At 43.4% G+C, this 53,823-nt stretch overlaps 1 protein-coding gene across 1 annotated transcript; it reads left to right on the top strand.

Moving 5' to 3' along the window:
- Positions 1 to 26,304: 26,304 nt before the first annotated feature.
- SLC49A3 (solute carrier family 49 member 3) lies at positions 26,305 to 50,536 on the top strand (the record flags this gene model as incomplete). The annotated part of the gene is made up of 10 exons (XM_083883016.1): positions 26,305 to 26,433; positions 35,472 to 35,630; positions 36,491 to 36,710; positions 42,493 to 42,569; positions 42,687 to 42,824; positions 43,376 to 43,492; positions 45,023 to 45,175; positions 47,007 to 47,164; positions 48,186 to 48,298; positions 49,743 to 50,536. 10 exons carry the CDS (start codon positions 26,305 to 26,307, stop codon positions 49,895 to 49,897), a joined length of 1,419 nt encoding a protein of 472 aa, XP_083739142.1. The 3' UTR covers positions 49,898 to 50,536.
- Positions 50,537 to 53,823: the final 3,287 nt, after the last annotated feature.

Raw genomic sequence — 53,823 nt, 5'->3', positions numbered from 1 at the left:
AAAACCAGGGGATCAGGCCCAGCCAGCAAAGGTTTGGGAAAGGCAGGTCCTGCTTGACCAACCTGATCTCCTACTGTAACAGGACGACCCACTCAGTGGATGAGAGAAAGGCTGTGGATGTAGTCTCTGTGAACTTCAGCAAAGCCTTTGGCGCTGTCTCCTACAGCATTCTCCTGGAGGAACTGGCTGTTCGTGGCTTGGATTGGTGCACTCTTGGCGAAGTGAATATCTGGCTGAAGAGCTGGACCAAGAGAGTAGTGGCAAATGGAGTTACATTCAGCTGGTAGCTAGTTGCAAGCACTTTTCCCCAGGACTCAGTATTGGGTCCAGAGGTTCTCAGATTATGTTCCATGAATTGTTTTAGCAAAGAAATGCATGTCTTTATTGATGATTTGGACAAGGGAACAAATGCCCCTTCAGTCAGCCTGCAGATGACACCAGACTGGGCTAAAGTGTTGATCTGCTGCAGGGCAGGAAGGCTCTGCAGAAGGATCTGGACAAGCTTGATCAATAGGCTGGGGCCAACTGTATGAAGCCCAATAAGGCCAAGTGCTGGGTCCTGCCATTGGGTTACAACAATCCCATGCAGTGCCACAGGCTTGAGAAAGAGTGGCTGAAGAACTGCCTGATGGAAAAGTACCTGGAGGTGCTGGTTGAAAGCCGGCTGAACATGAGCCAGGAATGTACCCAGGTGTCCAAGAAAACCAATGGCATCCTGGCTGATCCTGATCCGTATCATCTATTGTCTTTTGTGCTGAAGTGCAAATACTTCCTTCCATGAGAAGACACATATAGCCCATGCTGTGATCTTCAGCAAGGCATGGGGATTCCTGAGGCCTTTAACAATGGCCTTTTTAAACCTGTCTTGAGCATCCTTGGACTTTCCCTACTAAGCTTTCCAATTCTCTGCAAGGCTTCTCTATAGCATTTTTCACAATGATACAAGAAGAGATTAACGATTTATCTTGGAAGTAGATAGACATGTCCAGTATGCTGTTGGAAAGCTTTTTACCCCATAAATGTGGTCACCTGGTAATTCATCCATATGGAATTGTACATGTAGTTAGGAAGGTTTGCCACAGGATTTATAAATTTATGATCAGATTTCTTGTGACAGAAAAATAGTGGGACATCCTGATGATAAGGCTAAATTTTGTCAGATCAGTGACAATAGCAAATGTACTGGAGTGCAAATGTTTCCAGATGCTGCTGCAGCTTTTGAGGTGAAGTATGCTGTTGATCTAGGAATCAGGAGTGAGACATAAGGAGTAAAAAAGACTCAAAAATAATAATTTACTGCCATCGGGACCTCAGGAATTCATATGTTCACCTTCTGATCATATCTATTTGGGAGACTAGCATATTCATACTGTGACAGCCACAGCCACAAACAGCCACCCCACTCTGAAGAAATAGTTATAGTCCAGTATGAAAAAATTACCTTATGATAAGCTGCATCAGACGGCTGGACTTGAGTATGGTAAGAATAGGCTGCACCTGCAAGCACAGGGGAAAACCATGTCCCAAGCAGCTTTAGATGGGACTTGATTGGACTTCCCATTGCAACTGTGTACAGGAATTCTGCATGAGACCTTCTGTGCTAAGTGACACAAACCATCCCATGAAATATCTGGGTCTGCATCACATAGATGATTCTTATAGTCTTTCTTAAAGCAGGAACTGCTAACACCACCACCTAATTACCATGAAGCTCCACAGAATCATATGAGCTACTCAACTTTAGGCAGAGGCTTCCAGGACTGAAAAGTATTCAAATGTGTATATATATGAAGGGCAAACAGGATGTCTAAAGCTGTTTGATTAAACCAGTTTGCTAGTGACCTGGACCTTTCAAGAGCTGTACCCACACATAGGAACTACCTTTTATAATTTAACATTCAGTTAGATATGTGACTCAGTGAAAAATAGCCACCTTGGCAAGGCACTTGGCAAGGCAAGGCACTTAACAGTAAATAATTTTTTTTCTGGTTGATCTTTGTGACCCTGTCTCACATGGGAACAAGTTTCCTGCTTCTGTGATATATACCTGGAAGAGTTTATACCAGGAAGAGGAACCTAGGACAAAGAGAAACATTTAATGGTGAGTGAAAGTCCCCAAAGTAGCTATTTCTTTTGGATGAGATACTGATACAATTTTGTGGGATAATTGTCCAAAGAATATCTTAGACAGCTCAAATTGAAGGTGAATCTCTTGTAGATATTTACACTAAAAGTGTTTGATCTGTTTTTTTTTCTTTATAATCACAGAACCTACACATAAGTCTTTATCTGGTTCCTCCACTTCTCCATCATCTGATACTGCATAGTGTTTTTCCTTTTTCTTGAAGAGAAACAATGTCTGACAACACAGGGACAAGTGAAAGGTAATTGAGGACAAGGTCCAATCATCCTATGAACTATGTCCAACAAAAAGTCCTACAGAGTTTGAGCCTTTCCTGAGCCCTCTGGCCTCTGGGGACTTGGCAGGGAAGGTAGGGAGCAAGAGGGAGTCTTCACCCCAGCAGGGAGAAATCTGTCCTGTTTTTTGCAGAGACAACATGGTCATTACATTTGAGAAGTTGCATTTAAGGTTCTCTGGTTGCCAAGTCAAGTACAGCCCTACTGCCATGTACCCAACAAGGGAAGGACAATCTCTCCCAAGCAAAGAAATGGCAAAGCAGCAACTGAGGCACACTCAAATTGAAATCTGTTTGTGTGTACTTCCTCTATCATCCTGCCTCTACCTCTCAGCTAGATGAGGAGGAGGAAGAATGACTGATCTTTCATTCATCCTGTCTGATCAAAGGTTTCCAAGCTTTTCTAGGTCAACATGAGGGAAAAGGCTGTCTGTTGTAGCAGAACATTACTCTGACATGGTTTGCATATCAGCACAAGGACAAATAGTTTAGGAACTTCTGAAAGAGGAAGATGAAGAGATTCTGGATTCTTAGGTCTAACAATATAATGGCAGTTATAACAATATGTTGCCTCCATCTTGAACCCTACCAGACAAATCATCATCACTCATTCAGCATGCCACTTTGTTCTATGCAACATTTTGAAAGTATTTAAATTTTAAGGACTCAGCAAGATTAAAAAAATATGAGCCAGAGATTAATATCATCCTTGGAATTTTGCAGGATTGGTGGGCAGGTAAACAGAAATTGTGAATCCAGCACTGCCTTAAAAACATTACAATTAATAATAAACACTTCTAAGAGGAAGAATGGTTCACCAGAGCATCAGAAATTATTTCTTTTCCTGAACTCAGGCAAGAGGTAGAAATTACACCAGTTTTAACATTTCACAGACAAAAGGTGGCTCCCACTTTACTTGCAAATCAGTGGTACATTCTCTGAAGGATGGGGGGAAAACAGCTGACTATCACAAAGAAATATTATATATTGACTAACCCTTCTATCACCTAATCCATCAAGAAAATGAAACAAAAAACATAGGATGAATATAAATGCCATTGAAAGTATTAAATATTGTTAAGTTACAGTAGTCTGATTTTCAATTTGGTATCATTTTACCTCCTATTTATATCTGCCCAACTCTTTATTTAACAGGATTACTTCAAATATCTGGATATATAACAAAGCTGTCCATATCTAGGAGAAAAATGTCTTAGATTTGTCTGGGATAGAGTTAATCTCTTCATAGGTCTGGCTCAAGGTTATGTCTAAGTATACAAAACTTCTTAAAAGCTTTTCTCCTGAAAAAATTGTTTAATTGTACTAAACCTTAGTACCTACACCGTAGCCATGGGAGCAGTACAAGTTGCCCACTTTCTGAACAGCTTCCTGCTTTGTGTTGGTACAGTTAGTAACTGGTGGCCAGAAGCAAATGGCCATCCCTGGTAAGAAGGAAATCACCTCTTCTGCAGAAGCAGGATTGAAAATTAGAAAGCAGGGTTGGCCAATAATTCCTCTGCATATACCCATCGTCCCAGTATTTGCCACCCCTTGCAGACTTTTGCCCTAGCAGAAGGGGTTTATATTTAAGTTATTAAGTAGTTGTACAATTTCTTTCTGCACCACTGGAAAAAATGAGGTCCCACAAACAAGCCATAGACAGATTTCCTACAATCCACTCCTTGAACTCAAACAGATATTATTACAAATCAGGCCAAACCCCTGTAAGTAATGCATACCTCAAAACCAATACCATTGGTGTTCCTCAAGAAATTTACTTCAAATATTTCTCCTTTCTTCCTATCTCTTTCCTATTTTTCTCGTGTTTGATTTCTGCTGTGGAGGAGGTTTGCACACCCTCCCCCCCCCCGACTCTGTTTTCATCTGGACATGTACGATGACTTGAAAAAAAAAGGAAAAATCATGTTTATTTAATACATTGTTTGCAGCAAGAGCTTCAGTAAATTCTGCTTGTCCCTGCACCAGTGGGCTGTAGAATTTCCAGCAGGTTCTTCAAGGATGCTTCAGCTTCAGCCTCAAAAGCAATTGTGTGGAGTCAGAACTTTCTGAATGGGAGCACAGTTTTCAGTGGATGTGTTTGGTCACAGGTCAGTTTATAACCCATAGGACAAGGAGGAAAATTAAAAACACTTTTAGGAAAATTAAAAACACCTCACTTCTAAGTGAGATTCTAGATAATGTAAAAGAAAGAAAAACAAATGCTTTCCTAAGTGATACAGACGCCCAGGGCTAACCTTCAAGTTACTGAAGAAATTTAGCCAGAACTGTTACACCATAGGCAATCTGGACAAGCTGCCACAACCACAAGATTTACTGCCAGTTTATTACTGACTATGGAGACAAGCATCAGTGTTTCCACTGACAGCTGTGAGGACTTCTCAGTGAAAATCATGAACCTTAAGGGCACAAAGGGACATGCAGAAAAATGGGGAACAGGAGTTGTGTTTGGGCCATAATGGTTCCTACCTGCTGTTCCCTCCTCCATACACTGTTCCCCTTCTCCTATGTGGAGTTCCTCCCAGGGGATCAGTGTGGTCCTTCCTCACAGAGTACAGTTCTTCAAGAACAGAGTGTTCCATTGTGTGTCCCCCATGAGCCACATCTACTCCACCATGGTCTTCTCTATGGGCTTCAGGGGAATCTCTGCCCCAGCATCTGCAGCACTTCTTCCTCCTTCTTCACCGATCTCAGTGTCTTCAGGGCTGTTGCTCACACCTCTTTTTTGATTACCTTCTTTGCTTTTGTGGCATTTTTGCCCTTTCTTAAGGTGCCACCATCTTGGCTGAAGGGCTCAGCTGTGCCCTCTGGTGTGTCCAGCATGGGAGCAGCTGTGGCCTCTTCTCACAAAGGTCTACCTGCAGCCCCTCCACTGAAATCTTGTCACATAAACCTTTTTCACAAGTAAAAAACTCCACAGATTGGGTCTGGGTTTCTCTGTGGATAAATAAGGAGCTCTCATTAACTAGAAAGAAGGTAGGAAAGCTAGAAGGAGATCAGGAGTACATTGATGCCTCAGCCACTGATGGGAAACAAGACAGAAGGAGTGGACAAAATGACAGAATACTGAGGAGGAAAGAGCAGATTATAAGACTGTGAGGAAACAGAGAAAGGGAGGATTGTTAAATTAATGACTGCAGGGAGTGAAGAGGAATGGCCAAGGAGCAAAGCAATGGCCTGTGTGAGAGGAGTGAAAGGAGGCTGGGAGATAGACACCCTGAGATAGACACCTAGGCAAATTAAGCAGGGAAAAATTAAGAGCATAAATTAATACTAGGGGAGAGAAGAATACTGCAGAGGAGGAGGAAAAAAAATTAAAACAAACTTTGAAAGTTTGCAGGAGGGGAGAAAGAGAACATAGAGAGAAAGTGGAGGAAAGAGCATATGAAATTTGGATTTGTTTTTTCTTAAGTTTTACAGAAAATGTAGTAAGTGTACATAAAAGCCAATTGCCCATTTGTCACTTTCAGATATTCTGCAAATGCACTTCTCTTTTGCAGAAAACTTAAAAGCATTGGTAGATGTTTTTCAAAATGAAATGGGTGTCCCCCCTTCTGTTTGGTGTGACTTGTGACTAAACCTAAGAGGTTATGTGGCAGTGTCCCAAGGTTATGTGCCATGACCTAAAGCCACATGGCTTGTTATATTTATTGTATTTTCTAATTGACACTAGTGCATTCCTCTTACTTTCAAAACAAGGTATGCTGAACTAAGATATAGTTAAGGTTGTGAATTTACATCAGGTTTTGAAAAGATATTTAGAATGCAGGCCTTCTTCTAAAATGCAGCCACTATAAAGCCCAGGAATTTCTGCGTTGAGGATTTTTGTATTTCTTTTAAACAGCTTTAGTAAATGAACTGCTGATTTGAGGCAGTTAGCCTATGTCCAGCAAAATGTACCAAAGCTTGCAACACTTTCAGGCTTATGACTAACATAACTTTTTATAGTAGTTTATACTGGAGAATCCTAAGATTTTAATACTATCTACCTCCTGTAAGTCCTCTTCACTTCTACAGTAGCTGTCCCATTCTGAAACTGCACACAAGGATAGTTCTTCTACACAACTGTAGGAGAACTAGTTCCTGCAAAACCAAAGAAATAAATCAGCTCTCTGAAAAAAGGCAAGGATTTCAGCAGGAGATCTGTAATTGCGTATCTAAAACTCCTTCTGCATTGCCCACAAAGGAGCATCTCACAATGATGCTCTCATTGAGTCTAACAAAGGAGGTGAAGGCCTGGCTCCTGTACCCCTTCTTCCTCCCAGGTTTAGTAAGGACTGCAGCTCTTTCTATCAAGAGGGCTACAGTGATGTAGTGTCTCTTGACCCAGCCACCTGCTATCATAAAACTCATGACAGCTAGAGAATGAGGTCACTGCTTTATTGCTGAATATCTTGGAGATTGGCAAAGGAAGGCAAAGATTCAGAGGAGGTAGATATAAGCCATTTTTCTTAGGAAAACAAAGATCAAAATGAGAAGGGTACAGCTTAATGTAAGACATACTATTATTTCAATCAGGCATTCCCATAAAGGAGCAAATCTGAATCATGGTTTTGTGGCACACATAGCAGTCATCCACTGATTAACAATCTCTGCCTGGATTAATGAGTCAGCCAAATCACCCACACATATGAAAACTACAGATAAAATTTATAAGAGCTGTCATTTTCCTTGAGGAAAAGGCAGCTCTGATTAATGAATCTTAGTCTGATAAGGTTCCCAGTCATGGACAGCAACACATTCATCCCTGCTATGAACTCTGAAGATGATGTTACTCACCAGTGATTAATGATTTGGGGTATTTCAAATTGGTGCAGTATAACAAGCATTGCATAATCACTCTGGAAGTCAGGCATCTCATTTTGGTTTCTTAAATCAGTACCTTTAGTCCCTATTAAAACATATTTGCCTTTAATTATCTTTTTTGTTGTTGTTGTTTTTAAATAAGAAGCAAAATTGAATTAGAACCTTGCTTCCATTCTTAAATCCCTTTTAGATTCCTTGAAGTTTTTGGCTTGGAAGTGCGACGTATTTCTATGAGAACAAAAAATAAACCTACAAGCACTTCTCAAGTACTAACCATGGTACTAGCCTGCTTTGAAATCTGGATTTTCTTAACATTTTTCTTCCATATTTGTACGTCAAATGCTACCTTATTAGCACTGTTTTGGTGGTTTTGGACACCGAGTCCTCACTATTAACCTGGGAGAAAATTAGGCTGGCAGTAAAGTACTTCAGAGAAGGTGAGCAGTTAACAGGGCAAACACCAATTTTATGGCTCCTTTAGCCAGCACTCTCTGAAATCAGATCCAGCCACTAGTGTCATCTAACCAGGTTTGAGGAAAGTTTTGTATTTAAATTTATGCCTAAGACATTTAAATTAAATTTCCATTATATGTAAAGACAAAGTCAAATCTTCACATTTATCTCTAGTCCAATGAAGTGGTCAGTCTGCTCAATAGGCTGTGGCAGGGACTGAGAAAAATGTTGAGGCCATCTGAGCCAGGGTTGCAGCTGTTCTATGCTCCTCATTTAGAGATGAACAAATGCCTCAGCAGATTCCTACAGGACGGACAACCTTTCACTTTGGGATGGGTGAGTGTGAGAAAGGGTTCTGCTGAGGAGTCCAAATCTCTATCAAAGAGAATTCTGTTGAATGCTGTGGGTTAGAATTTAATCAATTACTGAAGATAATACTCCAATGGTCAATCTACACCCATTTATTTAAAGATTCAGCTTGGCTCATTTCACACTGGGCAGTTCAAAGATTTGGTGCATGCTACAGCATACAGTTCCTGTATGGGTGCTTTTCACTTTCCAAGTTCAGTGTTATTATGACATTTACATACTGAACAGCCATCCACGACTTCATTACAACAGCCTCTTCAGTCAACAGCACCAGCTCAATTACCATGTTATCTGAGATACATAGAATGCTCAACTATCGTTAAAAAAGCAAAGCAATCAAAAAATCTGCAAGAGCTCAGATACCTACCCTTGAGTGAGTGGCCTCAGAAGTAACTCCTCCTTATTAGCCCCATGTCTAACACCAGATGGACACTGAAAACCCTGAAAATCTCCTGAATGCAGAACAGTGCATGATTCTCCTTTGAGGAGGAGAAATTATCTCAACAAAGATTTTTGGCACTTCCTGATTTGCTAGTATGTGTAGCCTTCGAGTGGTGCAGCATGGAGGAGTTACTGTGTCCTGAAAATAGGAGCTGTGGAGAAGCAGCCCTGCAGAAAACAATAGCAAAAGAAAAAAGTTACTTCCATTTCATGTGATCTGATCCTTTTGGGTCCCTGGATTCTAACTCACATTGTGTGCAAACAGAAAACATACATAATTTGATTTTTTTTTCTGGCTGTCTTTTGCCCATTAAAAATCTGCTTTTCAGCCCCACTTATGGCTTTCTTAGAGGTGCTAGGAAATCCATTTCCACTGTGGTTCTCCAGAGGTTCTTCTCTCTCTCTGGTCAGAAGAAAACCTCAGTCTGTGCTTCCCTACCCAGGACAGGACCCAGCCCATTACTGGGATATCATAACTCTTCTCCATGTTCTTTTCTACCCACTCGCCCCATGAGCCTCCAGTGAGTGGGTTTAAATCTGACAGGGTTCTTGTGCATAGCCTCTCTCCCCAGTATGTAATCCCACAGACAGTACAGCTCCATCTGTGCCACATTTCCAAGCATGTGGGGGAGGATCTGCAGGCTGCAGGTTTATTTCAGTGGCATAGAACTTCCATAAGCTTTTGCAGCCCTGAGTGGGCAAGAGTTGGAGGGCAGTAAAGCTCCCATCCCACCTTTTTTTCCCTTCTCAGAAGTCAGCTTTAATATCAAAGAGCAAACTGCAAACACAGGATGAAACAAGATGCCAGGCTCCTAAAAAGCAATGTCAGTGATAAATAGTGTGATCATGCCAAGACGTTTGTGGGTTAGCTTACTGCAGTTCAGATTTAAAAAGAAAATTGAGAAATATTGCATGATGAATTATGCACAAAAGACCCACAGTGACAGGGTATTACTATGGTGACCAGTGCAACATCATACTTAGACTACAATGATAAGAGATGTCAGTGGCAGAATCCTGCCTCCTGAAGCAGCCAGACCTTTAGGGGAGCTGAGTACACTTTAAAAAGAGGATGAAGGTGTTTCTCAGAGATAACAAAGCAAAAACACAGATAGAAACACTATCCTAGCCATGTAGAAGTCTGGAGCTGGGACATGAGGGCTCTTGGATTTCCAAGTACAGCTCTGAGACTACAGCACTACATTTTCAGTATTTCTAGTGCAACAGGCAGAAAACAAGAAAAAACAATGGGTGCATTTGTGAAGCTGGATACTAGAGGAATACAAAGACTGTATTTTAACTTCTTATGAGGAAAACATCACTGCTCAGTTGTTTTCAGCTTGCACATTGATGTTTTGTTGCTAAGGAAGCTATGTCAAATCATGGGATACAAGGCTCAGACCCAGGAAATAGAAAATCATCCCGAAGTCCATATCTAGCTATAAATCACACATTATTTCTTCGAAGAGCTATCTATTAAGGGAAACATATTGTCTCATAGCTCTGTGATAATTTTCCTCTGAAAAAAAGTTCATATTTTGAGTATGCCAAACAGATAGTATTCCATCTTTGTGATAAATTAAAAGCATATACCTGTGTCAGACTTCAAGTCTATCATGTTCCTCACTAAGCTGGTTTTTGTTTTGTTTTGTTTTCTCTAGTAATATGTTCATAAACATCTTCTGCTTCTTTCCGCTCTGGATTAGGCCATTAGTCTTTTCTTGTACCTGCTTGTGCCTGGTGCTGCTACTACAGATTCTACACTTTGCTTAGCCCTCTATGGTAGCCATCATCCAGTTTGACTTGCAGAAGCCTCTGATCCCTCTTATTTCTGTAAGGCCTTCTTAAAGCTTTACTTGTAAGAATCACAGCTTATTTGCCTGGCTGTAGCATTACTAGCTTCTGAAATCAGGATAAATCAAGGCATCCTAGTTTCATGAGGAACAGACAGTTGAAATACACTTGGTGGCCTGCCACCAGGGCAATCATCACCAATACTACAGCTTCAGGACAAATAAGCCTTACAACAAATTATCTCCTTTTAGCTCCAGAATACTAGCAGATTGCAGAGGATATTTCAGGAAAATAAGCTGAAACAGTATTCAGAAAGCTGCGACATAATATTGTAGAATATTTTTTTCACAAGAGACCTCTGGAGGTCTGTGATCCACCACTTGCCCCATCACACCTTTAAAATCCATGGTTAAAGGAGTGCCAGCTGAACCAGGGTGCCTCAGGACTTGGTCAGTAGAGCAGGGAAGATCTACAGGAGTGGAGATCCCATGGCTTCTCAGTATCTCTCTTCCTCAGTCAAGGATCTTGCTGGGGAGTAAGGGGCCCCTTTGGTCTCTGGCAAATGTCTTTGGTGCTGTCCCTCTGTACCTGAGAGAAGAGTCTATCTCCTCCCTTTCTGTTTTCCCACCACAAAGAAGTTGAAGACATCCAAAAGAGTCCTCCTCTCCCTTCTTATCTCCAGGTTGAACCAAAGTCTTTTCTCCATCCCTTTCCAGATGTACTGTGCTCCAGCACCTTCTCTATCTCTGTGGCAACTGCTGCACTTTTTCCATGGAGTCAGTGGCTGCCCATTTCCAAGGAGTCAAAACTGGGCACAAGTCTCCAGATGCAGCCAGGCTCACTGGTGCTGCTGCAAGGAGAAAGACACCTAAGTTTGGGATGAAGTGGCACAAAAGAAAGTCCAGGCAGCTGAGTCTATTAGAGTCATCTGAAGCACTGGCCTTGGTGCTCTCCTGAACTTGACAGGGGAATTCTCAAGTGAATGGCTTCTGTGTACCAGATACTGATTTTTCCAAGAGGAGACATCAAAGAGTGGCACAGAATCAGGTGTATAGAACAGTTCCTCAACACTGTGCCAGCCCTGCAGGAGAATACCCTTTAAAACTGTCCCCAAGGGATGCTGGATTAGATGTGTTTCTTCCCACTGTTTGTACCTTAAGCCCTTGTACCTGATTTTCTTTGGCCTCATAAGAGGTAAAAAAGTGACAGGTTTAAAATTGTAATCTATTTTATGCCATCAGACCCCTTAAATAATTGTACTTTAATTAATTTTGGTTTTCATTTCTGGCAAATCCTGATGTGTGAAAAAGTGATCCAGAGTCCAGCACATTAAAATGAATACTGTCCCACTACTCAGGGCAGAGGGCTTTCTTGTCCATGAGAAAACCACCGAAAGGCTCCCTAACTTTTACCTGGAATATATGCACATTCCATACTAATACTTAGGCATTGATAAAAGTATATTAGTTCAAATTTTTGTAAGTACCTTTCAGAAACTGCTCAAAGACTTGTCTTTGTGCAATGATCTGAATGCTATCCACTTCCATTGAAACAAATTATTTTCAGGACTAAAGAATTAATCTAAAGTTGTCTCTGAAACTTCTTTTCTAAAAAAGACAATTAATTTTAGACACAAAAATCCATAGAAATAATTTTAGATTATTTAATTAAACTGTTGAATTTGGAGCTGTTCTTCAAAAATGATCGGTTATTATTGCATTCTAAGTAGCTTGAATAAGACTTAAATTTGAGAAATTAAAATCAGTCACTTTAGCAGTGGAAATCCCATGGTTCAAACTCAGCTCTTCTGTAATCATTTTAGATCAAAAATACTTACAAACAACCATAGGAGAGGAGAAAACAAGATCAGTCCCTTCCTTAGATGGCTAGGGCTGATTGTTGCAAACCCACAGCATCAGTTCTCGTATGATGGGGAAGTGAGAAACCACATATAATTACTGTCTGGAGTCTTGGAGCCACTAGCTGCCTTTAATTGCAGAGTTTGCAGACTGTGTAATGTATCTCTCTGCAATTAAATCCAGTTCACTCACATCCCACCTGAGCAATTGACCTTCAGTGATGCTGCTGGAGCAGGGGGGTTAGACTGGCCTCCAGAAACCCCTGCCACCCTCAGCTGTTTTGTGTCCTTGGGAGGCTGTGATCCCCCACCACAGCAATGAGGAGGTGCTGTCAGCAGCCACCCTAAGAGAGCCCTCCTCCCGATGCAGAGCAGCAGCCCAGTCAAACCCTAGGTCAAGAAGTCTCAGCTCTTTACTCCTGCTCTATGCCAGAGGCCAGCAAGATCCCTACCAGCTGCAAGGGCAAGGTGAAGCATTTCCTGACAGGCTGGAGTCACTTGGTAGGAGCTCATACTCAGAATAAAGATGAAGGGGGGTGTGGTAATGGTGAGGTGCTCACCTCAGCATTCCATGCTGAGCTACAGAGCAGAGATGCCCACCAGAGCTGAAGTCTCATACATTTCCTGGCCTGACCTGAGAGATCAAGGAGACCCCAAACCTTAGAAGCTCAGAAAACACAGACTCCCAGCTGAGATGGGTTAAAGGTTTCTTTGAGGTGACACAGGCTGCTTCTCCAAAGGCTAGTGCTGATGATGAGGGTAGCTTTACAATGTTATGGAAGAAGAGAAACTGCTTGATGATGATGGGACAGTTCTTGAGGAACTCCTTATTTGCTGTCCCTGCCTGTGGGAGGAAGCCCTTTGCAGAGACTCAGCCACCATCTGGCCTCAAGGAAATAGCTGTGATCAGTGTCTGGGATGTACTGGTGAGACAGGGAAAACAGAATCCACAGGCTCACAAGGCATCATGATTAAGGGGTCAGAGCTGCACTCCACTGGCAGGGTCATGGAGAGGAGATACAAGGGCAGCCAGAGTGACAAACATGAGAAACCCTCACAAACGCCATAGGCTTTAGGAGCCCTGGCTTCGGGAGTTCTGACTTTCCTTTGTAATAACATTTCCATGCTCCAAACATCCTCCCATACCCACCCACAGAAAACCACCAGCAGGAAAAACAGGCTGCACATCAGAGGTAGAACATTTGTTGAGATAGGAGGAGCTGGCATTAGTTTATTTTCCATATCCTTTGAGACATTGTTAATCTGAACAAATTCATTCCTGCCCTGAAATTACTTTAAAGAGCAGTTTTGCAGATTATATGCAGAAATTACCTGGGCATGGCTGATTTATTGTGTTCTTTAATGTTCTTGCAACAAAAACAATCTTGTCATTCTCCTCTGTACAATGAACCCTGTTCAAAAGGATGCTAAAAAATAGCCTAACAAGCCATTCTTGCTGGACATAAATTAAACAAACGTAATTTAACCGCTGACGTATTAAATAGAAGCAAGAGAAAAAATTCCTGAACATGGAATGATTTAGAGATGTGGGTATGGCAACAATATATTGTCAAATTTTATGCCAAGCATGAGTCTGACTAATAATGCCCATAAGAGAAAACACACTGGATAATGCAGATATTGCTGCAAATGGGCATTGGGATTTCCTTACCCTGTTGCAGTCCAGATCTCCCTGCAGCAAGAACTAGTTCTCGTGGTACATATAACTGCAAGTGAATGTAAAATTTTTACCAGAAAGACCTCTTGAATGCAAAAATAAAATTCCAGACTTCTGGAAATAATGTCAAAATCAAATGAGAGATCCTAAAAGCTTGATGGCCAGGAGACAATGATCAAGTTCACATTTTATTTATCTTAAATGAGTGATTTAAGCATCTGAGTAGCATTAAGGAAAATGGAAAGCATAGGGATTATATTTTCTTCATTACTGAATGTTTAGGTCAGGCAGATGTGGGGCTAACCAGTAGACATGCTCATGTTTTGCTATTATGGCATTATCTGAAAAAGGAAAATATAAACCGCATTACCATACCACATGTGCTATTGCCTAAAGGTTGCTCTTTTCCCAATTTGCTCAGAACAGAGCTGACTTTTATAATAGGCATTTTCCCACTTAGGCCAGGCCTGTAAATAATCTTGTTAGAAGTCCTTTTTAGGAGGATTTGGTGGACATAGGTGCATTGCTGTACAAAAGCACATGCACTATGACATGTGCATTTGCTCCTGGTTTAAAATGCAAGCCAGGCTCCCTGCATGCTTTTCAGAGGGGATGCAGCAGCAGATTTGGAAAGCTTTTCTTCATTTTCTCAAGCAGTAGTGCTGCAGCAGCCTAGAAACCTTAGTTTGTTTCCATCGGCCTTTGCAGACTTCTAAAAGATAGATCTGAATGATTTTTTTTTAATTCCAGCAGAAATCTCACTGAGATTTGACTTCGATTGTGGCCTTCACACATGCTCAAGACACATTATATATGTGTAGATGGATAGATGGAAACTAATCCTGCAGAGAGGGAGGCAACTTTGCATCAGAACCCTCTATGGCTTAATTACAACCAACACACTTGTGTCAGATGTTTTCATCTTGAAAATTGGGCACATTACACCAAATACTTTTTCCAGACATTTGACATCAGCAACATATGACAAACATGCTAAAATAGTACTTCTTTCTGCACTTGGACTATGGAAAACTCCTACAATTTCATGCAAATTAGTTTTAGCTTTTAACAGTTGCCCTCCAATGTGTGTGGTATGAGTTTCATCATGTTATTAATGAGATTAGTTAAATTGCATTTCTGATGTGCCTTTGAGCTACAGGTCAAAGGGGAATTGACTGCCCAGTATGTGACTGGCTCTTATTCCACAGCTTTTCAATCACATTTCCAAGGCAGACAATTCATGTGTTTGACCCTGTGATCCAGAACAATCCATAGCAGGAGAAGGCCTTCAAAAAAGAAAGGCAAAGCATTGCCAGTGTCAAAGAGCAAAACAAGCTTTGGTTTGAGTGATGTTTGTTTTTAGTTCCACATGCACGTTCTTGGCAAGAGGATGTCCATGCTGTTAGGATTTTTTTTCCTTCTCCTACCAAAAGTCTTCATTATAACAGGTGTCTCCATTCACATTTTCTTCACTATTGGCTTGCAGATACTTACCCTAGTTTAAACACTGAACATTATCTAGCATAGTTACTGTTCCCTGATATAATCCTACTTAGTATTTTATTTCCTTAATTAGTTAATATGCTGTCACTTGAAACAGTGCTACTTTACCCAGTGAAATCCAGATTAAAGAACAGAACATGAACTATTAATACAGGACCTAAATACATGCTTGAAAAGTTCCCTGAGATCTTCAGTGATTATTTTATTACAAAGTCTTTTATTGTAATGAACCTAGATGTTGGACCTAAATAAAGAAAACTTATTTATACTTTTCACAATAGAATTAGCGTAATAGGTCAAGCTTTGAGGCTGCCAACATTGCAATAAGATAGTCAGAGGTCAAAAAAGAAAATTAGTCAAGTTTGAATTTATGAATGGCTTTGGTTTTAAGAATGGTATCAGTAAGTCTTACGCAAAATACTTCTTAGGAAAATGAAAATGTGGGAGAAATGTATAGGTAAATTGCAGAGACATGGCTTTTTGTTTTCTTAAAGGTGTTTGAAATACTTATTCTAACACAGAGGGAAGCCTAATCTTTTAAATAAGATGCAGATTGCTAAAGACTTAGGTCAGAGGAGAAAACCTGGCCTATATGTTTTTACAAAAAGCTATCAGAAGTTGCAGTCTTATCCCCAGTCCAAGAGGAATTTAGGAATATAAATAAATTGCACCAGGATCAGAAGTGATGAGTGTATAGCCGCTGACTGCAAGGAAAGCTTGTGAGCATACCGTGGTGAAGAACAGAAGCCAGGCAGTCTCTTAGCCTCTTGTAGTTTACAGCCCATTTCAGGTAGCTTCTCTGCTCAAGAAGTCATGTAAGAGAAATTTAATGAAGACACAGCTTTCTCCACTCAACTTTTTTTAATTGGTCCTCTTTCCTGATTTCAGTGCCAAATCAGAAGATTACCTTGACAAATAAAATTTCCTTGTATCTTGTTGACTGTTCAGTAACTAGGCAGACTAAACAGCTGAGGTTATGCTGACTGTACTTGGAGACAAAGCAGAGGAGAGCACCTTGATTTATTGTCAGCAGGAAGCTGCTTCTTCCACTGTGGGAATGTGGTGTCTGAGGAGGCAACAGTAGCTTTCACTGCAATTCACAGTACTTCTGACATGAGAAAGGTAAAGGCATGCTTTTGTCATAACAATGTTATTTTCTGGGTGAAAAGAGGTGAGAAGTAAGCAGCCTCACCTTTATTCAAATGAGTCCACACTCTTCCCCTCTTATATGAAACCTTTCTGTCTACGAGGAAGCTCATCTAAAAATGCAGTTGATATGTTCAATGTGGAACTGAACAGCTGAATTTTAAAGCATTAATATAGTAAAATAAATTATTTCTGTGTAGTTTTTCTCTTTACATTAGTGATGAGTCAGCATAATGTACCGCAGCACCACTGAATGGCTGCATTGGCTCTGCTATCACAGTTGACCTTCATTTTACAAGCAACCAGTTACATGGTTACCTTCACTTGCCCTCTATAGTATGTAATTTATCCCCCGCTCTTTGTATGAACAACTCCTCTGGGTAACACATTACAGTGATTCTCTTCAGCATGTGCAAAAGCCACGATGACAGTCAAATATGAATCTCATTATTTCTGCTGGAATAAAAAATTGTTTGGGTCTGTCACATAGAAGCTTTACCATCCATGCAGTCTAAAAGTTTTTCAAAGTCAAATAATAATTCCAGCCTCCTAGTCTCAAGCCACAGGATGTAAACCCTCTATCACTTACACAGAGGCTTATTATTCCCTAAAACTATTTTACATTTTCTGTAACTGTTTTGATTTTAAAAACTACTGCTGAATTGCAGAACACTGAATTGCATTTTCAGCTATACTAGCATGTATGACAGCACAGGATAGAAAACAAATCAGCCTCTGGTGGATAAAATTCTAATAGGAGTTGATCTTTAAAGCATTTCAGTGATTCTGCAGGACCATAAAGAGAATTTAAAATCATAACAATTGGGATCTGTATTAAATAATTCTGTCTTCAGATCTGTTAGTTATGCATGGAAACAAGAACTGGCTATTTGCTCAAGGTGAGAAGCAACTGTGAAATTCAGCATGAGAACACAGAAGAGGTTCTTTGTGAAATACTATCCTAGTCTAAAAAATCTGAAGACAGACCTAAACTATACCCTATGTATTTTCCTAACAACTCTGTGATACTGTGAAACAAGAATCATTAAAGCTGAAAAAAGCACCAAGGAAATAGGCAAGTTTTTCTAACCAGCTGGTTTTTACTTTCTGGCCTGCTGTAATACAAATCTAAACGAATTGGTGTTTCTGCAGAAACCATGCATTTTTCTTGCATTTCTTCCCAGTATGCACTCTACCACATGAATCTTCTCTTTTGGTCTCCGTCTAAGACCTAGATGTCTCTCATGACCCTGAGCTCTTTTTGGTTGAGTGGACAGTGGGCCAAGGGGTAGTGTGTGCCTTGGCTGACTTGGGACAGGAGACAGGGTACCAGCTGCCCACCTTAGCTCTGCTCCTGAGCTTTTGGGGAGCTCACCAGAAGACAGAATCCCTGACAATTCTCTGCTTTCCCTTATACACAGTACTGTGTCTTCCTTCTCGTCTTCCTTGAGACCAGTTTTTACAAAATTTATATGACATCAAAGCCATTGGGATTTCCACCCTTCTACCCAGCATGACTGAAGTAGGTCAACACATACAAATAGTTACATATACAGATCACAGACTTTTCCCCTGCAAAGGGATGGGTCTTCTAGTGCAGCACTAAGCAAATTGTCCTTTCACAAATACTTGCTAGCTCTCATTTTCAATAACACTGACTGCCTGCATGACAAACATAATCACTTTGCCATTTCTCATCCTTCTGGACTGGTATAGGCCCAGTTGGTTTGTTTTATGTTTACTGATCAGCAGCTATTTCAGAAACTAGGAAAAAGGGAGACTGAGATTACTCCCTAAACTGGTTAATTCTGGACTTCTGTGAAGTTTTCACATACCACTTTCTGCTGCCACTGTGTAATAAAAATATTGAATTGCTCTTTTCCAATTACACAAACTGACAGCAGAAGACCAGGAGTCAAGCATGCATGTGTTGTGGGTGTGTGAGCATGCTGTGTGTCCTCCTGCAGAGACTGTCTCCCTGCTGGAGATTTCTGGCATGCACAGATACAGGCAAAACAGAAGAGGAGGGAAATAACCTTGTAGACCTTTGCACTTTGTTGTCTAAGATCCTCTGCCAGCCTATATACCCCTCACCCAGCCTGTATAATTGTAGCTGCTCTCTATATCTGCAAATTTGTATAAAGCAGAAGAAATACATTAGTGCATTTGACTACTGAAAGGCAAAACTTAAAAAAGTTTTTGAGAACTCTGTAGTTATTAGCAATCAAAAATGACAACATCCTCTTCGGTGTTTTGAATTAAGTTTAGGAAGGAAATTCCATTCTGTAGGAGCATCCGTGGACAGCAGGGAGAGGGAACTCTGCAGACCTGAGACATTCTGAGAACACGTGGTTTTAGTTGGTAAAAAGGGCCTCCAGCCACCAGCCTCAGCTGAAGGGATGTCCCAAAGAGAGAGTGAGAGAGAGAGCAAGAGGGTAAGAGGTGAGAGAGGTGGCAGGGGTAAGGGAGGTGAGCGAGGTAAGAGCATGAGGACCTTGTTACAATACATTATATCTCCTTTTGTGTTGAACATTCTAATTTACAGTGATCAACTGGTGTGAGATGCAAAACCTACAAACTTTGCATGCACCCTATGAGAACTGTTATATTACCATATCATCTTATATTCTAAACTCTAAAGACTATTCTTACCTACCTTTTCCTGGATATCTTGGTGGGGGCTACACCCTTGGGTCTCTTAGTGTCCCTTTGTTTGTTATCACTCAATCCCATCTTCTCGTTAAGCACTGTCTTCCTGCCTGCCATGCCTACATCTCAAAGCTAGCTTTCACTATTATTTCACTCACAGGTTTTATATTTTCAGTATTTCTTGCCAGGCACTCATATTTGTAAGCTTTTCCTGTCTCATCTTTCCCAACACCATTCCAGATAAATGTCCAGCTGAAGGAGCATGTAACAGAATGCACAATTTACCAGTGGGATGGTAAATTGCACTGAAGAGAATTTGAAATTACCACAAAACAGGTCTTCCAAACACTAGAAATTGAACTAAGATGACCAATATGCAGGAAAGGCCTAGATAAATCATCCCACCTTTTTTGTTGTCTTGCAGAGAGAAGAAAAAGTAAAGAGGAGGGAGTGAGAGAGGAGGAGATAGAAAGGGAGAAAAGGGAGTTACTGTCCACAGTCACTGCTTTCTGGGAAGATGAACAATAATGTTTTGACGTATTTAAAAATGACAATGGTATGGTCTTTGCACATAGTTTAAGAAGATTTAACTAAGTTCCTTGTGTGCTCCACCTGGATAGTCTCAACCATGTCTTTGGATCTTCTTCATCTTTGTTGCAGTGCACCTGGAATTGTAACCGTTGCTTTCTGGGACTATCAGGCATCTAATGGTGTTTGGGATATGTGGATCCTTACTTCACTCATTAGCTCACATTTAATGTATTCCTTTGTGCAGAGAACAAAGGACAAATCTGGGAATGTTTCTGAGAAAAGGACAAGGCTTGCCCAACCTGAGGGACAAGGCCCAGACACTGCTGACCCAGTGAGACACCTTTGTGCTGACAAAGAAAAAAGAGAAAGGGAAAGGGAAAGGGAAAGGGAAAGGGAAAGGGAAAGGGAAAGGGAAAGAAAAGGGAATTTTTAGATCCCATTCATAGGATTTATTTTCTAAGATATATGTAATTTATTTTGGCAAAAAAAACCCCTGTTGTCAGGCTGGATCTCCCCATTTGTGGGAATGGTTACAGCTACAAAGACAAATCTGTGCTCAGCCTTGGGAGAAGGAACATCTCCACAAGGAGGCGGGAGACAAAGTGTAGACAATTCTTTAAACTTATCCTGTAGAAAATTATTCCGAGACGAGACTGCATAATGGAGTTTTCTTTCACTGGCATTCAGAGCAGCGTAGGTGACTTAGCTTCCCATGCTTTTGGCAGCTGCTTGCAGTTCCCTTACAGTTGGTTTTCCAGGCCCACAACTGCCAGTGATGGCAATACAAGGAATCACTCCCAGGGCCTGCCTCAATGTGAAGAGATTCAACCGCTGGACAACTGGTTTGTGATTTTTTGTGATATTTTTTGTGATTTGACTGGCCTGTTTTGCTCTGTTTGTCGAAGCAAGAAGCTAATCTATGTCTGAGGAAAGTGTCTGGTTCAGCAGACTGCAAACATGCCAGTGCAGTGACTTCTGTATTCCTGTTTCCTCTCCATACCTGCCAGTAATGCAGAACTTGCATATGCAATACTCTCTTGCAGACTGGGAGAGTCAGCAAATACTCTCTTTGCTGCTGTTTTGCTCTCTGCACTCAACAAATGCTCTCCCTTCTGAAATCTTTTGGTTTTGCTGTTGTTTTTAATTTCTGATCTTCTCCATGAAGGGTCTTAGACTTGTATCATGGCAGTCTTTGACATAAAGATTTAACTAGTTTCTTCCAATTCACCTTCCACAGTGTGCACAGTGGAAACAAACAGTATGCTGGTTGGCCTCTAGGTTTGCTGAATGAGTCTTCAGAGCCCTCTCTGCTACAAAGCAAACAAATACAAAGTTTAATTAGCATTAAAACATCCCGATTAAAAACAAATTCAGGGTTCCCTGGGGAAACTTCCTTTTGCTTCTGAGATCTAGCAAGAAAAAAAGTGATGGGCATTGGATCCATTTATGTTACAACCACACTTTTCACCATATTTTTGTGTAATGAAAATTAATTAAGACTTGCTAATTTAAACATTAAAACATTAGGAAATTGCTTGAGCAATCCTAATTCCACCTCCACCTCCATACACACATTCTGTACTTAATGAGCCTGCATGGCCTTTAATTACACTTTCAGGTACAATGTGGGATCCTTAGATAGTACAGAATGCACAAAACTGGTAAGTTTGCATATTTCCTTCTCCTGTATTTTTTTTATGTTACCAAGTTTTAATGATACATTAAAGGGACAGCATTCCTAACAGCAGGAAAGTCCCTACAGTTTCCTGAAAACCTGTGGCTAAAGAGAAACAAGAACCTATTAGCACCGCAGCACAGAAACCTGCAGTGTCAGCAGCAAGCAGATGTTCCATGCAGGAGGATATTACTAAAGCCCCAACCATGATGAAAGGGTTGCAATTTATTTCAGTGCTAGTCAACCCAAAGGTGCACCCCTAAGGTATCTGACTCCTTAGTTCTGCAGCTCAGGACATCTTTTTGCCTACCCCTTGCACTGCACAGCAGGTGAAGGAGCTGCTTTTCACTCTGTCACTCTTTCCAGCAGTGATGGGATCTCTGAAGATTAAACCTAGTGTAAAGAACAGGCCATCTCAGTTTCCAGGAAAGAAAGAGATAAATAAGCAGACCAGCTTGAGTAGATAAGGAATTGTGGCAAGACTCAAATGCTAAAAGAGAATATACAGAAGATGGAAGCAGGGATGGGCTACAAGGAGGAATTTACAAACACTGCCCGGGCATGTAGGGAGGGTGTCAGGAAAGTAAAAGCTCAGCTGGAATTTTAACTTGCATGTCAATAGTAACAAAAAGAGCTTCAGCTGCTAAATGGTAAGCAGCTGAACAAGGAAAATGGCATCTGGTCACTGAGTAGGCTGGGTGTTTTACTGAAAGTGGGCACAGTCAAACCTGAGAAACTCAATGCCTTCTTTACACAGCAAGGTCTCCTAGGGTTACAGGCCTGGGATTCATGGAGGGAAGAGATGACTATGTGTGGGTGAGTTAGAAGTTGCTGGAGAAAGCCTGACATGTACAAGTCCATGGAAACACAAGGGCTTTGCCCAAGGATACTGAGACAGCTGTCTGATGTCAGTGCAAGGTCACTTTTGATCATCTTTGAGGAGTCATGGATATCCCTACCAACTGTAGAAATGTTGCACTTACACTTAAAAAGAACTCAAAGAACAGCCCAAGCAACTGCAGACTGTCCAGTCACACTTCAATTCCTGGGAAAAAAAACCCTATGAAACAAGTTCTCTTGCATGATATTTCTGAACACATGAAGAAGAAATAGGCAATTGTGAATAATCAGCGGAGGGTCACCAAGAATAAGTCATAAAAGTGAATGTGCCTGATTTCCCTTTTTTGATAAAAGAATGGGTTTTGTGGATGGGTGAGAGCAATGGATGTCATATACCTTGAATTTAGCAACATTTTCAACTCTGTCTACCAGGATTCTTGTATTTAAGCTAAGACATAATGGTCTGGATGTGTAGCCAACTGATCCAACTTTGAATGAGGTCAGAGGATTGTACTTAATGAGTCATGCTCAAAGGGCTGTGTTGTAGCATCTATCCTAGGACTGATCCAGCAGGAGAATCAAATGCCCAAAGAGGTTGTGCAGTCTCCATTGCTGAGGGTTTTCAAGACCACATAAAGTCCCAAGCAAACTTGTCTGACTTCATTGCTGTAGAATCCTAGGAGACAAGAGGGCTAATGTATTTGTCTCAAACACCAATAGCCGGATCACTGTGGAGCCAACCATGTTGGTGATAACAGCCAAGAATTGTTGGTAATAATAAACTGAGAAAGAACAGGATGTGGCTGGAGAAGAGGCCACAAGGAGGTAGTGCAGCACATTTCTGGGACAAATGTCCTTGTTCTGGCTCCTGGAGAACACAGCACAAGTGCAGGGATGAAGCTGGGAAGTGGGCATGGACTGTAAGAGGGGATTGAGACCACCAGAGATCCCCAAAGCCTTCCCAGCCATTTCCAGAAAGGTCTAGGGGAATGGACTACAAAGGATTAGTAATTTGCATAGAAAGTGAGAAATTAATCTCCAAGATGGGGAGATTTATCTGTAAAAAGTACCCCCATAAAACCTGGGTGTACAGGTGCTCCCTGAACATACCATTGGCTGGAGCCAGGACTGATGATCTCACCTTCTCCTTTTATTCTTTTCAGTCCCTCTCCTCCTTTCCAATTCATTCCTCTTGTCTCTTTCACTCTACCCCAGTACCTAAACCTGCCATGTGCTTTTACCAATTTACAAGCCAAGAGTCTTTTACTAATAAAACTTTGTAAGCTTTTGTGGCCCCTCTGACTTGTAATTTCTTTCAACCATGAACATCTCCAAATCTCGGATACTTCCTTCCCCCTTAAGCCACAATTTCTGACCCTGCTTTGAACCTGGATACCATCATGGGGGATGAATACTGGGAAAGTGCTATGGGTGCGGAATTCTCTTCTGACATTAAGTTTTTTCACATCCATTTTTCAACCAAGGTAAAAAGACTTCAACTATTCCACTGCTAAAAACCTTCTTTCCACTACTTACTGTATTAATTACATAGTTGGATCTGTTCAGTGTATCTTAGATACATTCACAGATGAGAGACTACAGGTATCCCAGTACAAGTACCTACAAAACAAGAAACTGCTTAACTAAGAAGCAGACATCTGGCTTATGCTTCCAGTTCATAGAAACAAGATTGAGGATGAAAACAGAAATAGGATGTGCTTGGATATGGGAAAGAGAAGGTGACAATGGGGAGAAAGAGACTGGTAGAAATATATTAGGAACAAGCAGAGCACCAGGAAAGAATGAGAAGCTGCAGGGTTGATGTGGCCATTCTCCTTCAACACTAATCCTATTGCTGTCCTGGTTGTGCTGCCAGTACAAATGGTGCCCCTGTTCATAGGGGATGTGATATAGAGCAGAGGAACAAGGTTGCAAAGAGCTGCTTGAAGTACTCCTACCTTTCTGCAGCCCCAGACCAGTCCTTACAGGGTACATACTGCAGACAATACATCTAGAAGGATAACTGGAGAAAAGGATTTCTTTTACTCCCAGGTAGGGAGTAAATTTTTCTGCTCCAAACATCAAAGCAGTTCTCTTCTGCTCTGTTGGCCTTTTCCATTTCTGTGGCCCTGTTTGACACTGGATTTCTGATGTCTGCACCCAAATGGCCGAGCTCTCACAGAAAGTATCTCCCTCACCATCCAGCTCCAATTTGCTCTGTGGCCTTATTTCAAGTAGAAAACAGCACACCATGTTATCTTGACATAAATAATACAGAAAGGGGCTAAATAAGGCAGATTTGATTCTGATCTGTCCTACAAATATGTGCAATTTGAGCTTTTAACATATTTTGCTAACAAAATGAGTCGGTAAAGGAATTTCACATGGGATCTTGGTTTCTGACAGCATTGTTCAGGCATCTTTAATGATAAAAGAGATTTTAAGCAGAAAAAGGAGTGAGCATGGTGATGATCATGTACATAGAGTCTTAGTGAAGTTGATTTTCACACAGGGCTTGTCTGCCAGGAGAGACCAGGGAGAGGAGGGAATGATGGTTCTCCTGGTGAGCACTGGCCACTGTGCCTTTCTGCTGTCCCACACACCCAAGCCTCTTTATAGCATGTTGGTATATAAGTTTCTCTGCATGTCACAGCACTGCTGGGTCAGGAGAGCAGTTCACTTGTGGACACAACCCAGATCACTGCATGTCTTTCCAGAGCAGGGCAGAAGCTGTGCATCAGCCTCCAACATACCAAAAATGATGCGCATTTGTCAGCAGCTCACACACCAGGCAAACCTGGTCAGGCATTTGCAGACAGAGGAACATGCCAATCAATAATATTACCTTAATATTCCCACTTGGTATTACAAAATGTCAACTGCCATTACTAAATGTCAACCCCTAATTCCAGCCGAGAGAGCCTAGAAGGCACAATCTATTGGTCAGTAAAGCTTGCTTACTAGCACAAATAACCCATGCTTCTCTCTACCCTGAAACAACAGGCTTGACATGGGCCAGAAATGGTTTCTTCTTCCCCATTTTCCTCTCTCCACTCCCAACTCCTCTCCTGCCCCAGAAAATTTCAGCTAAAATTGTTCATGAGAGAATACTAGTAGGCAGGATAACCCTCCTTACCCACTCTTCCAAATACGCTCAAAGCATTTGGCATAAAGTCCTTCTAACAGTAAATGACCTCAGCCACTTTCTGAGAGGGTGATATGGTCTTAGCAGGTTGTGGTGAGAAACAGCAAAGGATTCCAAAGGCCTGAGCAAGAGTGACATAGCTGATGTCAGTATTTTGAGGCCATTTCTGGAGTCCATCAGCCTCAGTACTGCTGAGGGCAAGCTGTTGGTGTGTGAGGGTGATTACATCTCAAGAGTTGACATAAAGACACACCCAGGCACTACCAGTGTTCATCCGACCTGAAGTCTTGTTTGGAACTAGTGGAGCATTTTCCTTTGCCTTTTCTTTTTCCCCCTTGGTGAGTTTTTCGATAGAAGGTAACAATCTAGTGGGGTGTCTCTTCATCTGGGAAAGAAAATACTGCTGTCTGCTGCAAAACCAGTCATAAAACTCCATAACCAAACTGTATATCCTGTGGCTGAGAGATCCATTCTCCCCTTATTCTCCTCTAGTCCTTTTTCTACTCCAGTAAGCGGCCACCCTTCGGGCAGGGCTGCTCCGCCAGCTGCTCATGCCACCCCCAGCGCTCCCAGCCCTGGCAGCCGCGGCTCGGGCGCTGCCCGGATGGAGCTAACGGGGACCGCCACGGGAACGCGGAGCCTCAGCGGGCATGAGTGACGGCGGCGAGGCTGGCGGTGTTTCTTTAAGAACACACGAGCAGGAGCGGCATCTCCCGGGCAGGGCGCCCCCCTTTCCGCGCCCCTGAGCGGCGCCGATGCGGAGCTCCAGGCTCTCCCCGCTGAGGAGCGCGGCGGGGACGCGGCTCCGGGGGAGGGGCTGGCGCCGGGCCCGTCCGCACCCACCGGGCGTCCGCAGCCCCAGCCGGGCCCAGCCGGGCGGAGCCGCAGCCGGGGCCGCCCCGGGGAGGCCGGGACGGGCGGCGGGGCGGGGCGGGGCCGGACGGGGCAGTGCCGAGCCGAGGCGAGCCGAGGCGAGCCGCGATGGAGGGCTCCGAGGCGGCCCGCCTGCTGGGGGAGCGCAGCCTGGAGCCGCCCGCCCGCTTCAGGACGTACCGGCGGCGGTGGTTCCTGCTGGCCGTGGTGTGCCTGCTGAACTGCTCCAACGCCATGGTGAGTGCGGCCCGGGACGCCCCTCGGGGTGCGGGGAAGGCGGCGGGTGCCCGAGCAGCAGAGCGGGGGCGCGCACAGCCCGCCCCGCCGGGCAGCGCATCCCGAGAGCTGCAGTGGTGTGCGATTGAGCTGCTCTGGCTGCTGCTGCTGCTGCTGCTGCTGCGGAGGGAAGACGAGCTGACACGGCTCGCCGGAGCCAAAACCACCTCCTGTTTCTTCCTAGAAGCAGCCAGGCGATCCCCAGGGCTTCTGCCCCAGTGCCCTGTCTCAGATCCACCCCCTCATCCTCGGAGCACCGGGACTCGGTTGTACGTGCACAGTTCAGAGAAGCGCCAGCCCGGCCGTGTCTCACGGACGGAAAAAGCGGCTTTTACTTTTCAGCCTTGTCGTTCTGGTTACGACCTTGGCTTTCGTGCTTTCCTTTCTGGCCGGTGGGATCCGGGGCGCCGAGGGGCGGCGGCGGGGGAAGGGCAGGATGGGCCGGGAGGGTGTGTGTGATCTCCGGGAGCACAGCAGGAAGTACCGCAGCCTCCAGTCAGACTGACATGAAGCAAAATGTGTCCTGGAGCACAGCAAAAGTTGCTGCCGAGTCCACTTCGTAAGCCGTGGGGAGACAGAGTATGCATGGTCTGTGAGGGTCACATGTTTCTATCCCAAGAACAGCAGAGCAGTGTTGAAACACCGTGGGAGAGGAACAGGAGTTACCTCTGCCGCATTGCTGGCCTGTGACAGCAGATTCATCTGGTCAGGAAACCTTCCTTCCAGGATCTATGTCATATACAGAACGGTACAGGAATAATTCTGCACTAAACAGATGGTTGTTTGAACTTCTTTTTGCCTACTCTTATTGGCTTGTTCTGAGAGACTTGAAAAAAATTGGATGCCAGATCATAGCCCACCTGTTGAACAGATTTAATTTAAGTTCAGTAGTTACAGAGATAAACCCATAAAGTTTCCTCTTATCAAAGCTTCATATATGATAAAGAAGCCCAGATCTTTGCTCATCAAGTCATTGAGGACATAGTTGATAATTATCAGACTGATGTAGAATTATTCATGTTCCTGAGGATTACCATGTTGTGAATGCGGGCTGTCTGGCAGACAGGATCAGGTACTGCAACCTGCAAACATTTAAATGCTTTGAAGGAAGATTAGATATTCCATGATGCAAGAGTGCTGGAGTAGAGAAATGGAAAAACATAGTGAGAATTTGGCTGTATATGGGGAAAAAAATGAATGCACGTTTTCAGTGGAAAATCAGTATATCCTTTAAAAAAAAAGTATATTACAGAAAAGCCCCACGGCTTGCTTGCAATTAAATTGGCACAGCAGAAGAACATCATGTGGCAAGAAATAAACCCACTCTGGGTGGGTGAAGGAAACTCTACCAAGATTTTTCCAGTATATCTTGTCATATTTTGACTTTGCTGAAACCTTAGAAGTGAAACTGGAGGGTTTCTTAAACAGATTTTTTCAGTACATCTGCAAGTATTACTGTGTTCTCAGTGTATTGCTTAATACTTTGTAGCCCTGGAAGATAGACCTTTTCTGTCTCCTTTGTATCTTGACAGCTTCCTGACTGCCCACAGTATTGTTTTTCCATTGTATGAAATTAGGCCAAAACTTTAATACTTCAAAACTTAGTGTCTAATAAATATCCTAGAGTGGAATTGCTGTTTCTAAGCCATTGCAAAGATCTGAAATGGCAACTATGCTGACATATAAAGTTGTAAGCAAACATTTCCTGATAAAAATCACATTAAAATGGATAGAGTGGTTGAAAGTCCATGAAATCAAATGGTTGGTAGCTATTTAAAAGTTTCAGATGAAAAGATTAATTTACCAGTTCTGTGGTGTGAATAATTACTCTGCAAGTTAAGATGTGTCCTCAGTTCCCGTGCAGATGTTGCGTGCAGCAGTTTGTTCTATGTACACCTGAGTAAGGCTATCTGCAAATGCATATAGTAAGGACACGTGACTTTTGAATTGTTTGACTTGGACCTCATTTGCTGGACCAATCTTCCAGAATGATGCCTTATATTCTCCACTCTTCTCCATATACATGCAGTCTTCTATTTTAGGCCTTTGGTGCCTTTAACAATGGCAATCAGGGGACAGTACTAAATGGGGCAGACTTTCAATGTCAAGAAGACAGTGTAGAAGCAAGTTAACTGCAGGACAGTTGATCATCCATGACATTTGGTCATCCAGCAAGGGCAGGCTGAGAAAGGAGTATTTCTTAGTCTGGGTGTGATTGAGCAAAGCCAGACCAGATCATGTGAAAGAAGCACTGTTCCCTATATCTTCCTGCTCCACTTTATCACGTCAAATCCTTTCATTAACTGGAGCAGAGTGGGGTTAATATGATATAGAGGCTTTTGCACCAACAAAAAATAGCCCCTTACTTGTGCTTCTATTACTTACCTGAGTTTAAAAGCCTCTGTCTCTCCCTGCTGTACAAAGTGGGTACTACCTTAGCAGGAATTTGTTCTCATTTCCTAAATAGGGCTTTTCTGGGAATTCATAGCTGACAATATATTGTAAGAAACTCCTGCCTTATCTTAAGAAGGCTGTAGCAGACATCAGCATAATATACTTGCTGCCTGAAGTTGTGGGCAGTGGATGTTCTGACCACAGCAAGGTGTAGATGATTTATCCCCAGCTGTCTCTTGCAGCACTGCTGATGTGGGAGTGACATAACTCTGCCTGTGGTTTCTCCCCAGATTTGTTTTGCCAAACTTATGCTGTGGTTTTGACTGTGATCTTTTTTCATCTGAAGGCTTAATGTTTAAGAGTATTCACGGTGTGCTTGCAGCTGTTGTAGCACACAGCTCCTTCCTTTTTTCCTCATTTCAGTGAAACTGAACAGGTGGGAACTTTGTGTTTCACAGGAGCGACTTTCTCTTGCTTTAGCACTGGGGACACAGAAGAAGACAGAAGAATGAAACTGAGAATGTTTACTGCCCAGTTCTGTGTTCAGCAGCATGAACAAGCTGGGGGAGGAGCAGGGGAGCAGGGGGTTGGAGCTAGCTCACACTTGGCCAAGTGACTCCTGACTCACCAACTGGAGGACTTACACCACCACTGAGTGTACTTGGGAGAGGAAGGAGAGCTGCACAAGTGGAGTCTGGCATGCTCCAGGGCAGGGTGCACACACTCCTCACCCACACCTGTCTGCTCCAGCAGTGCCTCTGCAGATACGCATGTGCATACAGCTGCTGCTCTTTTTTCCTGCTACTTCTCTTGAGAGCTGTAGAGACTAAGAGACATCTTGGCAAGGATCTGGCTTTTTCTGAAGATCACTCCTCTGTCCTAATGTCCTAGACTCCTGTGTCATCATGGGTGCCTTCAGCTGAGCACAGGGCCTTTTTGCTTCCAAACTGTGTGGCCCTTCTAACCTTGAAGATGAGGACTCTGGTGTAAGGGCTTCATCATCCAGTCTCAGGGGAGAAAGAGGCAGCATCCATGTCACAGAAAGACCTCTTACGTCACCTTGTGAGCAATGTTCAGGTGCATAAAGGAGAGCATGCTGGAGTTGGCAGAATTGCTGTAGGCAAAGCCCGTGTGGGGATTGGCGAGCTGTGCTGGTGCCTGTTACAATGCAGAAGTTCCCATTTCATGCAAGACAACTCCCTTGGCTCCTCCTTTTAAAACAACACATAAAAGGTACTGCAGGGGCATTTCTATAGTATGGTCAGCTATACAGTATGCCAGACAATGAAAAGTACGCTGTATGGCAACCTTTGGTAGCTGATACCACCACTGATATGGCAAAGTGGCCTGAATCCTGATTGCTTATGTTTGCCTTTCTGCAAATACTTTGCTTCCACTTTTAGAATCTTGATTTGTTCATGAGGAAAGTGGGCACTGATTACCAGCTTGCCTTTTGTGAAGAACACGTTTGGCACTGCTTCTGGTAGAGCTATACCTGATTATATGTGTGATGCATCAATATATCATTGCTGCACTTTGAGCTCCAAAACTCTCACATCTGTCATGTATGCTGCCTTCTACAGCTCATACCTGTTGCTTACCAAAGTGTAGAGCCCAAATGGAGTCCTGTCTTCAGCCACCACCTTGCTACCATTGCAGACAGAGAACTGGTGTCTCACAGCCCACCAATAATCTCCTGCAGAAATGGGAGGAGGGACAAACACTGGGCTCCCTTGGAATGGGTGGAGGGAAAACAGTTCCTCCAGGTGAAATAGGTCCTGGAGAGTCTGTGTGGAGTGGAAACAGTGAAGGCAATAGGGTGGAAGAACTGAACCAGGAGGAGATGGAGTTGTAAGGGGAATGAGTGCAGGAGGAAAACAAAAGAAATTGGGCTGATTCTGGGAGGAAGAGAGCGAGATACCTGTTTGAGAATCAGCTAGGGGTTTACAAAGATATCAGAAAGGGCAACAGAAAAACTTACAAAAGGAATCAGGACGAGAACAGCTGTAACTTATTTTGATTACAAGAATGCCCATACAGGCCTGCAATTGTCAAAAGATCATGATCATAGAATCATAGAATGGTGTGGGTTAGAAGGGACATTAAAGATCACCTAGTTCCAGCCCTCTGCCATGAGCAGAGACACTTTCCACTAGATGAAGTTGCTCATCCAGCCTGATCTTGAACACCTCCAGACATGGAGAGCCATAACCTCTCCGTGCAACTTGTTCTAGTGCCTCACCAACCTTACAGTAAATTTCCTAATATCTAATCTAAGTTTACACTCCCTTATTTCAAAGCCATTCCTCAGAGTTCTACCACTATATGCCTTGTGAAAAGTCCCTCTCCATCTTTCTTTTCAGACACCTTTAATGGAGATTAAGTCTCAGTTAATGGAGAAGGGACCAAGCACTCTCTGGTAGGTGCAGGAGAATTAAAATGTCAGCTAGAAGAAGATTAAAGCAGCGAGCAAGAGAGCTGAAAGTAGAGCCAGTACCATTCCCAACATCAGTATTAGTCAGATAGTTTGAGTGTCAGTGCCCTGGCCCTGGTACAAGCTTCATTGTTAAAGTAGGTGTGGAGGGGCCCCTCCTGTAACTGAGTATATGAGTAGACTCTGTGTGGAAAACATTTCTGTCCTTTTCTTCTAGCATTGGGGCATGGCTCCCCAGTCAGCCAGCTGTGTGCAGTGGGAGCTACAGCTGTACTCCAGTGCAAGCTGGAACAGGCTTATGGATCATCAGAGGCCCTTCTGTCCTCTTCCTCAGCTGCCGAGCACAAGTTTTTTATTGTGAAGAGTGTGTGCTGAGGTATGGCTTCCAGACCAGACTAGCATGCTGTCTGTAAACCTAGAAACCACAATGAGATGAACATGTTTCTAAGGCTTGAGCTCAGAAGAGGAGTGTAGGAACTAAAATTCCTGCCTTTGGAGAAGAAACAGTGTCTATTATCATGCTGGCTGTTTCAACATCCTGCTAGATGCATATCTGAAAGGAGGGAGAAGTCCATACCAAATGCTGAAGGAGTAAATACCATGCTCTAAAACAATAGTGAAATAACTAGTGATACTGGATTATACAGGAGGAGCTGTAATTTGAAACAACCAATGCAAAATCTGAGAGAATTCTGGGGAAGTGAGTTTTGACTAGTGTCAGGAAATTGAGCTCACAAACTCATTGTGGCTTTTTGGCTTGCAAAGGCAAGAGTCCCTGTGATTTAGTGGTTCTGCATGGGCTTCCATGTAAATCTTTTGATTAACATGCAGTGGCCCAGAAAGTGAACTGCTGCTGACTTCCATCATCATGCACTCCAACTTGTGCCAAGTTGAGAATTTTGTTCAAGTTTGCCCAAAGGTTAATTGTAGTGCTGGATAGACATGAGGTATAGTAGGTGAGTGAAAATTTCTTGTCAGCATTGCAGTCAGGAATTGACATTGTGGCATGTATTGAGCTGCCTTTGGAAAGCATGTGTGAGCATGGATGAAACAGTGCAGTGCATAACAAGGACATGTCTTGTTGCTTTCTGCAGCTCAGACTGAGGTTCTGGTTTTTTGTGGCCTCTCAGGCAATGGAGCTGCATGCAGTTTGCCCAGACCACAAGAATGTATTTCCACTAAGTGAAACTTGTGCAGAGACTAAAAATTGTAAGGACTGAATAACCCTGCAAGGACAGAGGTGTCTCTCTGTTTCTCCTTCCTTTATCTGTCCCAGAAGCAACAAGCTTCTGGGGTCTGACATCCTACAACCCCACACATTATCTCTCCCCTTACATCTGTCACTGTGATCTATAGCAGTAAGCTTTGATATGGGCCATTCAGTTAAGTCTTGGACTTGATGCTCCTTGTGGGGCACTTCCAACTCTGAATAGTCTGTCATTCTGTTATTCTGTGGTTTTGGTGTGCCAAAGAAGAGTAAAGACAATGGCTCTTGGGGAGTGGCAGGGGGCAGAACCTCTCTTTGTCTCTATTCTGCATCTTAAGAGGACTTACAGGACTTCGACCTCACCAAGGGAGAGCTGCATCTTCTTTACCTGTTCTGAGGGGGATTACCTCAGGGCAGCCCCTGTGTAAGTACCAGCCTTGGCAATGCAAAGTTTCAGAAAAACATGTTGTATAAGGGCTCTAGCTTCTGGCAGAATAGCTTATTAACTATTATGGGTGAAGTTACTAAAACTGGGAAAACCAAAAGCAGAAGGTGGCATACAGACTGTGTATTTCCCTGTGTAGGAAAAACTCCACAATGCTGCCTCTTTGTTGCAGGGGCATTTGGTGGCCTCTTCAAATACAGCTGCATCCTGAGCTCCATTGCCCAGTTCTGAATTTCTGTTAGAGCAACACATCGTAAACAATGAAACATACTTATTCTCCCCAGACCCATAAATAAACCCACATCTTATTTTGAGGGACAAGTTCAGTCTTGGACAAGCTGCAACTTTCCACCCTCCATGCTCTCACACAGATATGCTAGGACTGGAGTTCTTGCTCAGGATAGGAATGTGGGGCAGCCCCTATGCTTGGTTTTCTGCAAGAAATGGTTTTACTAGATCTAATGGAATTGTGCCAGTGCTTGATCCCAGATCACCTAGATGCATACAGTCAACTGAACAGAAAGTGCTGTGCTTCAACTTGTGGCATCACTTTCCTAATGATGTAATGCATGATTGAGCATGTTGTGTAGGGGAGCAGAAGGGGTGAAAATATACCTGAAGCTGGCTTACAAAATGTATCATCTCTTTAATTACATTGTTTCCTGGTAGACTGTTTCATCACCACCACCACCCCCACTTGGAAGGCCTTGAGGAACCCAGAAGTGCTATTGCTGGAAATACACAGCTGGGATTTGTTTAGCAGCAGTTTAGCATTCCATAAGCAAACTAATGCTCATGCCTTAGTAATGCTTGTAACATCTAAATGGTTACATTAGCATTAAACATTTAAACTCCTGTCCCAGTCTGATGGAAGTCTGGAAAGTGACCTGGATTAGCCTCCTTGTTGTCTAACAGTACATCAACAACCTAGAGTTCAACACCTTCAGCACCTAGCTGAAGTCTTCATTCACCTGGCTGTGGAAGCTGAGTAAACACCAAATCCATCCCCTACCACATCTCTGAATGATGTCACATAGGTGTGTCTGGGCCCAGCATGCTAATGTGAACTTTGAACTGAGTACAGGAGATACCGCATGGCAGCTACTTTTGGAGAGGAAGAAAAGGCAGATGCTAGGAGTCCCTGCAAGGTTGCTGAGCATATATTCCAAACATCTCTGTTACTGCCATTTACTCATTGCATCCCTTCTAGGCAAAAAGCCTAGATAAGGAATGATTTGCCTGTGGCTATTGTCACACGGTGACTCTAGGGAGGAGAAAAGTCCATCTCCCCTTTTGCTCCTGTCTAATGTGGTAGATTTTATGATCCGTATCATGTAAGAAAAAAAAACCAAACACCCAGGAACACTGGAAATAACAAGAAGTTTGTAGGAGCACACGTTCCTCTGAGGTTACCCAAACCTTTTTCAGTTAGACATAAACACCACATCTGATGCTGTCTGAAGTTGCAGGCTGTGAAAAGGAAGCTTGTGATGACAGACCGGAATACCTGGATAGCAACTGTGGCTGGAGTTCTTTTGTAGAAAGCTATAACTGAAGTTTTTATTCACATTTCTGCAACCTTCATAACCTTGAGTACTTAGCAGCAGCAAGATCATCTTCTAACAGTGAGGTAGCCTGTAATCAATGTTATTGAATGGTTAGGCCATTTCACAAGTTAGACCAGTTTCTTTTGAAAAGCACCAGGATGAATCTTGGCAAAGAATCTACAGAAACATCCTCTGACTTGTAGTACCTTATTTTCTTTCTTGTGCCTGTGATTTCAGAACCTGATTTTAGGATCAAGCAGTTCTTGTCATTCCAATAAGAAACCAGAAGGAGACAAGAACCATGAAATCAATGTTTAAAACAAAGTCTAGGGAACTGCGTTCAGATGTGGCACTGGAAGAAAAATGTGGATAGTTGTTTAAGCCCCTCTTCTGTGTGTTCCTCCCTGCTATATGTTCTAATACATTGAATAATGCAATCTCTAGGTAATTTTCTATTAGTTGAGTGTGTCTAGGAAGGCAGGGAATAATGTATCTCTTGGCTGACACATAGGAAAGTTCTTACAAGGCCCTATCCAGGTGTTACAAATGGAACTGAAAATATCAGTCCAAGTTTAAGGGGATCTTAGCTGAAGAGAGGAGGTGGCAGATTCTATTTTGTTTATGCTAACACAGAATGAGTCCATGTGGTTTCCATCAGGTAAGTAAGTGCATCAGGGCCAAGCTGTTAAATATGGGAAAATAAAAAGGTACTGACTTAGGCTTTTTCCAGCCTCCAGCATCAGGATTAGAGGACTGGGGATGAGGCTGTGAAATGTATGGGGTGCTCTGGGCCAAGTAACTGCAGACACTGGGGGTTTGAACTTCTATTACCAGCCTCAACATCACAATTTCTTTTCATCACAAAGAGAGACTAAGACAGTAAGCCTCCTTACAGCTCAGTTTGAGGGGATGCTGAATTTCTGTTCTGTTGAAGGTGTTCATGCTTATCCATTTTTGGTCTTTGTTTTGCAGCTATGGCTGACATTTGCTCCTGTGGCTGATAAGACAGCTGCTTACTTCCATATTTCCTTGGAGATGGTCAACTGGCTCTCAATGGTGTACCTCCTTATCTCGATACCATTTGGTCTGGTGGCAACATGGGTCCTCGACAGTGTGGGGCTCCGAAGTGCTGTGAGTTGAAGTGTTCTGTTTCCCTGAGGAAGTTTCACCTAGAAGTAGCAGTAGATGCACAAAGCAGTAATGTACATGCTTTGAACAGGAGTCTTTCCAAATGCTGCATTGAAAGCTCTATGCTAGTTCAGTAACATAACCTCTGTGGCAATGGTGGAGAGAGCAGGGAGAAAAATCAGAATAAAGTTGCATTCCTGGTTGCCTTTTCCAGCTTTAGTTTTCATTGTCTTAACCAGCTGATGGGGATGGATACTGTGAACTGACTCTGTGAAAAGCTTTCTGTAATTGGATCAAATTTGCTGTGGAATTCTTAGCATCACAATTTTGTTGACAGGGCCAGTTTAAGGAATAGCAGAAGAGAGTGCAAGCAAGAGACCCCTATCAGGTCAGAGCTTGGTCTCTGCTAAGCCAGCTTGTGAGCTCTACATGATCCCAGAATTGTGCGGAATCTAGCACTGAAACACTAGCAATGCTAATAGAATAGAAGAACATTTGCAGGATCCATAAGCTGGATGATGCATTGCCATGATCTTTGGATTGTCACAGCAAAATATTGGTGATGGCGCAAACTTGATGACAAGGTGTAATTAGTGAACTTCAGATTTCTTATCAAAGTGGTTCCTGTAGGGGGCTGAGACAGTCACCTTGCTCCCTGTGACCCCAAGACTCCCTAAGGAGCTGTGTAGGATAAGAAGCATCTTGCAGTGGCCCAGAGGGGTGGGGATGGTCTGCAGGCACTGATTACTAACACTCGGTGTCTCCTGTAGTGCATTTGAGACCTTGCTCGTGCTAATCTATTGTGTTAAGTTCTGCCCTTCAGGCTGCAGCACACAAACCCTGTTTGTTTCTGCTCACTGCAGGTGCTCCTGAGTGCATGGCTGAACATGGTTGGTAGCATCACCCGGCTGTTCAGCGTTCTAAAGTTCCTGAGCTTGGGTTCCCAGAATTACTGGTACCTGTTTATTGGACAATGCTTCTGTGCATTAGCACAACCTCTTATCATCTTTTCACCAACAAAGCTGGCAGCACTATGGTTCCCAGACCATCAGAGAGCAACAGCAAATATGATTGCATCAATGTGTAAGTGATAACTGCAAAATAACATTGCTGCCTTACAGAACCTGCTAGCAATTTGTTTGCCTTTCAAATGCAGCAGGCAGAGGAAGTCCTTTGTACTGCAGCCATTTGCCCTTGCAAATACAGCTTCACCCAAGTGTCTTGTAGTCATGTGCAACAAAACAAGTGAACCAGAAGTAAGTATAAGCCACATCCTGGTGTGGTGTTCAGTATAAGCTACCCAGACTCCTAACCTTCTTCCTCTCTTCCTGGACCAAGTTGTCATCTTTGTTAAATATCACATAGGTTGATGACAGCCCTTAATGTTACTAAGTCTTTAGTGGCCTTAATTTTGAAGTTTCTTAGGAAGGTGTCTTAAATTGCATTGTAGTGCCAATGGTCACAGGTGCCAAATTCTGTAACTGGATAGAGGTGAGGTGAGGTGAGGTGAGGTGAGGTGAGGTGAGGTGAGGTGAGGTGAGACTGCTGTGGCAATTTTGCCCACCAGTTCATCCAGTAGGAAGACTGAGCATGTATTCTTAATTGGTATGTATGCACACACAGATAAAATATTCTTGTCTGTCTGCACAAACATGTTAGGGATGCATAATGACAGGACTATCCGTGCAGAAAGCACACCTGCCTTGCTAAGTGCCTGGAAGCAGGAAGGAGGAGAGGGACCAGATAAGCTTGCTCTAATCACATTCCTTTCTTGGCTCCTTTGGGCAGAGATAGAGACAGGATACTACACTTGATAGACCTGCTTCCTCCTTTCATGTGACATTTTACCCAGCAGCCAAATAAATCTCTTGCTCTTTTCTCCAAGGACTTGAGAGGTGCTCCAGAAACTGGGCTGGTTCACTGGCTCTGGCTGTGAAGTCTAATAGTACCTGCATGTGTGTGGTAGCCCCAACTGTCCTTCCCTCAAAACAGCCAGCAGCTGTCTTCCCTCCCCATTGCCTTGAAGCTGTCAGGAAGGGTTAGGCATGGGAAAGAAGAGTACCCCTATGCAGCTTTTCCAATGCTGCTGCTAGACTAGAGCATGCACACTGTCATTTAGCAAGAATGGATCTGTGGTGTCAGAATGAGTAAGTTATTTTTGCACTGGTTTTTCTAGAATAGGGTGGATATGATGACTCACCTGATTTTCTGGTGCTGAGACAGACATTTACTTTCCTGGTGGTGAAGGAGCTTTATTGTCAGTGTGGCATGATACAAGCACTACCAAGGACCACTGGGCACTCAATGCTTCACTGCCATAAGGGACTGCAGCCTACAAAGTGCTCTTTTTAAGTGATAGAGCAGCCAGAGAAGATAAAGAACATTTTTGTTCACACAGCATCTTCAGTCTTTACAGAACCAAGTGAATCTAACCATGACAAAGAACAAACCTGAAGACCAAGGAACAGTGAAATCCCAAGACCTGAAGCTGTTCAGTGTCTGGCATGTTGAGATGTCAGAATGCAGGCTGAATAGGCTGTGATTGTTGTCTGCTGCAACACCAGCATGTTGCTCTATGGGAGACTTCCATTAATAGCGCATGGTTACATCCATACTGTTTGCTATACAATATCAAGATTTTATTTCAAGAAAATTTAAATACTGCCTGGAAGGAGAATCTACCATAGCCCCAGTCATTTAATCCAGTGGTTAATTAGCTCAAGGCAAATGTCAACGTCTTGATGCTCTTTATTCAGTCTTGTTGCACCTGTCTGTCAGGTAGTTATGGACAGAATCTGCTCTTCTTCATCCTGAAAGACTGAATAACTCCCACCCAGCTACTTTACAAACAAATTTCCCTTTTCTTCTTTCTGCTTGTCTCCATTCAACCTGTTGCTGATGTGATCTTTTTGTGTCATCTTGCTCCAATTTATAAGTGCCCACTTCCTGTGTAATTAATGCTGAGCAGCACTCAGCACTCCAATACTGCCAATATCAGTGCTGCATACAGAAACTGGTTCTACAGCTTCCTGCTGTCAATGCCTATGGCTTCCCTGGGCTTTTGTGACAAATATGAACCTTGCACCCAGGATCCTGCTGAACAGCTGAAATTACTATGACTCAGCTGTCATAATGATTAATGACTCAGCTCTTGAATGTTTGTTCTACCCATCACTTGTAGAGACTTACTCAGACAGAAGCAGTGCAGGGCCAAGAACTCATCCCCTGTGAACATCACAAGAAATTCTCCTGTGTCAGAGGTAGAAAGAGTTGTCTGAGTTGAATGAAGGGACTTCTCCTTCATCCATAGGAGTCTTTATTTATTGAGGTCTGTTGGTATGTCATTTTCTGCACCCTGAAGAGTTTCAGTATGTCAGCATCACTGACCACAAAACACACAGCCCCACTGCAGAGTATTGCAAGCTAGTCCACCAGGACTCCTGGATTGTAATGTATAGTTGATTAACTCAGTGACCTCCTTTCCATTTATAATCTAGGCCATATAAAAGCTCTTCCCAGGAAAAGAAGGCAACTGAAACCATGTAATTACTCAGGTGGTCTCAGTCCTTTGCAGTTTAGCCCAGTGCTCACCTGTACCTTTCCAATCCTCATCTACGCTTTCTGGAACTGCTTCAGCATGTTGATAGTTCATGGAAATGGCTAACTAGTTTACAGGCAGCCTACAATGCCCAGTTGCATTTTACCACAACAGAGAAGATGTAATCTATCTCCTTGGAAACTGCTGTTTAATTGTTTCCATGTACTTAGAAGCGGGTAATATTTCACCAGCATCATAAGGTACTACTTTCCCAAGCACAGAGTAGAAATGCTACAGTTGTCTGCTATAGGATTATTAATGATGCCTCAGCATCATTATACAACAGATGGGGGTGAAAGGCACTTCTTGGGATCATCTTGTACTACCCCCTGCTCAACCAGGGTTGTATAGACCAGATTGCCCAGGTTTGTGTTGAGTCACAACCCCAAAAAATCAAACCTGAGGTTTTGATTATCTCCATTAATGGAGGTGTAGCAGTTTATCTGAGCATCTTGTTTCAGTGCTGAATAGCTATCACAGTAAAGAAGTGTATATTCAGGTAGAGTTTCCTGTGTTACTCTTTGTACACCACGGAGAAAAGTTCCATCTTTATAATTGCTGATCAATGCTTTTTTTCTCCAGTCTAACCAGTCCCAGCTGTCCCAGCCTCCTTAGGTATGAGAGATGTTCCAGACCTTTAATCATGCCTTTGGCCCTGGACTGGACTTCCTCCACTAACTTGGTACCTTGCATCAAGAAACCCAGCACTGGACTTGGCACTCTGTATGTTTTTCACCAGGGCTTAGCAGAGGAGGAGGATCATGATCTTGAGCCTGCTCCTCCTGATGCAGCCCAGCATTCCTGTTGGACACCTTTCTGCAAGACTGCATTGCTGGCTTATGGTCAACTTACAATCCAACTTGCAGTCCTTTTCTGCAAACTGCTTTCTAGCAGCTTCTCCAGGCTGATCGGTCCCAGCTCTCTCAGTGTCTCCTCATATCACAGAAGCTCCAGTCCTTTAATTATCTTTTCTCTTTTCTGGACCAGTAAATTCATGTCTCCCTCACACTGAGAACCTGAGAACTGCTCACAATTCTCCAGATGTGGACTTGCCAGTGCTGAGTAGAGGGTAAAGGCAAGCTCCCACTAACAACACTGCCTAATGCTGAGCCCAGGATTGTGGTGGCTTTCTTTATCAGAAGGCCGTGTTGCTGGCTCATGGTCAAGTTGGTGTCCACCAAGATCCTCCCCTGCAGAGCTGCTTTCCAGTTGTTGAGTCTCAAGAGGTACTGGTGGATGAATTATTATTCTTCCCCAGGTGCAGCATATTTCCTTTATTCAAACTTCACAAGGTTCCCCTCTGCCTATTTCTCCAGTCTGTTGCAGTGCCTCTGAGTGGGAGCATGGCCATCTCTTCTGCAAGTCACTCCTCCCAGTGTCACAACATCTGCAAACTAGCTGTGGGTGCACTCTGTCCTATCATCCAGGTAACTGTATGGCCCCAGTATGAACCCCTGGGGTGCATCACTGATGATGGGCCTCTAGCAGTCTTCATGTCAGTGATGACAATCCTTTGGGCCCAGCTATTTGCTGCATTTCAGTTATCTGTTCACTGTTTATTTGACTAGACAGTACTTCATCAGCTTGTCTGCAAGGTTGTTATGGAGACAGTGTCAGTTGCTCTTTCCTCATCCATCCAGCAGTCATTTCAGCATAAAAGCTACCAGGTTAGTTAAGCATTTTTCTTTTTCACCTTGTCATCCTTCATGTGCCTGGAAATGGTGGAAAGAATTGATCATTCCATGACCTTCCCAAGGAACAAAGTAATACTGAAAGGCTTGAAGTTCCCTGGATTCTCCTTCTTGTTCTTCTTGAAGATAGGAGTGACATTTGCTCTCTTCCAGTCCTCAGGAGCCTCTTGGAACTGCTGTGGCCCTTTAAAAGTAACAAAAAATGGCCTTGCAATGGAAACAATCTTCAGCGCTGATGCGTCCTATCAGTCCGATGGATTTGTGTGTGTCTGGCTTATTTAATGTTCTGCAACCTAGTCTTTTTCCACTGAGGGTCAATCTTTGTTGCTTCAAACTTTACCTCTGCCTCAGAGCTAAAGGTCAGTCTTACCAATCACAGAAGAGATGAAGAAGGCATTGAATACCTTGATGTTTTCTATGTCCTTTATCACCAAGTATCTTGCCCTATCCAGCAATAGGCCCACATTGCCCTAACTTTCCTTTTGCTGCTAAAGTACTCAAAAGTGTCTTTCTTATTGCCCTTCACCTCATTCACCAGGCTGGCTTTGGCTTTCTTAACCCCATCGCTGAACACTAGTAGAAAAGTAGCTTTACTTGTTTGACTATTTGCAGAATGTTGCCTTAACATTAAAAAACTGTCGCCTGCAATTTTGTATGTTCCCAACCTGAGTCCCAGGAGGGCTGCTTCACACACTGCTCAGCTCCAGACCCATAATAATGCAACTGCCTCCTCCTGTACAAAATCTGCAAGATTGTCTGCTGCCATGTAATTATTGTAGTTGGTAGCAGATATCCACTTTTATATCTGCCTGGCCTTTGCAAAGGAAGTATAAAGGCTTGAAAGGTCTCAGGAATGACCTAGTGTCACTTTAGAGTGCTGTTCATGGTTTTCTGACAAAGAAAAGTAATAGCATCCCGGTGACTCTCATAAAGAGCATTGCCAGCAGCTTGAGGGAAGTTGTCTGTCCACATCTGAAGAGCTGTGTCTGGTTGAAGTTTCCTATATAAGAAGGACCTGGACATATTAGTGTAAGTCCAGTTAAGAAGCCACTAACACAGTTAAGGGAAAGGAACATCTGTCATGGCAGCAGAGGCTAAGGGAGCTGTGGCTGTTCATGCTTGAGCAGGGGAATCCTCTACACAAAGTATACATGCCTAATGGCATAGGAGAATACAGAGGGAAAAACACCTCTCTAACTCCTGCTATGTAACATCAGGACAGATGACATGGATTTCACCCATTTTAATTTTGTCCCTTCAGCTTGACATTTACTGAGGCGGCCTTGTGAGGGTGAGGACATCATAGTCCATAGTTGAAAAACAGCTTATAGGAGTTAGGAGTTGAAGGGAGATGGTTTTATAGAATGGATTTCATGGGGTTGAGACAACAGATATGGCAACAGTAAGACCATACAGTCAACTTCTCCAAATGTTCCCTTCCTGGATCTCCATATATATGCCTTGTTTTGTCCTTGTTCATTACAGTGCTGCACACTGCAGCTGTGGTGCAATAGGGGTGGATACACAATTCTGACTGCTTGCATGAAAAAAATGTTTCTCTTCTATTTCCTTCCAGCCAATCCATTGGGCATTCTTATAGCAAACTTGTTGTCACCTGCACTAGTTCCTGAAGGAAAGCACATTCCATTGATGGTAAATGAAAACTGCTTTAATCAGTCCACTGGGTTGATTTGGGTCCAGCGGATTTATTTGTTTGGAGGTAGTGGAGCTGGGAAGACTGGTAACTTGTCTTGTCCTTCTTTTGTGTAGCTCGGTATTTCTGCTGTCCCAGCAGTTACAGCCTGTGCTCTAGCAACTCTGGGGATTCATGAGAAGGTCCCGCCAACACCTCCGTCAGCCAGTGCCACGAACTCCAACTCGCAGCCATTCTTCACAGGGCTCAAAATGGTAAGTGTTAGAGCATAGGGGCTGCCATGCTGGAGTGAGGGATGCAGCCCTGCAAGATGGAGATGTGCTGAACAATCTGCTTACAAAGCAGACTCTGAATGCCACTCCCCTAAACCTGCCATGGAAAGCCCCTTGAAGATCAGGATCTCCTTAAAGAGTAAAAGCTGCTCACAGCAAAGCTGCAAGAGATGCTTTCTGACCATTCACCTATGGGCTGGCAGCCATTTAGATACCTCAAACAGGCAGAGTTGGTCTTATCCAAGAGGAGCACATAACCTGAGTCTTCTGAACAGATGTGGTAACAGGTAGGATAGCACATGGCAAAGCAAAGGAAGAACTTGAGCACTGAAGAGTTCCTTTCTCCCTACATGGTCCCCACTGTAACTTGTCTTCTGGCTGAACTGACAGGACAAAGCCATAGTTCTGTCAATCATCATGGAGTTACCTTGTCAGCATTTTGAACTGAGGAATCAGAGCTGTTGACCCCCAAGTCTGCAGTCACAGCCAGGCCTTTTTCCTTGTCCACTTACTTACATTAACTTATTTTTTAGCTCCTGAGAAACAAGCCATACATCATCCTGGCAGTGTGTTTTGGAGGAGGAATTGGGATGTTCACCTGCTTTTCAGCTCTGCTAGAACAGATCCTTTGTGAAAAGGGATATTCAAATGTGAGTCTTTCTTTTCTCCCCATTGTCCACATTGTCTATGATACTATCAAATTCATTTTCTCTCATAAAGTACTCAGAGCAAAATGAAGACAATTGAATACACCACAGTCTCATATCTTATTTGCTCATGTTATCTAATATAGATTTAGCAGCAGATTAATCTAGAACACAAACTCTTAGTATAATAGATGACTTGTATTTTCATTACTGCCCATGGCCAGGCTCCCACTTGCAAACAAAAAAAAATTTAGGTAAAAACAATAGTGTGATTTTTCTAAGCCACTCCAAAGCACTGCTGTCTATGCAGCCTTCTGCCACCTACTCCAGGGCAGAATGGGGCCCAGGCAGGCCCTAGAGTGAAACCAGCTGATGCAAGCACCTTTACCTCTTTGCACAGATTTACATGAAGCCAAGGCAGCAGAAGAGGTCAGTGGTTACTGTGACAGCTGTTTCTTCATCCTTGACACCAGCAGGTGCTGCTTTTACAGTTCAGTGCAATATGTGCACAGTTGGTTCCTGCTGCTTTCTCCCTCCTGCTTACTAGGAGCCCCCCCCAGTTCAGGTGTTCCCTCTCAGTAGGCTGCACTTCAGTCCTGATGCTTGTATTGCCTTGGGGGTCCTCTTAAAACACCTCACCAGCTGTTTATGTGTGCCCATTTACATGTCTGGTCTCTGTCCACCCTCCTCTTCAGCTCCCAGATCTGATATCTGGCTCAGGGCTTCATAGGCAGGTCACATTTTACACACTCCATTGGTTTTTAACTGGAAACCTCTTAAACTTTGCAGCCTTGCTTTCTGTGCATCATAATTTTGTCTCTATGTGACTGGCTTGTCCTGGCCTTTTAGCCCAGAGAAGCTATTCCATATACCCTTTCCTTCCAGTGCCCCTGAGGCCCCCAAAAGTGCTCTTCCAAATTTGTTAAAAGCTTCTCTGCTTTCAGGATTGCTGTCTGCATTTGAATTCTTATGGAGTTGAAGAAGTGTTACAAACAAAGGACAATCACTGCAGGCAACAGAGCATTTACCCTATACTAGCCACTGCTCACTGCCTCTCTCATTAGACTTTGACACAGCCAGTGTCTCCTCTAACATGCTTTGGGTGTGCCAGTGCAGGTTCCTGGTAAGAAAAGGTAAAGGAGGGTAATTAAGAACATCAGCAGGTCCCAAGGCAGTTGGGCCTGTTGCCACCAGTGTGGACAAAGAAACTAGCTGCCCCTGGAAGAGCCCAGTGGCTCCAGGCACGAATATTTATTGCCAGGGAACTGCTATTGCTCTGCATCAGCCTCCCTTGACAGGTGTACAGAGATCTGTCATCCTTTGGGAGTGCTGTCAACCCTGCTGTCCCCACACACTTGTAAAAGCACCAGCTTCTACAATTTGCTGTTCAGAGCCCTGTGAAGGCTGCAATGGGCAAGGAAGCTTTTCCTACCTCAGTAAGTGAAGCACTGGTAGCTAGCAGATGGGTCAGTGACATTAAAACCTCTTTTTTAATTGCTCTAGTTTCTCATTACTTACTCTTCTGCCCTCCAGGATTTTGCTGGCCTGAATGGTGCACTGTTCACAGTCTGTGGTTTGTTGGGTGCTTTCCTGCTAGGCATGTATGTCGACCGGACAAGGAAGTTCATAGAGTCCACCAAGATTTGTTTCTGTCTGAGTGCACTTGCCAGCATCATGTTTGCAGTGGTGAGTTCTCCCTTACACCGTGCCATTCCCATGGGCTTATTTCTATTGCCATCTGATAAATCATCAACTTAAACCAAGGTTGTTTGATATCATAGTGTTTCTTATGCCCTGTGTTATGCTTTGGGATTATCTCTTTGGGCTAGGAATATTTCTAAAAAAAACCCTTTACTGAGGATTTTGACAGTCACTGTGGAGACTGAGACAGATGGATTTATGATATAGATAAATAGGCATAATTTTACTTCCCTACACTGCATCACGAATTTTGCTTACTGACTCCTGAGACCATTCTTTCAAAAAAACCAAGAAAGAGAATTGCTAAGTATTTATATCACAAAAATGAACAAGAATGTCATGTTTTTCCAACACCTGCTTTTAACAGTGGTGAGTGTCAGGGTTGTAACATTACTGGAAAGGACCTGGTTATGTTCTAGTTCTGAAATAGTTCCTTGAGGGGGACAAGAGAGGCAGAAGAGGAGAACACTTGAATTCAGCCTGGAGACTTTACACCCATGAGGCCAGGGTACAAGTACTGCACTCAAGCACAGCTATTGCCAATGGGACCCATCACACAGCAGGAATCTGATCATCATGACACATAGCATGACAGAGGACTCAGAATGGTGCAGGTTTCTCCTTTCCCAGCAGTCTTGTGCTGTGCCTTTCTCTTGTATAATGAAAAATCCAAACTTTCATTAAAGGTGATCACACCTTCCCTGGGACCAAGACCCCAGAGATGGCAGCTCCATTTGGAAGAGATAGACAAATGCAATGCTTTTGTCAATGTAGGATAAGGTGCCTAAAGCACACCTTGCATTTTCCTTTCATATTCTGGCTTTTTTTTTTTTTTTTTTTTTTTTTTTTTTTTTTTTTTTTTTTTTTTTTGAGGATGATCTGAATACAAGTCAACTTGCCTGGACTCAGGTAAAGCACTGAGTAGGTTAGAGGCTGTGTTAGGAGCAACAAGTAAACCTATTCCTCCTGCTCTCCTCACCTTCATCATGTAGAGATGAGCTGTTAGTTCAAAGTAGTAGAACAAAAATCACCCATTCAAATCTGTTTGATACCTTTGCACTTTGAACTCAGATTCCAGACACATAGAGTTTTCCTTGACTAAACCAGTTTAGCTGGGCCAGGTTTGCTGCCATGCCAGGACAGATACCTCGTGTTCCTTTGTGGGAATTTATTACATGGTCAAGGAAGGAGGTACCAGCAGCATGACTGCAAAGTATTTTGCCTTTAATAGCATTGGCTGGATAAGGTCATGCTCTTTCCTCCAGAGTTAGGGACAAGGCTGTTCTGGGCACTAAACTAATCTCCAGGTTTTGTAAATATTTCAGGTGGTTTTTTGTTTGCTTTTCTGTTTGGGTCTTTTGATGTTAAAATCCCTATGTTGTTAGCAACATGTGTCTGACTGATTTTCCTTATCATGAAGCTGCAGCAACCCAGAATTCTCACAAGTAACCTAATGCAAACATTTCCAAAATGCTACTTGGCTTTGGGACAAAGGTGTGTGTTTCACTTGCCCTAGGGAAATGTTGAACATACTCCTGGTAAGTCACTGACCAGTCAGGTTACTGTAGTACAACCACACCGGTGCTTTTCAGATAATTCTGCTGATCCTCTCCTTACCTGAATTCAACAGACAGCTCTCCATTTTCTAGCCTTTTGTTGACTCTAGAGGGTTGAAAGTAAAAAAAAATACTTCAGGAAAAAGTAGGGAATATACTGGTGAGTCACCTCCTGAGACTTCCTACAGGTTAAAGGTTCAGAGACTCTACACCACAGTGCTGACATTGAGACTTTGGTATTGTTTTCTTTTGCCCTGCAGACTTCTCGGTTCAGACATCAGGCCATCATGTTGGCCATCACCAGTTCGCTTTTTGGTTTCTTTGGTTTTGCCATCTACCCCATTGCCATGGAGCTGGCTGTGGAGTGCTCCTACCCCGTAGGAGAGGGCACATCTACAGGCCTGATTTTTGTTGCGAGGTAAGCTGGCAGATTAAGTCCAATTGACACATGAGCTTGGATTCCAGCACTCACTCACAAACACAGGGGTGTGGATGTAGATAGAGTAGAGCATAGACAACAGTGCTTGCCATCCTGCTGAGTGTCTTTCTGGTGTCTGTGCACATGCCCCTGGCAAGGGAGCTGTCTGGCTGAGCCACAGACCTGAACAGTTAAATGTTTTAAAACAGGACTGTATGGAAGAGGTGGAAGAAAAGCAAGAAGGAAGATAAAGGTCTGCTTGGCTGGCACAAATCATGATTTAACTATGCCCAGCACCAACTGCCTTTGAAGCAGATGGGGGCTGCATGCCTGAGAGAGGCACCCAATCCCACAGCAGTACAGGGATGAGTCAGTTCTCAGTGCTCTGTTGAGGGAGATGGGGCTAATCAGTCATTGAGGGACAGTGACTGTCCTTCCAGTTACCAATTTACCACCCTAGGGGTGGCTCTGGGCTTCATCAGGAATGACTTGCTGGAGCTCTAAGCAGTGACACCAGTGATCTCATGCCATGTGTTTGTGTCAGGTGAAGGTGCAGCAGCAAGAAACCTCAGTGACAGGCATCAGACACTGCCTTTGAAAGCTGTCTCTCACTGGTTGTGGACTTAGTGACTGCTGCCAGCCAGCCATGAATGAGGAGGAGGCTTATGGCCACAGCCTTTTTTGCCTTCTTAGTCCTGTAGTGAAAAGTGTTTCCAACTCTGCCCAGTGAATATGCTTCAGCTTTTTGACAGTGTAGTTCAACACCTGCTTGCCTGCAGAGGGAGTATACAGTCATCCTGCCACACTGGCCCTGTGTCTGGAGTTGACCTTGACACTCTGTGAGCCAGAACCAGTTAACCAAACACCTGGGCCAGAGGAATACAGCAGTAGCTTTCTCTGCCAGAAGGACCATGATCCAGAAAGAGGCATCATTCTCTTCCAGATAGGGAAAGTGGTGGTGTCTGTAGCACTGGTACCTCTCAGACAGGTAACATAGCTGCATGTTGGCTTCTCCCCACAGCCAGATTGAGGGTGTGATTTTAATGATTCTTCTACAAGCTCTCACTGTCCGTGTTTCTGAGGATCCATTCTCCACCTGTGCCCTTGACCAAGATGGAGCCCTGGACTGGACAAGTAAGTATGTTCCTGGGAAATGATGCTGGACACTCAGTTGCACCCCATGTACTCCCCACTCTCCTCCAGGTCTCAGTGTGAGGAACCCAGTAAGTGATTCCTACTGTAGCATATCATCTAACCCCCTTTCCGAGTCTGAAGGTGCACTTCTTGCTGCTCCGGCTAAACCAATCCTGCAAGATTGAAATGGAAAGAACTCTAAGGCACTATGAATGCCACTTCTGGCTCTGGGTCAAAATTTCTTTTGTAGTCACCCTGCAGAGACTTGAGTTCCATAAGGCTAGAAAGCAGCTGTTCTGAGGCGAAGATGCTGTCCATGTAGCATAACCAGGGCTGGTTTTCGTATCAGAGGCTAAGATTACAAATGCTTTGACTGAAAGCTACATCTTTTTCTTCTGCACACACAGCTGCCCATGTTTGTAACATACAGGCTTGTTCGGACTTACTCCAGATTTCCCCTCCTTCCTAGCTGGTCAGAAGAGACAGCAACTGAGATGAACAGGAGCACATAAATGTTTTCAGTGCAGGCTAAACCCTAGTCTTGATCTCTCAGCTGGTTTGTGTTTATGTAATAATGATACCTGGGGACACCATAAGCAAAGGCTGACCATCATCTATTAAATAAATCCTGTTTGGCTGAGCAGAAACTCCCCATAATAAGATCTACTAGATGTAAGGGATCAAGGCTTCATAGTAACTGTGCCCAAAAAGCAATTTGACTGCTTCATCTCTGAAAGCCTGCAATTTGCCATTTAATCAGATCAGAGATGGATCTTGGGAATAGGTATTCACTCCGATTCTTTTTGTGGTCAGATACATACAGGAAAGCCTGTGGAGAAAGGGATCAAGATGTTCATCTGGGGCAGCGTTGAAATTGTAACTACTTCCAGGCTTTATTGCATAGTCTTTTAGATAGACTTTTTCTTTCCCTTCAGAAAAGATTATTTAAACACAAATTTTTTGGTAATAAAAGTTCATATTTAGTGAATTTTTCTAGTTTGCTCTCAGATGATATAACAAGAAGTAACCTGTGAGGACCTGTTCCCTTGTGGAGCTCAAGTGATTTGATTCAGTCTTTTTTGTAATGTTTTTCACCACCCCCCAAGACACAAATGGGTACACTTACAAAGAGACACACACTCCTACAAGTACAGTGTGTGCACTGGTGTAAGATCTCCAGCCTGGGGGGTCATGCAAGACACAGTGTTCTGGAAGCCCCTCCATATTTTACATAAATATAATTCCTATGCTAGTCTTAGGTAAAGCAAGATTTGTCTGTTACCAAACTTGTAATGTCCCACTGTGGTCTGCACCCTGTCCTCGGGGGTATCCCTTGGGAGGGGGTCAGACAGGATGTGCCAATTTGGGGAGTTGACCTGTGTATTTCTGCACCCATGGGGAGTTTTGGATTCACTGCCTAAAAGTGTCTCTCTCTCTCTCATAGCTCCAGTACTGGTGCAAGCTGGCCTCTGCAGTGGTATGGCTTGTTTCTACGTCATTTTCTTCCACACTGACTACAAGCGGCTCCATGCTGAGACAGTCAGTGCTGATTTGGCCAAGGCAGAAGATGCAGTGACAACACATGTTCCTGAATCCTAAACAGGCCAAAAAGGGGATGCCAAGGGCCAAGGACTTGAACTAGTGGGCATAGACCAATCCTGAACTGGTACATTGGGATACTCATGTCATGTTGCACTACCAGCAAGGACTAGAGCAAATAGCACCTTTGCTGTGCGTCTCTCAGTCTTGTGTTTATTTGGGGATCTGAGCTGCTAAGAAAAGCTGTCTTTCCAGAAAGGTCAAAGTGGCAATGGACAACTATGCATGCAACTAAAATTTTTAGCTGACTTGATTCAAGCTAAAGAAATGTCACAGTGGAGGGTAGCATCAAATTCCAGCCATTTTTTAATTTTCATGTACTTGGACCAAGGGTGAAGGTTTCAGAAAGATGGAAGCTCTGCCTAGAACAAACCCAGTAGAAAACTTCTACTTAAGGACGGTGGTACAGCATAACTCTTCTACTCATATTGGAGCTAATTGTGCCTTTTAGCTAAAGGGCAGTAGAAGCTAGAGCATCCTTCCGTTCCAGTGGGGATATGTAAGTATGTGATCTGTAATACAAGTCAGTTACAATGAATCACTTTGTCTTCTACAAGAAAAGAAAAGCCTTACCTATAGTGGTGCCTATAAAAGAAAATCTCAGTAAGCAGCAGAAGTTGAATACAGCAGCATTTCTCACCCCTCTGGTTCCCTGCTAAATGCTGAGACATTCAAAATTAGCTTGTTTTACTTGAGATTCTGTTTCTTCACCTCTCTCACAATTTCAGTGGTTTAAGTTTTCCACAAGATGAACCTGCTGGTTTAGTATTAGACTAAGGTGGTGGTCTCCTATAGAGCATCAGACTTTGGGCAATGAGACATGTGCCTGGCATGGTGGAAGGTGGCAGAAGAACTGGCAAATGTGACACTTTAGTTCAAGGACTTGTCATAAGTTTCTGCAGGTGACAGGGGCTTTGGGGAGCAATAAGAAACAACATCAACAAACACCTCCAGTTCTCTCTGCAACTGACATCTGTTCTTTAGTGTTAGATGAGATGGGAAGTGACACATAAGATGCGATTTGGAGTCCAGTTACACTGACAATTACAGTGGATATGACTAAATTTTTTCATTTTACAGTATTTCCACAGCAGTGGAAGTCCTGCTTTGGACTTCAAGTCTCGGTACTACCTGAGAAATTCTTACTTTATAACACTTATGTAGTAAAAAAAACCCAGGTGGTTGGGATTTCATGATGCTTCACACTATACGTATTTCAAGGGAATCTGAGTACTTGCTGATTAAGGGACCTTGATGCAAATTGAACCTGTGACTAGCTTTATCCAGTCCAGCTAGAAGATGATCCCAATGCCAAGAGCACACTGTCCTTGAGGAACACTGTACAAAGGAGCTCTAGCTCTCACAGTGCCTGAATTCTCTTCCCCATTACCACATGGAAGGCACTGCCTTTGTAAAACATCTGTTTGCATCCTTCTAGGGAGCCTGCTCATTCCTATGGCTCCAGCCTTGCTCTCACTAAAAAGCAATGATGTCTGTCAAAAGGAGCAGGAAAAAAAGTCTGAAACCAAAGTGAAACATGATTGTTTAAACCTGTTAGAGGAATGAGATTAGCTGTCTTTTGCAAAACTAGCTGGGCAGTTCTGCAACCCTGGAACTAATACCAAACAGATTAACACCAAATTTACCTTCCACTTCTGAATTCCACTGTACTAGGAAGCAAGAAGCACTTAATACTTTATAATTTTATACATTTACAAATGTTTATGTTTTTAATAAAGGGTGCTTTAAGAAAAGATTAACCTCTTCTCACTCTATCAGTCTTTTAAAAAGTATTTTATAGATGCCAGGGTGTGTCAGATCTGTTGTGCAGCACAAAGCAAAGACCCCTGTATTTGCCAGATGTCATTAACTTGTGCTTACACTGACAGTGTGTGTGAAGTATAATCTCAGATTTTTAAAATGACCATGTGAAATTAGCTGTAGGTTAAACTACAGTCAGCTCTTTTGAAGGATAGGTTAAAGGAGTAAGGAAATACTGCTAGCAGCTGTATCCAAAACCTGTTGTTGCCGTGGTCAGAGTCTGCCTTGCACCAGCTGAGACACTATTGTCTTTATCCAAGCACATAAAAGAGATTCTAAAAGGGGAGACTTTCTCTCTACTAATGCATGAGACATAGAGGTGTGTGAGGCTTTTTCTGGATTCCTAATGAGTAGTTTCTCCCTCACTGTATTTGTCTTACCCTGACAGTGTACCTAAAGGCATGATGGCACTGCCAGCAGTGTGGTCAGGCAGCTCACACAAGTATTCATCTTGCACCATCAGCTTTCCTGCTGTCTCAGCTAACTTCACATTTTGTGTTTAGAACAAAAGAGGCTCAAGTGTCCATGCTAGTCTGTAATTACCACAACAGCTGAAGTAGAATTTCTGCTGTGTATTCTTCTCTTCAAGACTGTATAACTTATCTATCTCACATCTCACTTACAGATGTGACCTCCCTGGAAAACTTAAGGAAAATGTGAAGCAGAAATCTTAGCAGAATAGAGGGATTTTGATGTTAAGGCATGGGCCAGGAATGCTGGGGACCCATGTCCTTTCCCTGCCAAAGGAGTGGCCTTCCATGACCCAAGCAGAACCTCTGCAGTTAGGTCTGTAGGTGTCACTGGAAAACTGCAGAAAGCCTCCTGCAAAGGTGAATGGTACTGGCTGTGGTTGGGTCTCACTAGAACCCTTCTGTTTTTGTGAAGTCGAAGTAGAGGAGATGGGACAGACATGTCACTGGTCCCATAACAGCAGTGGATCAGAGAGAAGCCCTCTGAAACAGGCACAGATACACAATCTTGCTGTGGCTGCAATCTGAGGTTTGCAATATAGCCTCTCCCTACAGCAATTCTGTCTGGTGGGGACAGCAGACATCATCAGGATGGACAGGGCAGATCTCAGACTGCAGGAAGAGACATATTTTTCCTGGGGCAGGGTCAGGCAGCAGACCTGCATGCAGAACATGTGCTCAGGTGGTGCACCTCCTGCAGCTGGTGGCTGAGCTGCAGAAGGCAGCGAGAAGACTGCGTAACATCAGGGAGACTGAGGTGTTAGATACCTGGTCCCAAGCTCAACTTGCAGTGGTCCCATAAGCCAACAACCAAACAGCCAAAAAATCTCACACCAGCACACACAGAAATGAGGGGGCTAATAATGCGGAAGAATGGAAGCTTGCAACAGCAAGGACCACAGGCAGAAGAGACTTCCCTGAAGTCTGAAGTGCCCTTGCATAAGCACTTTGTTTCTCTGCAGACTGAAGAGGAAAGACCTGTCACATAATGAGAGGCACCAGGGCTCAGTAAGGCAGCCCTATCTGCTCCCTATATAACAACCAGGAGGGCAGCCCCTTCTGGTCCCACATCACAGCCAGCACAACTAAGAAAAGGCAATGGGTGACAGCAGTAGGTGACTTCTGAGAGGTTCAGAGGCACCGAGAGACCTGACACACAGTCTGCAGAGGTGCTGCTTACTGGGGAGTCGTAGCAGGGATGTCACTGATAGGCTACTGAGCCTTGTACAGTGCAGTGACTGTTACACATGACTGTTTTATTAATCCTCCCCTCAAAGGCAAGGTGTTTGAAAGGGCCAGTCAGATCTGACAAATCAACATATAGTTACAGGCTGGTACCACAGTCAGGGTTTTAGCTTTTTGGACCTCATGACTCATCTTAGCAAGCTGGGTGTACTGAGGGCTGATGGGGTCCATCTCTCAAAGAAGGGGAAGAGCATCTTCAGCCATAGGCTGGCCAGGCTGGGGAAGAGGGCTCTAAATTCAAGGTGTTGGGAGATGGGAACCTCAGTTCTCCTTAGTCCTTCCAGTCAGCAAGAGATATCCAGAGCTTGGAGCAGGTCTAGAAAAGAATACATGAAAAGTCATGAAGGAATTCCTGACACTCCAGCCAGTAAGTTGGCTTCATCAGGGACT

This window comes from Zosterops lateralis, assembly GCF_965231275.1.
Source record: "Zosterops lateralis genome assembly, chromosome: Z".
Taxonomy (NCBI): Eukaryota; Metazoa; Chordata; class Aves; order Passeriformes; family Zosteropidae; genus Zosterops; species Zosterops lateralis.
This window is presented reverse-complemented; position numbering and strand designations above follow the sequence as displayed.